Source organism: Ambystoma mexicanum, chromosome 1q, assembly GCF_040938575.1.
Source record: "Ambystoma mexicanum isolate Mex_15411 chromosome 1q, UKY_AmexF1_1, whole genome shotgun sequence".
In the NCBI taxonomy this organism is placed as follows: domain Eukaryota; kingdom Metazoa; phylum Chordata; class Amphibia; order Caudata; family Ambystomatidae; genus Ambystoma; species Ambystoma mexicanum.
The window spans coordinates 539,969,114-540,041,202 of NC_090922.1; the positions used below are offsets into that span (position 1 = coordinate 539,969,114).

The 72,089-nt window shown below is 44.4% G+C and overlaps 1 protein-coding gene across 1 annotated transcript; it reads right to left on the reverse strand.

Moving 5' to 3' along the window:
* Positions 1-18,399: 18,399 nt before the first annotated feature.
* Positions 18,400-44,964, reverse strand: LOC138531060 (toll-like receptor 13). The gene is made up of 2 exons (XM_069640962.1): positions 44,862-44,964; positions 18,400-24,636 (listed from the first exon to the last, which is right to left on the reverse strand). The coding sequence occupies exon 2, from the start codon at positions 24,504-24,506 to the stop codon at positions 21,624-21,626; it is 2,883 nt and encodes a 960-aa protein (XP_069497063.1). The 5' UTR covers positions 24,507-24,636; positions 44,862-44,964; the 3' UTR covers positions 18,400-21,623.
* Positions 44,965-72,089: the final 27,125 nt, after the last annotated feature.

Below are 72,089 nucleotides of genomic sequence, written 5' to 3' on the forward strand. Positions count from 1 at the left end.
TTCATGTTCGCATTGTCCCGAATTCCCAAAAGATCTTTGACTTGATCATACAGGAGAGAGAGCAATTTAACAGGATGGGATATGATATCCTGATCTTCAGCAATGGGTGGGAGAATGGGAAGGATCTCATGCACCAGAAGGCTAATCCCTACCAATCTAGGGAGGAAATAGATAAATCCAAAGAAACTAATACGCTTCCCAAAGGGGGAGAAGACCAGGAATGGAGATGGCTTGCTCTGTCTCTAAGAAAGTCCATTTCACAAATCCAAAATATGCAACAAAAACTTTAGTCGCCCAAAGATAAACTACCAATGGCGGTATCCAGTTATATTTTCGAATGTAATAATTTCAAAAGTCAAAATGTCGAAAATATTATTTCGAAAATATTAATGTTGAATAAATAATAAATCGAAATTTTTTGAAATAATTCGAAATACAAGGTAAGCGCTATAGTATAGTAAATATTTTATTAAACAGTTTGGTTTATTGCATACTAGCATTGGTATATTAAAATTATATTATATTAAATAGTAACAGTAGTGCTAAAATAAATATTTTATTAAATTGCAATATATTATATTAAATAGTAACAGTAGTGCTAAAATAAATATTTTATTAAATATTAACAGTAGTGGCTAAAATAAATATTTTATTAAATAATAACAGTTTTATTGGTGAGTTGTAACTTAGTTTAACTGCTATTTATTTTCACCCCTAGATGGTGCCATTGTATAACAAATTGTATTGTAACATATTAATATAAGTTCTTAAGTTCTTGCCGTAACTGTACGTATGTGTTACGTCTACGTAAGCGCCATTTTTAAAGTCCATTAGTTCCGTTCTTTCGTTCCAGTCGGGTGTCCTCGTTACGGTTTCTTAGATTTTTTATTTTTGGAGGATTTTTTGTTTTTCCATAGTTGGATTCCTGGATCTGATGGATTGTTTTTTTCCTGTGGATTTTTTTTATCGTCGCAATTCTGGAATGGACTATGTTTTTTTGGCTTTTCAACTTCCGGATTTTACTTTTCGATCATGGATTGGATTATGGACTTTGATTTTTTTTCGCTGAATTTTACTTTTCGACAATGTATTGGATTACGGATTTTGATTTTTGTTGGCTGGATTTCACTTTTCGACCATGGATTGGTATATGGATTTTTAATAGGACGCTTAGTGGATTATGTTTACTTTTGTTTGACACTGATTGGCATCATTGGGTACGTTGGATTGGCATCGTTGGGTACGTTGGATTTTCCATGGAGGATTGAGGATTTTTCAAACTGTGAGTACGTTAACATTTTAAATTATAAGCAATTGATTCCAAATCGTTGTATGTTTCTTCTGTTTCTGAATTTTTTTTTAGAACAAATGACTATGGCCATTGTATGTATGTAATTTCGACATATTTACATTCGACATTTTTTTTTCGACATTTTTTCTTTTTGGTAATATTTTTTCAATAATATCACTATAAACCACCAATGGCGACTGTTATCATGGAACTCTAGGGGCCACTGGAACTTAATGAATTCTGAGGCTCTATGTGATAAACTTAAATCCATTGATCTGATATGTATACAGGAGGCATGGCTCACTTTTCCTTTACTACTAGATGGCTTTGAATGCATACATCTGTTTGCCAGGATGGGGTTCCGTGGTAGACCAGCAGGAGGTTTACTCATTGCGGTTAAAATTGCTGCTGGTACACGAATTTTGGAATCTGTGGAAGTACTGAATTTCGCTTTGGGTGTTGTATTGGAATATGTGAGTACATTGCACTCAGGTCTCATCTTTGTGCTGGATGTTTACTGGAATCCGCTGGAACTTCTGGGCAATGTTATCCTGTTATTAAATAAATGCATATCGTCCATGCTTCTCAAATACAGAGGATTAGACATCATAATTGCAGGGGATCTCAACTCCGAAATTAAATACGGAGAAGGAATTGGTAAAAAGATGGGTTCTTCAGTGATAAGATCTATGCCGAACTCTGGGAAAATTGAGGGGGCGCCTGTTGCTCTGAAACAAAGGACAACCAATGGTCAGATTTGGAGAAATGTATTTGATTACTGGGGCCTTACTCACAATAATGTTCTCTTTAATTCCTTTGTAAATGAGAAGACATGGTCGAACGGTGTTTATAAATCACATATTGACCATATCTTCCTGTCGAATTCCCTGTCCACTTTATGTTTGGATTTCCGGATAATTGAAACTACCTTGAGTGACCATAGATTCCTTGAGGTTAAACTTGTATGGAATACAGTAATATCTAATCAAGGAGCCATCCAGATGAAAGCTATTGTTTCTTGTGGGGGGAACCGTATAATCTGGCATGAAGGTAACATAAACAAACTCAATACTGTTTTTGTACAGGAATATCATAGCATGACACTGTCAACTAAATCTAATCTGTTTTCTGTATCTTATTTTATGAGATATGTAAAGGATATGATAGACAGGTCTGCGAAACAAAGCAAATATGGTATTATGAAATGTCATCATGCTCATGCTTATGACCCTCTGGTAAGGCAAAAAATAAATCTGGCAAATCGTAATATTCGAGCTATACTGAAATCCAATTTAGACCATTTGGAAAAAAGGAGACAAATCCTTCGAATTAAACAGGTAAAAAAAAAAAATTGGTTGAAGAACCATAAGATGGTCTTGTTGGATAATGATAATACAAACATGCTCGATGCTCTAAGAGACTCTTTGGGACGAGAGTTCTGGTCTCTTATAAATGCGATAGAAAATTCCCAGTTGAGGATTCAATCGATCAATGTACTGGAAGATTCTTGGGAAAAATACTTTTCAACACTCTATAAAGGAAAGCTGGAGATGACAAATTAATTGGTGGCTATTAAAGGGGGGCATTGGAAATGTAAGTTCACCATATTAGACATTGAAACGCAGATTAAGGGGGCGAATAATTCAAGGGTGGCCGGTCCAAATGGGCTGACGAATAATACACTAAAGAGAAATCCGGAACATTGGGCGAAAGCGTTATATATTCTCTTTTGTGACATTATTATGACTCGTACTGTTCCACAGTCCTGGAGGATATCATACGTTGTCCCAATCTATAAAAAGGGGGATAGAACTTGTCCAACTAACTACCCCCCGATCTCTGTAATGGATGCTGATTCGAAGATTTTTGATGGGTTGATATTACAGAGAATCGTGGATTGGGCCGATATTAATAAGACTTTACCTATCCAACAGTTTGGTTTTCGAAAAGGTATGGGCACGGAGATAGGTGGGTTGATTATCTGTCTACTCCTAGAGAAAGCCTGTAAGAAAACAGCAATTCCCATTTATCTGGCGTCAATCGATCTATCTCTCGCCTTTGATAAGGTCGATAGGGTGAGACTATGGACCAAGTTGTCATCCATGGGGCTTCCCTCGGGGCTCTTGACTATTCTCATTAACCCCCACAAGGACTCAGCCATTCAAGTGAGATTGAATATGTCCGGTGAACTTTCTAGGGTGATTCAAACAAGTAATGGTCTAAGACAGGGGTGCCTTTTTGCTCCAACCTTGTTTAACCTTTATACCTCAGATGTGAATGCACCACTAACTACTTTTTCCCTGATTTCACCTAAGATAGAAGGTTTAAAAATATGTTGGAGCGCATATGCTGATGACCTTCTTTTGGTTGATAACACCCCCATCGGTCTGCAGCGAAAACTAATGGCCTTAACTGCATATTTAGAGGAAAATGCACTGGTTATAAATGAAAAGAAATCAGTGGTAATTTCATTTACCAATAGGAAGAAAATTATAAACTTTAAGTGGAAGATCAATGCATGTATTTTGTTAAGAGTAAGATCTCTATGCTACCTGGGGTTTCCAGTTTTTGGGGTGCAACTATCCATATGTATTGGAGTTTCTATCTGGAGAAGGTGGATAGACTCATTTTTCAAATGAGAAAGGTATCTATCAAATACTGTAAATATTCGGTAATGCCACTGATTAGGTTCTATAACCTTAAAGTAGTACCAAAATTAATATATGGTTTTGAAATTCTACCCTTTGAAACCTCTCGTTTGGTGGAGAAGTTGGAATCCAAAATGTGGTGAAAACGTATTTACTACTTACCTAAGAGTGTCCCCTTATCAGCAATATGCTTTGAACTAGGCCTTCTTTCTCTCAATATGAGAGTTGGGTAGAAAAAAATGTCATTATATCAAAATCTTATAATGTCTGGGAAAAATTCACTTTATGCCCAACTGGGCTATAGATTGAGAAATGGAACCACCGATTCGAGATGGTTGTTGAAATTACAGAGAGAATGTGTAAACCTCCTTGAAGTTATTAACCACTCGCATGAAACTCTGATTTCTAACCCTATGGGTGTTAAAAAAAGGATGCAATGGTTGGATTGGATGTGGACAACCGAAATGGTGGGTGCATCTAATTGGATCTATAAGCAACTATTCTATGAGGGGAAGAAATTAGGTATGTTAGAATCTTATCTGATTAAATTTCCAGATCCAGTAAAAAGAGCAGTTTAAGATTTCGGTTTAATTTTCTCCTTACGGGACCTACAAGGAACAACAGCACAGGTGAGCCAACTTGCAAGGACGCTGTCAGCACCGCATCCTGCGCATCCTTACCTTCTCGAACTCTGCCTTCAGCCTCAGCTCGCTCCATCAGCTCCTGCAAGACAAGAGAAGAAGGTTATTGGAGCATCTATTAATACAGACATTACTCTAAAATACGAAAGACTTACCTGAAAAGTGGAGTCGCAGCCGGTCTGGACTCCAGGCCCACGCCAGTGAAGTAACTCGGCGGATCAGGCCAACAACAACGCTCCCATGCCCAGCACGGCAGGACCGAGAGCGCAACATTCGAAAATCAAGGTAAGAGAAGTCACAAGGGGAACCGGCAAGGGGAACACACGGAGGTGGCTCTCTCGAGGGAAGGAGTAGTCGCTAAAATCCACTTCCTGTCTTCTAGAACTGATTCCTGGCAGAACGAACCCCGGGGAAGGTGCAGTGTTCCCAGAAGCGTCCCAGACCAGTCGAGAGGCGTCCCTGTGGATACAAGGTGAGCGTTACAGCCAGTGGGGACAGAGGGATCAATCCGTAAGGGATGGGGGGGTCTTCCTCTGCACAATCTGGCAACATGCATGTAACAACCCAATTCAAAGGACACCAGGAATCAGAGAAATCAATGCAATATGAAAAGGCTAGGCCCCTTCACATCAAGGATCGTGACCTAAGGAACACAATGTGGAGGAATGTCTCATTTCCTGAATATCCGAGTATTTTGCTCTATAACTTGTGTGCTATTGGTGGTCCATCTTCCCTGAATAGACCCTGTGTTCTGTCACTCTTTGATGAGATTCCCCGACTGAGGCTCATCTCCTCGGCAGATATCTGTCTGGTCGACTTATCCATTTTACGCGCCTTGTTCATGTTCGCATTGTCCCGAATTCCCAAAAGATCTTTGACTTGATCATACAGGAGAGAGAGCAATTTAACAGGATGGGATATGATATCCTGATCTTCAGCAATGGGTGGGAGAATGGGAAGGATCTCATGCACCAGAAGGCTAATCCCTACCAATCTAGGGAGGAAATAGATAGATCCAAGGAAACTAATACGCTTCCCAAAGGGGGAGAAGACCAGGAATGGAGATGGCTTGCTCTGTCTCTAAGAGAGTCCATTTCACAAATCCAAAATATGCAACAAAAACTTTAGTCGCCCAAAGATAAACTACCAATGGCGGTATCCAGTTATATTTTCGAATGTAATAATTTCAAAAGTCAAAATGTCGAAAATATTATTTCGAAAATATTAATGTTGAATAAATAATAAATCGAAATTTTTTGAAATAATTCGAAATACAAGGTAAGCCCTATAGTATAGTAAATATTTTATTAAACAGTTTGGTTTATTGCATACTAGCATTGGTATATTAAAATTATATTATATTAAATAGTAACAGTAGTGCTAAAATAAATATTTTATTAAATTGCAATATATTATATTAAATAGTAACAGTAGTGCTAAAACAAATATTTTATTAAATATTAACAGTAGTGGCTAAAATAAATATTTTATTAAATAATAACAGTTTTATTGGTGAGTTGTAACTTAGTTTAACTGCTATTTATTTTCACCCCTAAATGGTGCCATTGTATAACAAATTGTATTGTAACATATTAATATAAGTTCTTAAGTTCTTGACGTAACTGTACGTATGTGTTACGTCTACGTAAGCGCCATTTTTAAAGTCCATTAGTTCCGTTCTTTCGTTCCAGTCGGGTGTCCTCGTTGCGGTTTCTTAGATTTTTTATTTTTGGAGGATTTTTTGTCTTTCCATAGTTGGATTCCTGGATTTTCCTGTGGATTTTTTTTATCGTCGCAATTCTGGAATGGACTATGTTTTTTTTTACTTGGGTTTTTTGGCTTTTCAACTTCCGGATTTTACTTTTCGATCATGGATTGGATTATGGACTTTGATTTTTTTTCGCTGGATTTGACTTTTCGACAATGTATTGGTTTACGGATTTTGATTTTTGTTGGCTGGATTTCACTTTTCGACCATGGATTGGTATATGGATTTTTAATAGGACACTTAGTGGATTATGTTTACTTTTGTTTGACACTGATTGGCATCATTGGGTACGTTGGATTGGCATCGTTGGGTACGTTGGATTTTCCATGGAGGATTGAGGATTTTTCAAACTGTGAGTACGTTAACATTTTAAATTATAAGCAATTGATTCTAAATCGTTGTATGTTTCTTCTGTTTCTGAATTTTTTTTTTTTAGAACAAATGACTATGGCCATTGTATGTATGTAATTTCGACATATTTATATTCGACATTTTTTTTTCGACATTTTTTCTTTTTGGTAATATTTTTTCAATAATATCACTATAAACCACCAATGGCGACTGTTATCATGGAACTCTAGGGGCCACTGGAACTTAATGAATTCTGAGGCTCTATGTGATAAACGTAAATCCATTGATCTGATATGTATACAGGAGGCATGGCTCACTTTTCCTTTACTACTAGATGGCTTTGAATGCAGACATCTGTTTGCCAGGATGGGGTTCCGTGGTAGACCAGCAGGAGGTTTACTCATTGCGGTTAAAATTGCTGCTGGTACACGAATTTTGGCATCTGTGGAAGTACTGAATTTCGCTTTGGGTGTTGTATTGGAATATGTGAGTACACTGCACTCAGGTCTCATCTTTGTGCTGGATGTTTACTGGAATCCGCTGGAACTTCTGGGCAATGTTATCCTGTTATTAAATAAATGCATATCGTCCATGCTTCTCAAATACAGAGGATTAGACATCATAATTGCAGGGGATCTCAACTCCGAAATTAAATACGGAGAAGGAATTGGTAAAAAGATGGGTTCTTCAGAGATAAGATCTATGCCGAACTCTGGGAAAATTGAGGGGGCGCCTGTTGCTCTTAAACAAAGGACAACCAATGGTCAGATTTGGAGAAATGTATTTGATTACTGGGGCCTTACTCACAATAATGTTCTCTTTAATTCCTTTGTAAATGAGAAGACATGGTCGAACGGTGTTTATAAATCACATATTGACCATATCTTCCTGTCGAATTCCCTGTCCACTTTATGTTTGGATTTCCGGATAATTGAAACTACCTTGAGTGACCATAGATTCCTTGAGGTTAAACTTGTATGGAATACAGTAATATCTAATCAAGGAGCCATCCAGATGAAAGCTATTGTTTCTTGTGGGGGGAACCGTATAATCTGGCATGAAGGTAACATAAACAAACTCAATACTGTTTTTGTACAGGAATATCATAGCATGACACTGTCAACTAAATCTAATCTGTTTTCTGTATCTTATTTTATGAGATATGTAAAGGATATGATAGACAGGTCTGCGAAACAAAGCAAATATGGTATTATGAAATGTCATCATGCTCATGCTTATGACCCTCTGGTAAGGCAAAAAATAAATCTGGCAAATCGTAATATTCGAGCTATACTGAAATCCAATTTAGACCATTTAGAAAAAAGGAGACAAATCCTTCGAATTAAACAGGTAAAAAAAAGAAATTGGTTGAAGAACCATAAGATGGTCTTGTTGGATAATGATAATACAAACATGCTCGATGCTCTAAGAGACTCTTTGGGACGAGAGTTCTGGTCTCTTATAAATGCGATAGAAAATTCCCAGTTGAGGATTCAATCGATCAATGTACTGGAAGATTCTTGGGAAAAATACTTTTCAACACTCTATAAAGGAAAGCTGGAGATGACAAATTAATTGGTGGCTATTAAAGGGGGGCATTGGAAATGTAAGTTCACCATATTAGACATTGAAACGCAGATTAAGGGGGCGAATAATTCAAGGGTGGCCGGTCCAAATGGGCTGACGAATAATACACTAAAGAGAAATCCGGAACATTGGGCGAAAGCGTTATATATTCTCTTTTGTGACATTATTATGACTCGTACTGTTCCACAGTCCTGGAGGATATCATACGTTGTCCCAATCTATAAAAAGGGGGATAGAACTTGTCCAACTAACTACCCCCCGATCTCTGTAATGGATGCTGATTCGAAGATTTTTGATGGGTTGATATTACAGAGAATCGTGGATTGGGCCGATATTAATAAGATTTTACCTAACCAACAGTTTGGTTTTCGAAAAGGTATGGGCACGGAGATAGGTGGCTTGATTATCTGTCTACTCCTAGAGAAAGCCTGTAAGAAAACAGCAATTCCCATTTATCTGGCGTCAATCGATCTATCTCTCGCCTTTGATAAGGTCGATAGGGTGAGACTATAGACCAAGTTGTCATCCATGGGGCTTCCCTCGAGGCTCTTGACTATTCTCATTAACCCCCACAAGGACTCAGCCATTCAAGTGAGATTGAATATGTCCGGTGAACTTTCAAGGGTGATTCAAACAAGTAATGGTCTAAGACAGGGGTGCCTTTTTGCTCCAACCTTGTTTAACCTTTATACCTCAGATGTGAATGCACCACTAACTACTTTTTCCCTGATTTCACCTAAGATAGAAGGTTTAAAAATATGTTGGAGCGCATATGCTGATGACCTTCTTTTGGTTGATAACACCCCCATGGGTCTGCAGTGAAAACTAATGGCCTTAACTGCATATTTAGAGGAAAATGCACTGGTTATAAATGAAAAGAAATCAGTGGTAATCTCATTTACCAATAGGAAGAAAATTATAAACTTTAAGTGGAAGATCAATGCATGTATTTTGTTAAGAGTAAGATCTCTATGCTACCTGGGGTTTCCAGTTTTTGGGGTGCAACTATCCATATGTATTGGAGTTTCTATCTGGAGAAGGTGGATAGACTCATTTTTCAAATGAGAAAGGTATCTATCAAATACTGTAAATATTCGGTAATGCCACTGATTAGGTTCTATAACCTTAAAGTAGTACGAAAATTAATATATGGTTTTGAAAATCTACCCTTTGAAACGTCTCGTTTGGTGGAGAAGTTGGAATCCAAAATGTGGTGAAAACGTATTTACTACTTACCTAAGAGTGTCCCCTTATCAGCAATATGCTTTGAACTAGGCCTTCTTTCTCTCAATATGAGAGTTGGGTAGAAAAAAATGTCATTATATCAAAATCTTATAATGTCTGGGAAAAATTCACTTTATGCCCAACTGGGCTATAGATTGAGAAATGGAACCACTGATTCGGGATGGTTGTTGAAATTACAGAGAGAATGTGTAAACCTCCTTGAAGTTATTAACCACTCGCATGAAACTCTGATTTCTAACCCCATGGGTGTTAAAAAAAGGATGCAATGGTTGGATTGGATGTGGACAACCGAAATGGTGGGTGCATCTAATTGGATCTATAAGCAACTATTCTATGAGGGGAAGAAATTAGGTATGTTAGAATCTTATCTGATTAAATTTCCAGATCCAGTAAAAAGAGCAGTTTAAGATTTCGGTTTAATTTTCTCCTTACGGGGGAAATATTATAAATCAGATCTGGATTACGTCAACAAATCCACTGCCGCTTCTGCCATTGTGGAACGACTACCGAATCACTTAAACATCTACTTCTGGAGTGCAAAGTAATAGCTCCACAGCGGCTTGCGGCTTTTGGTAGATTCATCCACAACCCCTCTAGGGTTTTTATTGAGACTCTATGGTGGAACATGTTGCACGGTAAACTTAATGCCCTCAAAATAGCCTTGGTGAATTTTTTAACAGAAGTCTGTGGCCTGGTAGCAACAGGTACAAATGCTGTGGAACTTGAACAAAATCCCTGTTAAACACTGGTGAAAGGACAAAATGTAATCAATGAGATAAACTGTATGATGTGAAAGTCCAAGATCATTGGCCGAAAAGGGATACCTTCACATGCCTAACTAATGAATGTGAAATATGGTATTTAATTTGCTCGTCTTTTTAGTTTTTTTTGTTATTTTAAGTATTTCTGATTTTACATGATTCTTGGTATTTTAATGTGGAAAAATGTTTTATTCTGTTTTGTAAAGGTGTACTTTGTGTGAACCAGATACAATAAAAAAAAATAATAAAAGAAAAATGGCTGTGGTGGAATTCATATCTCCTTGTCCACCAGTCAGAGCCTTTGCGTTTGAGGTTGGGCTTTCAGTGGTGGTACTCGTCAGTGTCTTTGCTAATTCTCTTTCTGCCATTTGAATTCTTTCATCCAGTTTAAATGATATAATCTTAAGGTAGTCATCTAAGGTACCTTCTATATTTTTCCTATTGGGAACCCCAGAAGGGTTTTAGTTTTTTTCCTTCTGCGGCACATGCTTGGAAGGTAGCTTGTCTTTTCACCCATTTCGTGTAGTGGGAGCTGAAACCTCACCCATCGTTCCCCCCCCAAAGTTTATCTCCACCAGTGTTTTCATATCCGCAGGGGGTTACACAGAAAATCAGATAGGTGGGAGTGCAATATGCACCTTTCCTGAGTTCCAATCAGTAGAGCAAATATAAGCGCTGAGTACAAAGCGCTGAGTGCAAAATTCAAATGCTGTGTATGGAGAGAGAAACTACCTGTTAATTAAGTACGCGATACAACATTTCTCAAATCTAAAATATACATGTCTAGGAAACTCACATGACCCCAAAAACACTAAAAACATAAAACAGTAGTGATGAAATTCAATTAAAATTTGCTGACTTCAAAGTTTAAACATTAGTAGAAAAAGGTATCAAGGAGGGAAGCCACTCTGCCTCTGAAATTAGGTCCTGTTACAGGAAATGTCTTATGCGCATTCCTTGTTACACAACAGTGAAGATGCCAAAAATGTGAAAAGGATTTGCCTTGACACTTTGACCCGCAGGGGAACTCCCAAGTGACTTTAGGGGCTTCACCCTAATCTGTCTTCCCTCCCCCTGCACCGGGCCTCACCTGTCTTCACTGGTCTCTTCTTCTCAGGGTCTCTCAACAATTCTCAGGGGGTTCTCAGAGTTCGTTAGAATCAGTGCAGGCTGACAACGCGTCTCTCAGCACAACGCCTCCACCTGAATCTCCACCCAGAAGTCACACGTAGTTGTGGAGAAATGTATCTCACTTAACTACTTGAAGGCCCTTTGATATTGAAGTTAGGATGCAGGTGCCCGTGGGAACAGATGATGTTAATGCAGAAAAAAAGCCCCTCCCTCCTGGTCTTAGGCCGCTGACCTCCCTGTCAACACTACTGTGATGAGAGTCGGTTGGAATAGCAAAACTATAAGGGGTCTGTATTGGAGACCGAGGCATAATCAAAGGCTGAGCAATGAGGCTCAAGGGTTTAAAAGTCTGCACTTGCCACAATGTTTATTACAGAAAGATGCTTTATTTGCATCATGCAGATACAACACCATGAGCCCAGCCAGCAAGGGCACTTCTGTTGTGGCGAGAGAGGAGAACAGAAGTGTAGACTCCAAGGTTTTTCCCTTATCCAGTGCTTCCAGCAGTTGACCGTTCCCCAGACTCCCCCACAACCTCAACCTCATCCACAGCAGACAGAGCAAACTCCTGAGGTGCCTCAAGCCACAGTGCTCCACAAACACAAGAGGAAAGCAGTGTAGCGGGGCTAACCGCTACTGCCTCCCGCTACACATTTGAATACATCACAATACACATTGTTTGCGCAAATAATTTTGACACTGATTGTAAAACGCATGGTCACTTTATTGGAGTCATCCTAAAAGGGCGGTCATAGCCCTACTCAGGCCACAAGTATGCCTGGCCTACAAATACATTTTCGGATGGCTCTGACATTCCTGTGTTAGTTCATTTTAAAACCTGTATGCTCTCGACACTTCGGTTTCCGTTGTTGTGAGAATGGCCCGCCCTTGTATCTGAGTGACCGTTCAGTCGCTCCCATATTATTTCAATGGAGCAAACCAGGCCACTGCATTCAGTTGTTGAGGAGTCCCAACTGTCCCTAGTGGTGGCAGTGCCTGTCTCACCCCATCCTGGCTCATGCAGCCAGTGGGTATAGCTTGTGGAAAGACTGCAGCGTGCCTCCTTCTTTAGTACTGCCCTCGCAACTCTGTCACGCTTTGGGGGTGGCCTCCCGTGATCCACAATGCCCAAACTAGCACATTCGTATGCTCAGCACATCATACTCGCCCTCTCTCTTTACGAGCATCATTCCTTCATCAATACTCCGCACAGACTCTAGTTAAAAACATCTGTACCCGCATCAGACAGGTGTATCCCGTCCTTTGCAAAATGTAATGGGTCCCTCTCGCACAACAGCCGGTGTTGGACGTAACCCAGTCCTTCCTGCTTCATAAACCTTTCCATGTTTTTGTTTAGGCGCCTCCTAGACATTTACATGGCCGTGTTTGACCCTGCTCCTCGCCACTCACTTCTTGGTAGTACCTCAGACCACACAATATAAGATTTTTGGAGCATGTACCCTAATATTCTGATGCCCTCTTGAATGTCCTTCAATAACCAACCTCTACCCAGGTCTGTGTGGTTATTCCCTCCAAGGTGCACCATGGGCCACTTAGGTGCACTGCACCTTTCAAGTTGCCTGCGCACACAGGGAAGCAATGCGTGCCATCGCATGCCCAGTATGCTCAGCCAGACCAGCTCGATGTACTGAAAACCCAAATGGGCCCCTCATTTTGTCCTCACCCGTGCTCGCTTCTACACCTTCGTGATGAAGGAGTGACCAATGACCCACACTGTGCGACTTGCTGGTTTTAAAACAAGAAAACCAAATGTTAATCATCCATTATGTCCTTCTGCCCTGTTCCTGTCTCTACCCCATCCTTGTTACACCCTTTTTTCCTCCCCCAGATCTCCCCCAACCCCCACCATAGCTTGGGCTGGAAACCTTGCCCGTGCCCGAGCGCTCATTAATTTGTTGATGGCAAGATGGGAACCTGTGTCTTTGGTGTGGCGTATAATCTGTAATGCTCAGACTCCCATCTACCAACTTTCTTTGTGGCTGCTCCTGGCATACCCTCCTGACATGCTGTGGTTGCTGCACCTATTCTGAACCCATGAGAGGACCAACCACCCACTGCCGCCAAGTGCCCTGACACCCAACTTCTTGTTCTCTCTTCTTTGTGAGCCCACACGAGAAAGTTCCCTACTTGTACCTCCAGCCCTACCTCCATGCATCTCAATCCCTGTGACACGCTCACAAACTTACCGTTACTTCTCTGGTATCTGGACAGCACTCCTGGTGTGAGCGAGGGCTCCCCAAGTTCCCAGAGCATCTGGTCCACAAGACCAGTTGCCACCATTCCGTTCTGAATTCCATCCCCTATTGTTGTGCTCATGGATGGGCCTTCTGGAACCTCTCCCACTGAAAATGAGAGAGAGCATCATATGTGATGTTAACCGTACCTGGCACATGGCATGCCCTAAACTCAATATTTTGGTACAGACAAACTCTCACCAACTTCCTTAACAATCCCAGGACCACTGGGCATGAGGCAGATTGTAGGTTAACGGCCTAAACGACAGACATGTTGTCGGACCAAAAGCAACCCTCTTGTTGCACAACTCACCTGGCCACAGCAGGAGGGCTATTACAATTGGGAAAAGTACTAGTGCCATGATATTTCCCAATCTCCCCTTTTTCCGCCATTGTGTAGGCCACTTCTGTGCGCACCACTGCACGGCCAAGATAACCCTGAAACCTTCCTTTCCTGCAGCGTCAGAATGCAACTGTAACTCTTTGCTGGTCACCCACCGTGTCTGCCACAATCTAATCCTGTTGAACCCCTATGGGAAGCTGTGCCACATGCACAAATCCTCCTTTAGAGGTGCACTCAACCTGACGTGCTGATGCTTGCATGCCACTCCCACTGTGGCTCTTGACAACCTTCTAGCAAACACCCTGCCTGCTGGGACTACTCTAGCTGTGAAGCTGAGCTTCCCCAGTAGTTGCTGTACTTTTTCAAGCATTGTCCTGTACTTTGCTAAATTGTTGTCAATTTCTTCAATGAGACTGTTCACCTTTTCTTTAGATAACCTACACGAACCCCTCACTGTGTCATTTTCTATCCCTAGAAAGGTCAAAACCTGCACTGAGGACTGTGTTTTCTCTTGTGCCATCGGAATGCTCAATTCTGCATCGGTTTCTAGAAGGATGTCAGAGCGACACCACAGACTTCAGACCCTTCCTCACCTACAAATAGGAAATCATCAAGATAGTGCATGATGGCCCCCTTGTGCTCCCTCCTGCGTGCTGTCCATTCCAGAAATGAGCTGAATTATTCGAAGAGAGCGAATGATAACGCGCACCCCATACACGCATACACCTGTCAAAATAGAACTGTCCCTGCCACCGAAATCTCAATAGGTGGAAGCTGTCAGGGCGAACCAGCAGTAATCTAAATTCTGACTCAATGTCATAAGTGCACCCTTTCCTGCTCCATCACGAGATTCTAAGCCTGGTCGAAGTAGGAATAGGTCACCAAGCAGTATTCGGGATCTAACCAATCATTGACACTTTCCCATCTGATCGGACAAATGGTGGATACGTCTGTATTTCCTATTTTCTTTTTTAGGACCACCCCTAGTGGAGACACTATAAAATTGGAGAGGGTTGGTGTTGCGAACTGGCCCATTTTTCTCCCCAGTACTCCCTCTTTCTTTCTTTTCTCATTCACCACTTCGGGTAGTTTGTCAGCCGATTGAAAGTTCTGTGCCAATCTTGTCGTGAGGGGTCCTTCATAAGGAATTCGGAACCCATCCCTAAATCCCTTATACAGAAGTCCTTTTCCTTGTCCCTGGGATAATCATTAACCATCTGTGCAATTCTGTCCTGTTCAGTGGTGAGGGGCCCTTTCCCAGGCTACCCTTACCGTGCCGCTCTGTTCTGCCCCCTTCCTCGCTGTGCTCCTGGGGCCCCGTTGTGGCTGGGTGTGACCCCTTACATTTCTCACATATGTGGGCAAACATGCAATCCTGTCCAAAGCGGCAGTGGCCCTTAGTAAATCTCCAGCAGGCACCCCTGCCCCCCCACCCATGTACCCTCTACCAGCACCCTATGCCCCATTCTTATGAGCCCATTTCTTGCTGCTGGGGTTCTGCTTGCCCTGCCGAAAAGGATGCCAATTCTATCTCCTCCCTTTGCCAAACTTATCCGGCCTCCTGGGGGGGTGTTTCCCTCCTCCCCGCTCAGCTGGCTGGACCTCCATCTTCCTCCCATGTAAACTACCCAACCCTTAATTTCCTTTTGATCCCAGGTCATATTGGGTACCTGCGCCATTTTAGACCTGAAGTCCCTGTCATAGTCAATCCACCCTGTGAACTCATAGCGCTTTTGTTTCTCTACAATTGTGTCCCTGCATTTACAAAATGCTGGGCCCTGCTCTGGGAACCTCTCCATTATCACTGCTGTCAACAAGGAAAAAGCCTTGGTCCTGCTACCAATTGTCTCCTCAACCCTATACCTTTTCTGCCTTTTCTTTTCCTCCTCCTTTGTTACAGTGATATCTGGACCCGCTGATAATAACGAAAACAGATCGAAGTATTATCTCGTCCAAATGCGCTCCTTCACCTCCCTAGGGATGTGCCAAGCCAGTGATGGCCTCCCTGATAATAATGGGGCAATTGTCACCAATGGACCTTCTTCCACTGGGCCCACTGCTGCTGGTAGTCATTTGGGCCCTACCTCAGTCCCTTTGACCACTGCGTCCCCTGCTAGCCCAGAAAGGTAGGAAACCCTGCGGTGCCGCTTCCATATTTACCTGTGGCACAACCCCTGCTTGCATCTTTGCTCCAGACAGGGCATGTTGCTCTACTCTACCGGGCAACAGCTGTGACTGTACTGCCCCTTCCCCATGCTACGGGGGGCCGACCCGACCTGAGCCCCTGCGAGAGCAGCCGGCTCAGCAGGTCTCACCCAAATATCTTTTGGGCTTCCAATATTAACTCCCTGCTGTTCTTGCTGGCTACCTGTCAACCTTTTCAACATTTGCTCCATGAACATGGCCATTTCCCCTTTACCCCATTCTGTGCTCCCGCTGGGTACTGGCACTTCCTCAGCTACTGTTACCGCATTACCAACCAGCCCGGAGGGCGACACAGGCGCAATGGCCTCAGGCTGTGTGTTCATCTCAACCGTGCTAACCTTCCCTTTGCCTGTCTCTGGGCCCTCTTCCTTTTGGCAGGTGTGACTGCTACTAGCTCTGGTTTAGGGGGCTGGGAGAGTGACTGCTGTGGCTGAAGGTGCGTCCTGGACGTGTACCTCCTCTGTTTGGTCCAGTAGTCTTTTCGTCTAGCCTGTTCCCATGTTGCACACTTTCTCCTGGAACAGAGCCATCAGTTCTGCCGCTTCTCTGCTCTCCTGGGCCATTCTGCACCCTGTAACTGAGTCTGGGAGTGAGGGTGGCTGCTGGTGCCTGGGCTGCAAAGAGGACTAGCTCTCTCAGCCTGGGCCATTTATGTGCCTCCCCAGGGCTGGCTGTTTCTGGACGGACCCTGGTGGCACGCCCCTTCCGCCCCCCTCAGGCGAGGGGAGGTGAGCCTGGCGCAGGGGGCCAGAGGGGCGAGCCGCTATACCAGCTGTCCTTCTAGCGCTGCCTGCATGGGCTGGGGCATCTGCCCATTCACAGTCCTTAACATCCTTAAGGAGCGGTGGGTACAGACCCCCAGAAGTTCCAGGATACTATGCTGGTGCTATATCGGGTGGATCAGTGCATTCAGCACACTCCCTGGACCAGGACCAGACAATTCCATCTGGGTAACAGCAGGGAAACAGCTTGCCCGCCAGCGGCTACGTATTGCGGCAGAAGGCACAGAGGTTTTAAGCAGCTACAGCTGCTGCCCACACTATCGTTGACCTGCCCCTCCTTCCTCCTCCTCCCACCAGCCGATCCGCTTTGCTCCGCGGTCAGAAGGCACAGGTATTTTAAGCAGCTGCAGCGGTTGCCCGTTCAATCATTCCCCGCCCCATCTTCCTCCAGCAGGGAAACAGCCACCCCGCCAGCCGCTCCGCTCTGCTATGCGGTCGGAAGGCACAGGGGTTTTAAGCAGTTACAGCTGCTTCCCGCTGAATCGTTCGCCCGCCCTTCCTTCCTCCTTGTCTAGCAGGGAAACAGCCACCCCGCTAGCAGTTTCACTGTTTGTAACTATACTATTTCATGTTTTACTTTATTAGGTTATTTAGTACATTTACCCATTTCATTATGTTGTCTCAAAATCTCATTTTCTCCCATAACTTCAAGCAAGACATGTTTTTTCAACTAGTGATACAGTTGCAGAATTGTTGAATTCCCTCTACTGCACATGCACCAATCCATGGCGAGATCTAGTCTATGAAGAACATGTGCCATGTTTAATGTCTTAATTAAAACAAATTGTTGTGGTTGTACTAAGGTCTTCCTCCGCCCAGCCCTTCTGCCTGCTAAGATTCTTGACTATATTTTCCTATTGGAGACATCTTTATGGGAGGGCAGAAAGGGCACGTTCTCTAGGCTCTCACCCAGTGATAGGCCGCCACCTGGCTACCTGATGCAAAGAAGCCAGTGCACATTTTTTTAAATAACATATAAACATGTGTCATGATTTTAGAGACAAGCCTGATATGATCAATGACTCTTGTAACGCCTTATGTATTCACTTGAGCACATACAACTTGTGTGCTCAAGATAGCACAACCTGTGTAGCATTCAGGGCTGGTGCAAGGACACAGGCGCACACACACCTGCCCAACTATGCTCTGCCTCTATGCCTCTGCCACGTAAACCTCCTTGCTGACCATGTCGAATACGATTACGATTATACATAATAACCAATAGACATCCCCACTCTGAACCCCCTAATCGCCTCTGACGCACATGCAGGCATACAAACACAATACAGTGGTAGCAGAAGAACAACTTCCCTCAATGTATATAATACATGTCTGTATTTGGTGAAAAGATGTATCGTCTCTTTTCAGGTCTGCTTGTTTCACACAAAAAAAACAGTTTGCCTTTTTTAATAGTTCGAATGTTTTTCACATCATGAATAACAATATGCAAGTCTGGGTCAAACAATGTATATAAGGAGGTGCCACATGCAGTGTTAGTCCCATGAAAGTGTGCTCTACAAATGGACGTGTGAGTTTACAGTAGCTCATAAAACAGTTTTGTTTGTTGGCTGTATTTAAGTATTTAAAATACTGTAGAAAAACCCAGATTAGATATATTCGAGGATCAGATCATTTAGTAAGCTGGTACTTTTAGATTTCCATTTATGATAGGGAAAATAAAGCTACACTCATCCTTTTTTTGCAAAACGTCTACCCATAAGGGTTTATGATTTTTAAATTTCGTCATGTCATTGCATCATGTAATTTATGCACTTTACAATTTGGGTCAACAAAACAGGGTATTATTTTATTCCATGAAAGTCAAATATTTACAAATGATTGCACCTTGCATTACTACAAGAACTGGGAAACAATTTATGTAAAGTGCCAACATTGCAGACTGCGCTCAAATCTCATCTTCACCACTTAACCAAAGAGTTTGACCCTGGGCAACTCATGTAATCTTGTAGTGCCTAACCTGCTCCCTATATATTTCAACATTTTATTCAGTTCTCAGCGTATATGCTCTTCAAAAAAATCCCTTACGCCTGATTTGACTATCAGTTTTTGTTCATATTTTTTCTTAGCTCACTCAAGGCAACCCCACCCCCCTCTTCTAATGTCAGTCTGCATTCAGATGTGTGCCCTTTCTGGAGTAATTTCTAATCCGTCTGTTTTATGCTATTGTATGTGTACCTGCCTTGTTACTTCTAATTTGCCTCCTATTTCCATGCTTTAGCACGTGTGCATTGTGTGAAGCTGTTAATCTGATTTCTGTGTCTATGCTAGGGTATGTGTACCTTTTTCATATGGCTACTGATCTGTGTCATGTATCATTATGTGTTACTACTAACTTCTGCAATTGTATTCGCTCTCCACTCTTGCTTCTCCACTCTTTTTGACTGCTTACTCTCTGTTCTCCTCCATTCCCTTCTCCCTTTTCCTATCTCCTCCCCTTACTTTCATCTATGCACCTACTCTATCAGAATTGTCCCTGGACCTAATATGATAGCAACCTCGTCTGTTTCCTCCACCCTCCCATTACTGTTTTTTTTCCTCCCCACCACCCCTCCAGCACTATCTGAAATGTCGTCAGGCCTAGTATGATAGTCGTTTGTTTTGTTCCTCCGCTCCCTTTCTGCACCCCTCTCCCTCACCTTTTGTTTTTCTCCGGCTCTACCAGAAATGTCGTCAGGCCTAGTACGGTAGTTGCCTGTCTGTTTCCATTTCCTTCCCACTCCCTCCCTCCCTTCCTTATCTATGTCTTAGCTCTTGCACTATCTGAAATGTCAGGCCGAGTACGATAGTTAATTTCACATCCTTAATGTTCATGGCCTGTAAGAATGTGGTTGTATTTTCCCTTGTTCCCTCCCTTGCCTTGAAGCGCTTTGAAACACATTGTGTATAGGCGCTATATAAATAAACTATCATATCATATCTGTGCATGGCCCGTATAACTTCCTTGTGGCTGCTGCTGTTAAACGCCCTCATCTTGGGCTCCTATAATTGGCTTTGAAATGCCACTTGTTTCTTATTCTGATTCCTGCTTGGGTGGAGTGGGTAAGGGGAATTCAAGGAGTTCTTGTGCTTAATAGAATCGTGGACAGGGCCGAATATCAAGGTATGGGTTGTGATTGCAGCAAATGAAGGCAGTACATGACCAATATTCTGGGCTCCTTCATTTGCTTGTTTTGTATGTGGCCCCAAATAGATCTATTTCCCGGACTTCAACATCCCTTAAGAAAGCCCTTATCATAATTTATTACTGATAGTGGCCTACTTGGCATGCATTTGGTCAATGTTTTTATGATGGATGGTAAGGCAGGTCCTTCAGTAGTGCCTACTGATGTAATTTGAGTCGGAACACCAACATAACCACGTATTCCTGTTAACAGTCTGCTGTTATGCCATCTGTTTTACCCCTGGCTACCACCTTTATTGCAGCTTTTATATAATGATCAGGTATGGGTTCCACCAGAGGGTCCACTTTCTTGGGTGCTAGGTCTTAGTTCGCACCGGTTTAATAAGAAATATGTGCTCATTCTCCCACTTGTTGCCTTCATATTGTTTTTCATACTACCTCTGGAACGGATAATTCCTCGCGTTTTGGTCTGAGATCTGCCTGACATGCTCTGGATTAACCTCCACCTTGTCTCTACTCTGGTAGAGTCGTATGGTATACTGCATATATATCTTGGTCAAACCATGTCCACAATACTTGTGTGCTCTCCTCTCGAGGATGCTAGATCATGTTCTGATGTTGTCACCTGCCTGGGCTTCCTCATCTTTATTAAGGTAGGATGCCTGCTTCTCACTTCAGACTATCTTTCCATAACGTAGTTATGCCTACACCAGTGCACACCCATGCCTCCATAGATGTGCTGAATCCTTCTTAGTTTGAAGAAGGTTTTATCTTCTCATTTAGCACGCTGGGGAATAATGGGTACGGCAGTACAAATGTATGGAAACTCTATATTGGCCTCATGTTTTTTAATAAATCCATACTTTCTCCTCTGCAATGGTGGGTGGCTGGTATTGCTGTATCGTGGTCTACCTCAACCCTATCTAGGTAACTGACTGGGTCAAACAGAAGATCTATTCTTGGAGACATTTTACATGTGTTTGTTTTTCTTTTCCTGCCAGATTGTGTCCAGAGGTCCTAGCCCTTGTTACACTGCATCCCAAACGTTATACAGGTATTAATAGGCGAATAGTCTGCCCTTTATTGACAGTTTTACAGCCACATTCATTTACATTTCCTCCAGCCGTGACTCCTCAGAAAGTTCTGTGTGGTTGAGCAAGTGATGTATTTATTTATTTTATTTTTACATTTATAAAGCGCACTTAACCCTCAGGCATCTGGGCGATTTCAAATGTTATCAAAGCTGTCCTTTTGCAAGGTGGTCTTGTTAGAGGGAGCTTTAGCAGTTGGTACTGGGAAACACATTTCCCGTAGCCTACCATCTCCCACCACTGTAGAAATATCCCTCAAATGAATGATACTTGATGAGGTCCGGTATGCATGCTTTATGGTAAGGGCTGTAGGGCTTGGTGCTATGTGATGTGTCCCAAACACCATAAAATGCCAGACTGCTGAGTTGCCAATTGAATGGTCCTATCTCTGAAGACGGGCAGACTCCACAAGGAGTTCTTGTGTCATGCTTAACCCGTCTATGCTCTCATTTGCTTGCTCATTGCTTTGTAAAGCCCTGCAGACTTTGCTCCAGAATAGCTTCTGAGCTTCTGGTTCAACTGGCCAGCTGATATAGGTCCTACTTAGCATCACCCTCCTCATTCTGTGATATGCTGACAGCTCTCGCTCTGGGATCTTTTCTAAGAAGACCAAGACCAGGACATCCTTTCGTTCATCTAAGAGACGATAACTAGCAAGCTGGATTTCCAAGGAGCACCACTCACTGCGAAGGTAATTCCTGCTGATGACACATATTGTCTTCCTACTGTTGTAAATGCTGTCCACAATGTTACCTATGATGTCCCGGCCCAGTTCAAAGTCCCTGTGGTGGAGACAAAGTCGAAAAGCCAAGGGCTCTGAGCTCTCTAACTGGGGCAGCAGCTCCTGCAGAACCCAGGACTCATCATGGGAGTTGTAGGATACAAAGGCATCATACTTGTATATATCTTTATCTTTCCTATTCCAATTTTCACGCAACCAGGCCCGGAAGATGTAAATATTGTATTTTAGTTGCCAGTAGCATCGTGTGTAAAGAATAGGTAAGATCATGAAGATTAGCAGCACTGGGGCTGTACCGATGAAGCATCCCTTTCCCAGTCGTGAGTAGCAGACACTCATATCTAAGCTATAAATGTAGGCCCATGGACCAGCATCACAGCTTTGATTGTAAGGGTAGACTATCTGCACATGGCTGTTGTTTAGCCAGCTTTTGAACCACTTGTTCTTGCAGGTGCAGCTCAGTGGACATTTGCGGAGGTCAAGGTACTTTAGCTTTGTCAGAGTGCTCACAACTGTCTCATCCACAATCTTGAGAGCATTTTTCATCAGGTGCAGGGCTTGCAGGTTGGTGAGGTTGCCAAAGACATCGCTAGTGAGAGACTGCAGCCCGATGTTCTCTAAGTTGAGGTACAGCAGCTTAGTCTGGTTCCTGAAGATGCCAGAAGGAAGATTCTGGATGCCATTGCACGAGTCAGACAAATCAAGGTGCCTCAGCTCCCCCAGGTCACCAAACACATTGGGGGACACTGTCAGGATCTTGTTGTTGGAAAGGTAGAGGTCTTCCAGGGAAGTCAAGCCTTTGAAGAACTTGGGTGGGATAATCTTTATCCCATAAGGCTGCTGAGATTGAATTTTAAGGTCCTTCAGTTTGTGCAGGTTTTCAAACGGTGATCTCTCCCTCCGGGTGGATATGTACATGAGGTAATTTCCTGTGAGGTCCAGAACCTGTAGGGATGACTGCACAAAAGTAAACAGTTGGCTGTCGAGGATGGGGACAGTGAGCTTGTTCCAATCCAGGTACAACTTGGACAGGTTGCTCAAACCATAGAAAGACATGTGTGTTAAGTGACTTATTTTGTTACCCCCTAGATCCAGGATTTCTAATTTGTTAAGATTCACAAATGTGTTGGGGAAAATAACAGCCACCCTGTTGTTACGGAGGAGAAGGTGTCGGAGGTTTATGAGGGCTGCAAAGTTCTCAGTGAACAAATCTGTAAGGAGGTTATTGTCCAGGCGGAGGACTTGAAGTTTCAAAAGTCCTTTGAATGCACCTTTGGAAAGGGAGGCAATGCTGTTGACATTCAGGTATAAATTGAGGAGATTTGGGGCAAAGGAGAAGGCATTTTGCCCCACAGTCAGGATTCTATTGAAGCTAAGGGTGAGTTGTTGCAGATTTCCAAAGTGGGGACGTTTACTGCTGCAGCTCTCTAAACTAGACAGCAGGTTGTGTTGAACCACAAGCGTTTCTAAGCTTTTTATATAGACAGCATTCAAGCAACGAAGATGCTTCAACTTATTTCTTGACAAGTTAAGAATCTTCACCTGTGGGCATTGTGAAAAGGTGTTGTTATTTAAACTCCTGATGCCGTTGCTGAGAAGGGTAAGCTCTGGAAGGGTTCTGTTGCCCAGGAACCTGCAGAGAATGGACAGGTTGCCGTTATTCAGATTCATCCCTGAATAGTCGATGCTCTGTGGGCGGATGTTTGATGTTTTGAGAAACTCAAGTACCTGAAAGTCAGAGTTGTTTTTCAAGAGTAGGTAAGTTATGTTTGTGAGGTTGAAGCGCATCAATGTGGATGCCCTAATGTAGTTGTCAGACAGGTCCAACCAGTGCACATGTGCAAAATAATCAGTCCTGCAGTCCATGATGTTAAGAGAATTGTCACATAGGGAAAGGTATGACAAAGTGGTGGGCAGGTCAATTGTGTAACTGAGGGACTTTAGTTTATTCTTACATAGATTCAGTGTCTGCAGCTTATTCAGGGTGGAGATGGATTTTATCACTTGACTAAAGTTTTGCAGTATATTTGAAGAGAGGTCAAGGAGGGCAAGACTGTTAAGCAGTTGGAAGGTATCTTGGCCCACTTGTAGGAGATGGTTGTTGTCAATCAGAAGGACTGTCAGGTTTCTGAGCCCATGGAATGACCCTCTGGATAGTTTCCGTATGTTATTGTGAGAAATATTAAGGATGACCAGCTTACTGAGTGTCTCAAAAGCCCCATTGTGGATTTCCTGGAGATGGTTGAAGTCCATACGCAGAATTGTGAGCTGAGGTAGGTGTTGGAAGCTTCCCCAGGGTAGTTGCCGGATCAAATTGTGTGAGATGTTCAGGCATTGAGTGTCATTGGGCAGATCGCTAACTGCACCTCGCACCTCTTTCAGGAAACGCTGAATGCAGTTGTAGTTCTGGGGATGCTCATAGATCTGTATACAGTTTCGAAATCCGTAGCTCATTGCACCAGGGAAGAAGAAGAGGAAGGAGAGCCCCAAGTGGAAGATAAGCGGGGAGGCTCTTGGCTGGCACATCCTCTCATCCAGGAGGAACCAATTTCAGAGGAATAGCAGCATCACTGGGCTCCAAGTCTACTAGATTCAAAATGTACTCTCCGTCATGACACACTCAAGAGAAGATGCAGACATCACGGAGGTCACGCCACTGTATGGGGAAAGGAGACATATCAAAATCAGTCCACAGCACCAGAACGCATGTTGTTCAGCGCCATTGTCCTATGCTACAGGGTTAAAAAAAGTTAACGTACTGAGTTTATGAGAAAACCCACTATAAAAAGAAACATCCTCAATTCGAATACATAGAAATCATCACATCAGCTTCCAAAAACACCACACATTACAAATATTCTCATCTACAACCAACCACATATTCTGGCGCTCACAGAGAAATTGTTGGCAAACATAAAGCACAACAAGTAAGACCCTCCTCTCAGAAGCTGTCAAAATAAATTGGCAGACCTGCATCAAACCATGCGGTGAGTAGCTTCGATATCCAACTCTGCAAAGCATTAGAAGAAACTGACCTGGCCATAACTCCCCATTTGAATTCTTGTCAATTAAATGGTTCTTTAATAATGACCAGTTCTTCATAGTAATAACCCTGCATTACCCACCTGGATACTCACTCTGGTTTATTGACAAGCTAATTACATCCATTGAACGTCAGCTTCCTTGGTTTAACAAACTGCTGACATTAGTATCTTAGGATGTTCTTTGGTAGAGTAATATTCAAATGTCCAAACCAATACGCGTGCTTTCACTCTTGATAGCCTCAGATTTACCCCATCCCAAAAAGACCCCATCACATTGTGGCTATGTCTAGGCATCATAAATAAAGCTGACCCCAATTCCTGCCAGAAGGGCGTTCTCCTATGACATCCATCCATGGGTTCACTGGTAAAATACACACAGCAGGAGGTGAGAAAGCCATACAGGGATTTCAATAATATATAATGTCCTACTTGTTGATCTTTGCAAGTTCAGTGGTTATCTTCTGAACTGTTGCAGCCCTTTTTGTTTTTCAGAAGGCAACCGCATGTCCAGTAATCAACAACTGACCCAAGGTGCCAAAGCTGATATCACTAAGTAACAGCGGACGAGACAATGATGACTTTGTTTCTTCCTTGTTCAGTCCTTTAGGTACCTGTACATGGTCTACTTTCACCCAACGGTTAAAATACATCATGTACTTCAATACCCAATAATAGAGAGAGAGAAAGAGAGACACACACACACACACACACACACACACACACACACACACACACACACACACACACACACACACACACACACACACACACACACACACACACACACACACACACACACACACACACACACACACACACACACACACACACACACACACACACACACACACACACACACACACACACACACACACACACACACACTCTCTCTCTACTGGCCGGCCCGGCTCCAGCAGGGGCGACCGGGGGGGCCAGGCCCCCCCAAGGTCATCCCCTGGCCCCCCGTAAAAGGAGGCATTGCAAGTGGGACCTGAGGGAGTGGAGGCATTGGGGTCTGTGGGGGAGAGGGGGGACGGCATTTCACTGTAAACATGCAGCAATGCAGAGAGATTAGCATTCTAATGGGCTGCACTGAAGGAGGCCTGGCCAGGATTTGTTTGCTTGTCCTGGACAATGATCTATGCCCTATAGCCATGAAAGCACCAATGACCTGGGAGATGAAGGGCCATTCACACCTCTAAGTGGACTAGCACTTACACGAGAAGGCTGCATACAACTATTTTCTCAAGCCTAAAGTCGCGAAGTTGGTTTCAGTAATTTTAAGTATGTTTGTTTTTTGTGGGACAATAGCATTTTTTCACATCATGCTTAATAAAATGGTTAACTATGTCAAACAATAAATAGCAGGTGATGTTGATTGCACACAGATTTCTACAGAAGGTGCATCAACTGACTGGGGACCCTTACAAATATATTCTGCTGCATTACCTACTTGGGTATAAGCGAAAACATAAGGTTGATAGTAGCAAAAATGTAATTCTGGAGGGGAGAGCAGTATAGTGAAAAAGTGATGGATGCAAGGCTTTGAATTAAACATTACCACTATCATTTCTTTGCACAACATTTCATGCTAGAATTCTTTACTATGTCCTGCCATTACAGAAGGGGACAGGCCAATAGCAAATGACTCTTGGTCCTATCACCAAAAGGTGCAGATTAGTCTCAGTTGTTAGGCCATGTACCCTCTGCACTGGAACACAAGCAACCACGGACAGTTTTTGGTCTTCTGGTCTAGTGGTCTAGCAGTTTAGGCAGGGCTGCTCACATTAATGGAAGTGCCAGGGCTGATTCGCAGACAATGTTATGGAAGGCTGACTAGAGCAATGCCGGTGGTTATGATTGATTCAGAGACATACATCCTTTTTTAGTGTTGCCTACTAGGTGTAAGTCAGAACTCTTGCAGTGGAACACAGATAGGATGGAGATAGGATGTGAGGAGAAGCACACATCCTATGGGCGTTTTTGGTCATTTACCCACCCAAGGACTAGCAATGGTTATGTGAATGCCTATGGCATTACTACCAACCATCTGCCCCTCACTGCCAAAACGTACCCTTTGGGAACTCTCTGTGCAAGTTCTATCACAAACTACCACCAATCTTTGTGCTTTATAGGACCTGCCTGTGTTATATCTAAGCATTCTTTTAAGTGTTTAATTACTTAGTTGCCTCTGTAAATGAGCTCCTGGTGTGATAAAAATCTCTTATTGTGTGTCTTCAGTCAGTTGATTTTATAAGCAACTAGCAAATGGTAACACTGTCATCAATTGTTGACAATCGCGGAGCAGACGTGGAGGGGAGCAGCATAATGGGACCTTTGGTGTGCTCTGCGACATGTCGCCTCACTGCGCGGTGCAGTATGTTGCATTGCACTGTATTGTGGTGCAGATATTTCGGAAACGGAGAGTCCTAGGGCTTTGAAACGTGGGTTAAAATTAGCTTTGTCCAATCCTTCTATGACCACATTGATGTTTTGCACGTTGCGGTGTGTATAGCTCGGAAACGGTGTATCCTAGGGCCTGGAAACGTGGTTGACCTTGAACTTCTGTTCCTTGCGTCCAAACACTTAAAATTTGCTCTGCCTGGTCCTTCTACGACCACCTTGATATTTCGCGGCTTCCATGTGTGTAGAGGTTTAAATCCAGGGTGTCCACCACATGTAATGTAGCCAGTGATATGGTGCAGATTGGCTGAACAGTGTGGAATTGTATGAGGAACAAACAAAAAAACAAACAGATTTTCTAATATATATACATATATATATTAGAAAATCTAATATATATTTGTGTCAATGCCTCTGTCCCTTGCACTGGAGTCCTGCTTAAAATAAGCATTTGCAAAGCCAACAGTTTTGGCTTGCGTATAGGTATTAGACACATATTTACCAGCTGTTCCCATATTATGGCCAGGTGTTACCCTTATGGCAGTGACTGACAAATACCTATCCACGCCTAATCAAAACCCTAAACTGTTGGCTTTGTCAATGCTTTTTAGTTTCAGTTTGTCTCCCTAAGTAAAAGTGCGTATGCCCGGATGTGGGTGTCTTTTTTGCTATGCCTAGGGAAACAAACTGCACCTCACTGAGTCGATCCAACAAGGCCTTACCTGAAAATGACAAGGCTAGCATGTCAAGTACGGACCACATTCAGATCTTCTTCTCAAGCGTGCTTACCAGTGCGGTTCCGACCTATGTAGAATGCATCGTTTTCTGTGTGGAAGAGTTGTCTGATCTGCCAGGACTTTTCGTTATTCAAACTGATAAGTACTGAATTGATAACCTCATACTGTTTGAGTAACTTAACAGTGTTTGTATGCAAACAAAATACATCATGTGTATCGTGGGTCTTGTTTGGAAAGTATAATGAAAATCCTGTGTGCTGGGTGTTTAAGCAGTGCCGGAAATAGAAATTATTTGCTGTGGGACTCCATCAGTGATTGTGGGTTGGGGATGGGAGGATTGCTCCCACCCACCACTAAACGTTTCCCTCTCAGAAAATGTATCATGAAAACTTGGAAAATAACACAAGAGTGAGGGTGTTTCCTATAATGTTGCTGGCAAAATATTAAATAGTAACATCTTTTAAAACAAAAATACAGTATTGACATATTTCCTAAAGCGTGCAATCAGAAGTGGATTTCACATTTGGTCAAGGGACAACTGGTCAGGCCCCTTCTCCATGCTCTGCCTCTCTCCCCTCAAACACAGTCAGTGCTGAAAAGGTCCTCCCAGTGAGATCTTATCTTTTAAATGTGTCTCAGAGGCAGATTATTTACAACAGGAAGTGATTAGAGATGGAAAAAGGTAACTGGCAGTTACCATGGCTGTGGCACCTTTTTCTTAAAATTATATAAGGTGTGATTGTTGGGTGATTAGAAATTGAGGTGATACAGAACAAGCTGTGTGAAACAACGACCTTGTATGAGATTGTTTTTAAATTCTCATTAATTTCTATGCTGGAGCTTGTAGGCTTCCATTCAGGATGAGTAAAATAAAGCTAGAATCATAGGGGTCATTTTCCAAGTCAAGCGGAATGGAAAAGTTGTGCTAAAAGCATTTATTGACACTTTTTATGCGCTGGAGGATTTTGTATGATTTGGCAGTCGAAGTTGGAAAGCAGATTGGACTTAACAAGTTTGCCTGCTCTTACAGGTCCCCTTGCCAAATCCGATTGGTTTTTCACCAGCATGTATTTTTATGTTGGTGGAAAACCAATGGATTCCTATGGAATCAGACTGACTTTTACACCTGGTAAAAGGCGATTCCAAAAGAAACCACTGTGGATGGCTCCCACAATCATTAATTGTGGGAGGAATTTACCCTTTCCAAGACATGTAGCAGAAAAGTGAAGATCAAAGGCGATATTTGCCAGTGTTATATTCTTTTGTTTTCCAGTACTCGGTGGAAACACTTAAAATCTCATGGAGGGGCCCTTTTGCAAAAAACTTCAAACACAAGTGGTCCCCTATGTGCAATTTACGGTTCAAAACTAAATGACTCCCTTACTGTCTTTCATCAACACATTTCCGCAATGATGCCTACATTGTCAGGTTGGTTTATCATGTGACGTTTTAAAGTAATCTGTATAAAATCAAGTATTATTTTAGGTATTCAAAACCAAACATCAACACATATTTGTACCAACTTGAGCTTGGAAGATGCGAGGTAAAGTATAAAAATTTCAGGATAGGCTCAAATTCTGGCTTTACCACTTAACCAAAGTGTGCAATCCTGGGCAAATCATTTAATCATACTGTGCCTTAGCTGCCTACATTAGGTGGCCCTAGAAGTGATCCAGCTCACAATATAAGCTATTTAAGAAAAGTCTCACTCATGGTTTGAGAGATGGGCAGTGCCTGCGTCAGGACCTGCCAAGAACACACATATTTCTTTGAAAATATCAGGCAACGTTTATTGAACAAAATTGTCAAATTCAATAGAATATCGAAGTAAACACATCAAACAAAAAGCCCTAATGGACAATTGCATATAATAACCAGTAAGTAAACAGTATGTAGCAGACAATGACGTATAGGGAAGTGGCAGGGGAGCAAGGGTGCCTACTCCCTGCCAAGCCCCACCGGGAGTGATACGAGGAAGACAGAAAACCGTAAACATGCGCCATCTGCCTCTTGGCCCCACGTCTCCCACTCTGGCTCTCTTCCCTGCATGGAAGCACTCTTTTGTGCACTCAACTGATTTAAAATGTTTTGCAAAAATGCAACAAAATAACTGTGCTTCAAAATTGAATTTTGTAAGAAACAAAATGTCCTATTCCTTGCTTCAGTATACTGAAGGGGGGGGAGGGGGTTGGTGGTGTTGTCTTTCACAACAAGGTGGGCGGAACCACAAGCACCTCCTCCAAGGCCTACTGGGGGTAGTCACAGTGTTCAGGGTGTCATTGTTGAGAGCACACCATCTGATGGAACAAACAGTGGTGTCTTGCTCCTCAGCCCTCACAGAGGAGGAAGCATCACCCTTAATTCTCCCCAGCCAGGCCAAGAAAGACATGGTGAGGGTTCCTGGGGGTAGTTGGGAGTGGAGATAAATGGGAATGGTGGTCAGGGGGAGATGATGGAAGGTGACTGGGCGGTGAAAGGGGAAGGAGAAGTATTTGTATTTGTATTTGTATTTTATTGAAGTTATATAGCCCTTTAATCCAAAGTGCTTTACATAAGAACAGGCAAAATACAACAAGCATGAGATGGTAAATGAATCATAACACAAAACAGTTTAGAGAACAATTTACAACATTGCAGAGGTGAGGAGGGTGTAGGGAGGGGCAGGGTGAGTGAGGGAAAGGAAGGAGTTAGTGGGGGTAGGAGTGGGAGAAGAGGGAATGTAAGGGTGAGTGAGGAAGAGGAGAGGAAAGAGTGGGACTATATGAGAGCAGGGGTTGAGGAGGAGGAGGAGGAGGTAGAGAGGGAAAGGAAGAGCAGTGGTAGGAGGTGAGGAATGAAGGCGAGGGAGAAGGATGAGAAGAAACGAAGGGTGCTAGGGAGGTGAGTGAAAAAGGTAAGATTTGAGAGAAGAGCGAAAGGAAGGGAAGGATGGGGAAGAGCAGATGTGAAGGGGGAGGCGGTTCCAGTGGAAGGGAGCAAGGAGCTGGAAAGATCGGAAGCAGGAGGGGGCACAGGGAGGTGGAGGAGGAGAGAGTAGGAAAAGATTAGCAGAGCGGAGAGAACGAGAAGGGGTATAGAAAGTTAAAAGGGAGGAGAGATAAAGAAGGGATAAAAAGATAAAGAAGAGTGGATATAATAGAAAGAGGAGAACAGATGGCAAGGGATTATAGATAGATTGGTGTTGCAGCACTATTTTCCTTGATTCTCTTTTGCTTTGTGCTGTATTTTATAGAGCTGTGCAAATGCATTTTTCTGGATCTGGGAAGAAATGTTTTACTGAATTACGGATCTGGGAAATCGGAATTAATGTCAGCACTTTGTTTAGGGTATCCTACACCTACACCCAATGGAAATTGGGCCTCCTGATCACAAACCTGGCCCACCCAGATGCAAATTCCTGGAGCCGGGCCTGCTACTGGCGGGACTCGTGGCTAAATAGCATTTTGGTTGTAGCACCTGAGCTTTTATCCGGGGCTATTTATTATTGAAGCCATCTTAGAATGTCTACTTTTTTGTCCAATATGTTATACCTCCTTCGGTCTCATCTATCGACCTCCATGCTTCAATAAGACCATTGGCGATTGTTCTCTCACCTTAAAGCCACCACTACCATCACACACCCCAACAAAACCTTCAGGGGACCACACAACCAAGGTCACGAAGGAAGCCTTATGAAAGTTTTTCTGTCTAGAACTCACTTGACATTTGAATGCATTTGCTTGCTACAATTGAAACACAATGGTCCGTGTCACCTCTATTCTACCCACCCTCACCTGCTAGACTGGATCACCTATAGCAAGCACTAAACTGACTCTCAGAGGCATCCACAGGATACACATTTTTGCTTCTGGAAGGACTTAATCCAACGGCACATCCTTTAGCAGATGGTGATGCCACCCACTATAGCAAAAACAACACAAACACACCCCAACCTTCCTGCACACACAGGAACTGAACTGGAAGGACATGCAGGGGCAAAGCACAGAAAAACTTGAAGGCATCCCAAATCTAAAAACAGCAGGCACTGCTCGCACACAAGGCATCTATAAAATCACACCGGCAGCTGGGCTGATTTACAAAACATGACAGTGGTTTTATGGCCTCAGGGATGTAGCATCCCTCTTGCTCTGGCAATTTCTCTTTCGCACCATAGGCATATTAGCCAGCTCGCTCTGCCATATTTGGTGGCTTCAGGGAAAGGGCAATGTAAGGGAATGCCATCTGCGAGTGTGTTGTAGCCTAAGCTTTTATTTTAATTAATAAAACAAGTCTGGTAGATCTGTCTTTGAAAGGGAGGTGTGCTAATCAGACCGCTCTTTTAAAATGATCAATCTGGAAAAGCATAGGGCAAGCGTGTAACTCTGCTGTGCCTGTTTAGAGAAACCAATCAGCAGCTGCCTTGTAGTTTGGCAACATGGCCGTACAAAGTGGCATGTTCATTCCTGCCTAAAGACTGATGAAGCACAAAGCCCTGCAAGCCATGATCTGCCTTTAAGCATGGGCAAGCCTGATCTTAAATTAAAACATATAATTGCATGCTCCCAAAACCTGGTGGCTGATAACACATTTAAATATAAGCCATGGCTGATCATGATATTCGGTGTAATTGTATTGTTATCTTGGTTTACAATTACCTTCCTGTCAGTGCCTCCTGTGTTTTCACTGTCTGGGATTCAGAGTCACTAAAATCGACCACTTTAGCTCTGCCCAAGCAAAATACTTTGTTGTCTCTGGGAAAGATGTGCCACCTTCCAAGAAGACTATAACTGTCTCCATTGGGCAGACAGAGGTCCAGTGCTTTAAAGGGCATGCTCTGCCAGGCCAAAAGAAATCACATCACAGTTGTAATAAACAGAGACTCTTTGAGGCAAGCAGAAGGGGGTGGAGATAGAGAAGCCGGGAACAAAACATCAATCCACATAAGGGTCCCACCATCTTGTATTCTCCTAGGGCTCTCAAATTTCTTGTACTCACTTCCCAACTTCCTGCAGACAAAATACTCTAGGTATCACATCACCAGGCATACGATTGAGAAAGAGCATCTATGTTTGGACCCTAACTGAAGGCCAGAAGGGAACCAGTACTATGTAGAAGATGTTCTATTTAAGGAGGTGAGCCCACCACCCATCTTTGGAAATCTGCAGAAGTATTTCACCTGGAACCCTGTTGGGAAGAGTTATTTCATCTGAAACTCTGCTGGGAGTGGAGTCTGCTCCAAAGCCCTTTATCATACAGGGTGAAGAGAGAGAATTCCAAGAAAAAGGCACGGCCATTAACCCTCCCTGAGGAACCTTTGGGGTGATCTGCTGACAAGGCCTACTGCATTTGGGTGCACTGATATCCAGGAACATGCTCACTGAAAGTGACAGAACCTTGCAAGAGCTCTCTATGACCTTCCTGGTTCGTTCTGCAGCTCAGAAGAAAAGACTTACCCTACCCATTGAGACCCTGGACAGAGTCCCCCAGCAACCAAAGAACCAAGGAAGTGTACCCTGGGCTCTCTGTGGATCTTCAAACTGCTTGAACACCGGTTTGGGCACTTTCAACATCATCCAAGTATCAGTAGTGGATCAGGGTAATTCTTTATCTCAACGCTTGACTGCCTCATGCATCCCTAAGTGTTCTTCAACGCTGATGCCCCACTGTCTTCCCATCTGGGACTAGCTAAGATTTCTAGCATCCATAACTTGTCACCACCTGCCTGGTCACCAGCTTAATCGTGCCGCAAACCAATGCTGCTGTAGTATCACTACGGTGTGTTGAGCCCGCTCACAATGAAAGGCAAGTCTTCACTTCCCCACGTCCAAGGCCACCAAGTCTTCCAGCACCATCGACCCAACATCGCCGCCAGTTTTCCCAATGTCTTCGACCCACAAGCTGTCACCGATGCCAAACCTCACTGAGTCATTAGATCGCATCAATGCTGCTCACTGACTCGAGCCCAACTCCGCGCTTAAAGTGCCCACACTCCTGGTCCAACACCAAAAAGCCTGCAAAGCAAGAATAAAGATACTGATAGTGGTTCAGCCCCCCTGGATGGCTTTAAATGATCCTAGTGACATGCAGGACCCCACTCATTACCTTGTTTAGACAATGCATGAACTGGAACATTTGCTGCAGAACCTATTTGCGTGGCTACCCCTGTCTTCGTGACAGGGTCAGGGACTTGACTCTGTTAGGGGGAACACAGAAACCTCCCAACCTGAAGTAAGAAGCTTGCCAGGGCGTATGACTGAATCAGTCCGACCCCAGAGGTGGGGGAGACCATTGGGAGGACCCCAGTCAGTATAACTTTGTTTAAAATGTATGTTGGGGGGCATGACATCTAAAGGAATAGGGCCCCTGCCAAATGAGGGGGACAAAATGGTGTGCCACAAAGGTTGGTTGGGGGTATAAACACCTGTGCCCCCCTTAGAATTACACCCATAACCCCAATCCTTAAACCCCCTCACTGTGCTACAAGAACCAACATGCAATGTGTCGTCAGAGGAACCCAGGGGAATACGGAACACAACCACCAGCATAGAGACCGACCCTGAATCTCCAGCACTGGCTTCTCTTTGGAAAAGACCATAGCAAAATAATTTATGCAACTCCAAGAAATAAGTCCACCAAGTGAACACCGGCCATGGCAAGCAGAGACTAGTTAAAATGCAGCATGTGAAAAGGAGGCAGGATCAAAAGGATGTTTTCAAGACTCCCAATGTACAGACCCATCAACAGGGAAAAGAGCAGGCATAGATGGTCACAAAGTGTCAGCTCAGACAGAGCCAATGGAGAGGAAGGAAGACCAGAAGAAGGGACTCACAATTATAAAATTCCCAAATAGGAGACAGAGTGAAAGCTGTTTGGGTCAGGTCAGAAGGTGTGGACATGGTCCGAGAGACCAGGTAAATGATAGGTTGGAGCGAAGTGCTGAAGAGTCTGTTGAGGAGTTGAATGAAAGTTCAGTTAAGGTAGGGGGGTGCTCGAGAGCCCGAGCGTGATGGTGGTGCAGTGCTAAGGCTCTGTGGAAGGCAGGAGAATTGCCGGCTAATATACCGGCTTTGCTCGCCAGACAATGAATGAAGGGTTGAGAAGGGACAACGCATTCTCCGGGGGTCGGATCGGTGCCCTCTTTACTTCCCGCATTGCCCTGTGGACCAAAAACAAGAAGCCTATGAGCTGACACCGGCTCGCGATGCGATGGCGGACAAGCGTAGGAGAAGCCAATACGATTTAGGCCTGAAAGAGACAGTGGAACCCCACACCCAAGATACTGCATCGGATCCGCTACTATGGATCCCGTCTGCCGACACGAGGCTGCGGGGGCGAGGTATGTGCCCCATCCTTCTCCCCCCTCAGCACTCAGTTCCGTAATAGTTAAGTGTGCAGTGGGGGCCGGGTGCGCTGAGATGCAGTTCTGTACTCTCATGCCTCCCCACGGACCTGGTGAGGCAGAAGATTAACAGACACCCGCTGGGGGCGCATGGTCTCCGCTACTATCCCGCTGCCCAGAAGCAGTGGAAGGCCAGCGGGCACCTGAGGTAAGCGCGAGGCAGGCGCTGAGAATCCCACCCCTTCCTAGGGGAATCAAATACACACAATTGGCATAACTGTTGATCACAAACTCGAGAAACTACGCAAAGGCAATGCAGCCTATCTGGCAACACGCTAAATGCACTATGTATCCCATGCTCCCATGCTGGCAATCAGGTCATCACACACTAATGCTCCACAGATCAGTGTACCGTAATGGTGAATGGCATGGCTAGCTAACACCCTGCGGATGGACACCAGGGGAACACCGGCTGAATGTCATAGAACCAGCGGATCTATATCTGCGACAGGCTACTACAAACTGAGGTACCCATCCACCAACCTCACTTCAGTTGTGGTTTCTAAGTCACAAATAAGCTCTGCAAACTGGGATAAACACTATCTCTGGGGGGATACCACAGTATGCGAAGTCCGATAACCCACATAAAGACAAGGCATTACGTGCCTTGCTAATTTGGACCTGGCAGCCATCTGGGCGCATCAATGAAGTCGTTTTTCCCCGCTGCCTGATAGCTAACGCTACAGGATCTTTGTGCAAGCAGAACACACATTCCTATCCCCTTGCAACACATGCAGCACAACTGAAACGCCCATAGTAGCGGCCAATAAGACACAGAGATGGCACTGATGGCCTAACTTCAACCCAGGCCGAGCACTTGTCAAGTCATCATCATAGCCAAGGAACCCAGTGCTGAGGATCGCTTCTTTATCAGAAGGGGGAACGACCTACTACCAAGACGCCAACAGACACCTCCACCTAATGGCGCTCGCCCTCCGTACAAGACAGGCTTCTCAACAAATGATATGTATTCGGGACAAGGAAGGGAGGTCGCTTACAGACAAAAAAGACATAAACAAACGATTTGAGGAATTCTATCGCGAACTATATGACAAGTCAAGCCCACTTGCCCCTGAGAAAACCACAGCGTTCCTCTCCTCACTCCATCTACATTCAATCAGCGGCTCAAAAAAGGCAGAATTAGAGAAACGAATATCGGCAGAAGAAATCGCCCACGCCATTGTCTCATTATCCGGAGGGAAGGCATCTGGCCTGGCTGGCCTACCGATAGATCGCTATACAATAATGAAGGACCGTATGGCCCCACTGCTCAAATCTGTTTTCACAGAGGCATCAGCTAAAGGACATCTACTGAACTCAATGTTGGCGGCCAATATAATTGTTTTCCACAAGCCGGGGCATGACCCCAAAGACTGTGGATCCTATCGGCCAATTTCGCTTATCAATGTGGATACCAACATTTTAGCAAAGTGTTTAGCATGCAGAATCGACAAGATACTCCCCCAATTTATACACAAAGACCAGACCGGCTTCATTGTAGGCCGCCACTCGGTGGATAATGTTAGGGGACTCCTGCATGTCATTGCAGGACAAGGTAGCCCAGACAAAATACTATTAACAATTAACGCCGAAAAAGCATTCGATAAAGTAAGATGGGACTTAATGTTCAGCGCACTTGCGACATATGGGTTCCCACCACTTCTAATAGGGCTTACTAACCCCCAAACATCCGTAACTACGAACTACGAATGAAAACACCTCTGATAAATGTAACCTATACTCGGACACCAGACAGGGGTGTCCCTTGTGCCTCCTCCTGTATGCATTCTCTATAGAGCCGCTGGCGGAGAAGCTCTGCAGTGACCCATTCTGGAACGCTGTGATCAGAGGAGCACCGCATATCCTTATACGCTGATGACATACTGGTCTATTTACAAAACCCCTCGGTATCACTACCACGCTTGTGTCACCTACTGCAAGAGTTCGGGCCCAGGATGGGATATAGGGTGAATTGGTCGAAGTCAGAGGTTCTCCCTATCAGACCTGACATACCATGGGACCCTGGAGGGGTTGCCCCTTTTCGTTTACAACAGCACCCCATCAAATACATAGGAATCCATATCGCCCCTTTCATCCAAGAACTTGAAAACTTAAACTACACACCCATACTGGCAAAGATAAACAAGGACATAATTTTATTTGATATAGGCTCAAAAGCCTGCTAAGAGCACTCCTATTTTTCTGTTGCCACTACCAGTGACTCAAATTGCTAATTCCGCAGAGACAACTTATTGGCCAAGGCGAATTATGCAGAATACTGGTACTTCCTTCAAGAGACCACATTTAAACCTAATATTGAGAAGGATTCTGTGAACCTTTAACTGCAGGATTAATAGAACTGCATGCTAAAATACAATGGGATGCTAGCACCAACTCATAAGTGTCTGGCACGATCAACTGCATGCCCTTTTATTCCACAATTGTTTGACCCACATTTTGACTTCAGCACACATCATTGTATACTGCCAGGCTTCCCTAGGAGGCATAGGGGCAGTCGCCCCGGGGGTACATTCCTCAGGACTTATTGACATATCACTACAGATAACTTTTATAAGGAATGCCTATTATTGTATCTAACATAAATGCAAAAATTGTATTCTGTTAACTGTTTGGCACCAAAAGATGTTTTCAATTCTCTTTACTTTTGATTTTACTATACATGTATATAACAGCTTGGAGAAGGACCTAGAGGTCGAAACACGTGTCGGCTGTTTTGAGTGCTAAAAATAAATAGCATTGAGTATAATTCATGCTCTGGATTGTGTAGACTTTTCAATGATTGGGACATTTTGACTACATAACTATCTAGGTGTAGTGCAAACTACAGGCACAACCAGTATGTCCACGTGCCTTTTGTGCTGAGGTGACGGGGAACGCCTCTAAGTGCTAACCTTACTGCTGACCTTTCATCATTGATTAACGGTCCTAGCGCGCTGACTTGCAGTTTACATCCCTACACAGACCACTATTTCTGGATTGCAGTGTGTGATTTGTTGTCCTCTCGCTCCAAAGGACAAAAAGAAAAGGAAACTTAGGCTGGACCATGGGTTAGGCAGGAGCTAATCCTTAGGACATTCTCTGCATCCTCCGTCATCTCCCTCAGGGAAGATGATGACAACCACCTCCACTTCAGGACAATTTGAAAATCCCTTCTCTTCAAGGAACCCTTTGACAGTAAAAGCAAGAGTCGCGTACTTCCGTCTGGACCTCCCCCAGGTCCTTTTTCGACCCCTTGCTGGTAGTCCTCTCCTTTTGGTCTGCGCCAGGTGCCGCCCTTAGCGACCCCGGGGTGGCAGAAACCAGGGAGCACTGCACTGACACTTTCTCCTGCACTTGGCTATTACTGTATCATGGGGCGCCCATAGACATCTGTGTTCCTTTGGTGGCTCCTTGCTGCACCACTTTGGACAACCAGCTTGCTGCATGATTGCGATTGCTTTGCTTTGGAACCCTGCGTGTTTCCTACACATATTGCTATTATTTTGGGCCTGAGCATGTCCCCGTTCTTTTCCTTTGTCCTTCCCCGACACCTACCTGATCCGGATGTGTCATGGTGGTGAAAATCTTCAATACTGCCCTTAACTTTTATGCTTGAGGCAACACAAATTAACTGCATTCACAGAAGGCACCTTGCACCTCTACTATACATAAATAGCTCTTTCGTGGAGCAAAGAAAGAAGGCAGTGCTCCAGTGGAGCACAATATAATACGGATCCTTAGTGTGTGTAGTACATATACAATACAGATTCCTAGAGGATCACCTGCATAATACAGATCACTGGGGGCCACATACATCAATGTTAGAGTTCTAGCAAGGCACACACAAACACAGAGCTCCTGTGGAGCAAACTGACTACAAAGCTCTAGTGGAGCAGAAGCATAACACACATATTAGAGCACACACATAAGACAGAGCTGTGTAGAAGCACACACAATTCGGCACCGTTTACGAGCACTTACAGAAATCAGAGTTGTAGGGGAGCACACACAGAATGCATAGCTCTACCTAAACCCAAATAGAACAGAAAGGTCTAGAGGAGCACACACTAATATACAGCTCTACTGGACAACACACACAATACAGAACTCTAGTGCAACACAACAAATATCAAGGCTCTATAACAAAACAGCATGCACACCTTCAGGGGCTGAAGAACACTGAATGCAGAGTTGTAGAGGAGCCCCCACAGAATGCCTAGCTCTAGCTAACCCCCAATCGAATAGAAAGGTCTAGAGGAGCACACACTAATATACAGCTCTAGTGGACAACACAGAGAAAACTGAACTCTAGTGCAAGACAGCAGATATCAAGGCTCTATAAGAAAACAGCATACACACCCTCAGGGGGCTGAATAACACTGAATGCAGAGCTGTAGAGGACCGCACACAGAATGCCTAGTTCTACCTAAAACCCAAATAAAATAGAAAGGTCTAAAGGAGCACACACTAATATACAGCTCTAGTGGACAACACAGAGAATACAGAACTCTTGTGCAACACAACAGATATCAAGGCTCTATGAGAAAACAGCATACAGACCTTCAGGGGACTGAAGAACACTGAATGCAGAGCTGTAGAGGAGCACACACAGAATGCATAGCTGTACCTAAACCCAAATAGAATAGAAAGGTCTAGACAAGCACACACTTATGTGCAGCTTCAGTGGACAACACAGAGAATACAGCACTCTAGTGCAACACAACAGATATCAAGGCTCTATTTGAAAACAGCCTACACACCTTCAGGGGACTGAAGAACACTGAATGCAGAGCTGTAGAGGAGCACACACAGAATGCATAGCTGTACCTAAACCCAAATAGAATAGAAAGGTCTAGACAAGCACACACTTATATGCAGCTTCAGTGGACAACACAGAGAATACAGCACTCTAGTGCAACACAACAGATATCAAGGCTCTATATGAAAACAGCATACACACCTTCAGGGGACTGAAGAACACTGAATGCAGAGCTGTAGAGGAGCACACACAGAATGCATAGCTGTACCTAAACCCAAATAGAATAGAAAGGTCTAGACAAGCACACACTTATATGCAGCTCCAGTGGACAACACAGAGAATACAGCACTCTAGTGCAACACAACGGATATCAAGGCTCTATATGAAAACAGCATGCACACCTTCAGGGGGCTGAAGAACACTGAATGCAGAGCTGTAGAGGAGCACACAAAGAATGCATAGCTGTACCTAAACCCAAATAGAATAGAAAGGTCTAGACAAGCACACACTTATATGCAGCTCCAGTGGACAACACAGAGAATACAGCACTCTAGTGCAACACAACAGATATCAAGGCTCTATATGAAAACAGCATACACACCTTCAGGGGACTGAAGAACACTGAATGCAGAGCTGTAGAGGAGCACACACAGAATGCATAGCTGTACCTAAAACCCAAATAGAATAGAAAGGTCTAGACAAGCACACACTTATATGCAGCTTCAGTGGACAACACAGAGAATACAGCACTCTAGTGCAACACAACAGATATCAAGGCTCTATATGAAAACAGCATACACACCTTCAGGGGACTGAAGAACACTGAATGCAGAGCTGTAGAGGAGCACACACAGAATGCATAGCTGTACCTAAACCCAAATAGAATAGAAAGGTCTAGACAAGCACACACTTATATGCAGCTCCAGTGGACAACACAGAGAATACAGCACTCTAGTGCAACACAACGGATATCAAGGCTCTATATGAAAACAGCATGCACACCTTCAGGGGGCTGAAGAACACTGAATGCAGAGCTGTAGAGGAGCACACAAAGAATGCATAGCTGTACCTAAACCCAAATAGAATAGAAAGGTCTAGACAAGCACACACTTATATGCAGCTCCAGTGGACAACACAGAGAATACAGCACTCTAGTGCAACACAACAGATATCAAGGCTCTATATGAAAACAGCATACACACCTTCAGGGGACTGAAGAACACTGAATGCAGAGCTGTAGAGGAGCACACACAGAATGCATAGCTGTACCTAAAACCCAAATAAAATAGAAAGGTCTAAAGGCGCACACACTAATATACAGCTCTAGTGGACAACACAGAGAATACAGCACTCTAGTGCAACACAACAGATATCAAGGCTCTATATGAAAACAGCATACACACCTTCAGGGGACTGAAGAACACTGAATGCAGAGCTGTAGAGGAGCACACACAGAATGCATAGCTGTACCTAAACCCAAATAGAATAGAAAGGTCTAGACAAGCACACACTTATATGCAGCTCCAGTGGACAATACAGAGAATACAGCACTCTGGTGCAACACAACAGATATCAAGGCTCTATATGAAAACAGCATACACACCTTCAGGTGACTGAAGAACACTGAATGCAGAGCTGTAGAGGAGCACACACAGAATGCATAGCTGTACCTAAACCCAAATACTCTCTACCTAAACCCAAATAGAATAGAAAGGTCTAGACAAGCACACACTTATATGCAGCTCCAGTGGACAACACAGAGAATACAGCACTCTAGTGCAACACAACGGATATCAAGGCTCTATATGAAAACAGCATGCACACCTTCAGGGGGCTGAAGAACACTGAATGCAGAGCTGTAGAGGAGAACACACAGAACGTACAGCTCTGGGGATCGGTGCAAAGTAAATATGTGCCTCTAGTTGAGCACAAGCAGGATACAGTAGACTCCAAGTAGAGGACAAAGAGAATACACGATATGAAAGACTCTGGTGGAACAGACAGACCATGGAGCATGAGTGGAGTAAAAAAAAAACGCTTTAATTGAAAACACAGAGGGCCTCGTTATGACTTTGGTGGTGATTGAAATCAAATGACCACCAAACTCGTTTCCTGTTACTGCTCAGTACTGCAGTGGAGGATTTATTTCCGGGTATAACCTGGCGGTAGATCCTTCATTTCATTTCCAATGCCGGAACTCAGGGTTGCAGTCAAATTGGCGGTACATCCATCATACTTGCCAACCCTACAGATTTAGGCAGTAGGCTACTGCTTTTTAAGCAGCCCTACCACCTAGAGATTTGGGTGACAGATACTGCTTTTTACAGCGGCAGGTAATTTATGTGACTCTTAGGTAGGCTGCAGGACAAAGCATGCAACACATGGATTAGTCTGTCTGCACAGTGGGCTGGTAGGTGATTACTTTGATTAGGCTCAGACCAATCCACTGACCTGACAGCTAGTACGTGACTCTTCCAGTACAACCCTTGTACCCTTGTGAACCACCATTGAAGGCAAGTGGCACAGCATGACACCATTACAGAGCATCTGCCAATCAAACTAAGGGGGGCATCAGTCTTCATGTAAATCAGTGATCAATTTGCACTGCAGGAATACATATTGCCGAGGCTGCTGCTACAGAGCAGTGGCAAACGTTGCCTACCAGCTCTGTGTGATTACCTTCTGTGAAGTTGGGCATTTCAATTTGGTGCTAACCTAACATTCAGAATTATACAATTTTAACATTTGAACATCTTTCCATGTTGTACTGTTTGATGGGTTGGTATTTCAGAATGCTTCAATGATGCCAACAATGTGCGTTTTGTATTTTCCTGTGATGTCATTTTTTTGAACCTTAATTTTTTCGAAACTAGACAAATCCTACATCTTTTTCATCACAGAAGGTTGGCAAGTATGCATCCATTGCCGCCCAAACAATCGGCAGTCATGGAATGACAGTTCTAATGGAGCTCAGACAGTACAAAGCTCTAAATGCAGTGCGCGCAGAGCTCTGCAGAATACACACAATGCAGAGACCCGGGGGCACACGCAGGACTGCCATGGTGATGGCGCATGCGCAGAATACGCAGCTCCAAAGAAACACGCAATAGTTCACTTTAGAGGAACATGCGGAATATAGAACTCTGGGCGGTGTTGTACACAAAGAACGCAGGGGTGTAGTGGAGCAGTGAGGACACCCGGCGCACAGCTTTAATGATGCATACTGAAAACCAAGCTCTAATGGAGACCACGTAGAATACACGTGCCCAGTCACCAATCCCAAGAATCCGGGATTTCAACATCATATTAAGGAAAATACTGTTGGCAAAGGGAGTATGTGTGGCAGTCTTGATGGGCCATAAAAAAGTGAAAAAAAGGTTGTATAAAATGGAGAGAGGGGAGAGGAGTTGAAGAGAAGGCATTGCAACCCTACAGATTTAGGCAATAGCTAGTGCTTTTGAAGCAGCCCTACCGCCTACAGATTTCAGTGACAGATCCTACTGCTTTTTTACAGTGGCAAGTAATTTATGTGATTTTAAGGCAGGCTGCAGGACAAAGCATGCAACACATTAATTAGTCTGTCTGTACAGTGGGCTAGTAGGTGATTACTTTGATTGGGCTCAGACCAATCCACTGACCTGTCCGCTACATGACTCTCTCCTGCACTCTTGCCAGTACAACCCTTAGGTGAACCAGCAGTGAAAGCAAGCGGCAGAGTAACTCCATCGCACAGCATCTGCCGACAATTGGGTGTTAGCATTCAGAATTATACATTTTTAACATTTCAACATGTTTTGTATTTTCCTGTGATGTCATTGTTATGGGAATTATTATTTTTCAAACTTGAAAAATCCTACATCTTTTTTGGTCACAGAATGTTGGCAAGTATGAGAAGGGGAGGAGTGAATGGGGGCGAAACCCTCTATTTTAAAACAAAGGGCAAAATGAAGGGCAAATATAGCCCAATTGGAGTGTATGATACATAACTAAAATAAAGGCCCCACTCTAGTGCACATTGGGGTTTCTTGTTTATCACATCAGTGGACAGCAGTGTCCTTTGGGCTCCAACACATACTGTCTCATGTCAGTGCATAGTGCGCATGTCTCTCTGTGTGATGTCACTGCATACCAGATCCGTTATTATTTCAGAAAATACCAGGCTCTCTGCACCGGCAAGTACCAAACGCTGATATCCGCGCGTACCCGATTATTTTATATCAGTACATTTCTGGTTTACTTATAGCGAACTCTAAACACTAATTCCCACGCTATTAAATCTGCACATATCAGACTATGACACCCCTTTATTTATTTTATTTTCATTGTATTTTTGCATCCCGGAGGGTATCTAATATCCGTACACACCACACTCTATGAAAGCCCTTTTCACCAGGATCTCTGTTATCAGCACATATGATGCTCCCAGACACATAACATAGCAGGTGGGTTGATATTAGTACATACATACATACACACACACACGTCGCCTTTATTACACACCTGGCACCCAGTGACTACCAGGCAGTATTCTATCAGCACTCTCTAATATCAGCACACTACCTCTTTCCAGACGGTGGCTCCTGGGTTCACGCGCTAAAGATGGTTGAGCTCGGCTGGCTGTGTCCACAAGCTCTGATCATGTTTGCATTATACTTTCCAGTTATATCTGATTTTGGGGAAGTGCAACCCATTTGGACAATTGCAGAAATAACGAACGCTGTGGTCGGTATTTCCGACGGAATGTCTCTCACAGCTGCTTCTCACAATCCGAATGTGGGGCTGGGTCGAAGGGGATCTACGCAACCTGAAGCAAAGCTGATGGTGATGAGAACCGCGTGGCAGTCAGCATCGGCAGGACAGACAGCATGACTCATAAATCACAAGCCACGCCACTTTGTCAGCCTCAGCTGCAGTCTTGAAAGCAAATGAAGAAGGAAATCCTCACAAAATGCCATAAACAGCACACACTCTGGGGGACTATACATACATTCAAACCGTAGATATGGACTGGCCCTGCTCTTGATCTACCAAGTCTGTCCCCACGGCGTGGCATGATAGGGACTCAAGCGTTCTCAAGTCTTTCGGTGTGATAGAGAGAATGGAACCAGGATGAACTCACACAAAAACAGATGGGAAACTTTATTAGCTACTCAGTATCGTCAGACTAGGACACCTGCTGCCTGGAGCCCAATATAAGGGGCCATCTTTAATGCAACAAGCACACATTAGCTGCCAGGAGCGGGGAGCCGCCCTGCCCCATTACCACACTTGGCGCCCCTGGCTGGGTGGCCCATCCCTGATGGCAGTGTGCTGCCTTTGGAGCAAACATAAAGGTGTGCAAGTGGCCTCCAGGGTGAGGTCCCTCCTCCAGGCAGAATAATCTCCAATCTGATGAAGTCTTTCCATCTATAAACCAGAAATGATCCGGTAGAGTTAACGAAGGGAGCCCTAGCACAAGAACCGTGGACGTGGGGTAACACACAGAGTGTCAATGTGGCTTCCTTCTTCTTCACCAACTCCACAATACCAACAGGAGGGCATAGAAGGGTTCGATGTGATGACTGCGGAAAAAAAAATCGAATACGAAAATGTCTACATTTAGTTTTCCTTTTACCACAAGTAGATGCGGGGGGGGGGAGAGAACCGCCCGCAGGCACCCCCATACTCCCCTTACCTTATTTATGACCTTAACCCCCCCACATATACTTACAGGTAAATACAGAGTGAAAGGTCCACATTTTTGTATTCTGTATATTTGCATTCAGTATTTTGATATGATACGATGTGGCATGGCATTTATAACGCGCCTATATACAAGTGTTTCAAGGCGCGACGAGGTTAGGGAGGGGGAACAGAAGGAAGACAAAGACAACTGTCATGGGTTTATTACACGGCACACGCCAGCTAGGGAACTCGTTACCCTACAATGGATGTGGCGCACAATAAAGCGCTTACTGTCATGGGTTTATTACACGGCACACGCCAGCTAGGGAACTCGTTACCCTACAATGGATGTGGCGCACAATAAAGCGCTTTTTATATGGGTTTATTACACGGCACACGCCAGCTAGGGAACTCCTTACCCTACAATGGATGTGGCGCACAATAAAGCGCTTTGTATTTTTAATAAACTACAGATTCTTTTGAGTAGGCATCCAACCCGTCTCGCATCCAACCTCCACAAACACCCTGTGTCACAATGGACTAGGAACCAGGCCGGTGTGTATCAATAAGATATTTATTCATTTATTATTTAATGAAAAGGAAAATAATCAAAATACAGCAGCCACCAATGTTGTGGCAACACAAAATGCAATGATCTCTACAGAACAACCAGGTTAGGATATCCTATTACAGTTCCCTCAGGTCTTAAATGGCAACAGAAAAATCATTTTCTACAAAGTGATAGCACCAACGGTTTACCACGCCCCCTGCAACACTCACCCCCAAACATCAATTAAACTTGATTCCTTTGAATGGAAGGCAGTGGCAAGGAGTATGAATAGAGAGAGAAAATACGATTTGGGACAAGGCCCACCACCACCAGATGGGAAGCCAGCAAAGAAAGTGAAAACCCGTTTTTGGAGCAAAATGGAAACATAGGATTTTGGTTATTTCACACAACTGCTAGGGGACAGAAGAGAGAGAAATCCGTATGGCTTACACTTAGAAGAGAGGCAAAGTTTAGAGGATACTAATCAGCACACCAGATCATACATAGAAATTAAGTGGGAAAATCGGTTTTGGGAAGAAGCAAATACAAAGGCTCACTCAAAGCCTACAAATGGGCTATTTTCGAAGTCAAGAAAAGTTCTCTTAACCCGAGGATCTCGATGGCCCAATCAGAGTCGAGAGAACTATTCAAAATTCTGAAAGAGCAGGAAAACATAGGCTCACCTGTCGTGGTTCCAGTTAATAAGGATGATGCTTGGTGCCTATGTATTCAGGATGCCATGACAAATAAATTGAAAGCTATTAGGGCAGACTTGAATCGCAGGAAAAAAGAGCAGTCGTGCACTTCCGTCACGAAGGGCACCGGTCCGTTCTTTAGAAATTCCTCCATTTTTCAATTTAATTTCTCCCCCATCTTGGAGGAGGAGCTTTCTGACATAGTGAAACGTCTTAAAGTCACTTCTTGTAAGGGTGATCCCTGCTCTGCATTGATTGTGAAGACCTGTCCTTCGGCCCTCTTGACTGCCATCTGCAAATTCGTAAACGCCTCGCTCTCAGAAGGTTTCATGCCTAATAATCTCAAACAAGCTTGGGTTACTCCTATTATTAAAAAAAACATTCTTTGCCCGAAAGATCCTCTCAGTTACAGGCCAATCACTAACACACCGTTTCTTTAAAAATGTTTTAGACAGAGTGGCATACGAGCAGCTTGCACTACACCTCAATAATTATCCCGTGCTCAACCCGCGTCAGTCCGGTTTCAGAGTCGGCTTCGGTACTGAAACCGCTCTATTAGAACTAAAATCGAAGCTTATGGAGCGCACAGACAGGGGCGTTGCTTCTATGCTAATGCCTCTCAATTTATCTGCTGCCTTCGACCTGATCGACCATTCTATTTTGGTCGACAGGTTGGTGGCAATGGAAGTTAAGGTAAGTTAAAGTCTGAATTGTGTAATTAGAAAAATATACAAAAGAATTACAATGCAACCTCACCAATAGGCAGAGAGACCTGACAGAGACTTGACAGACACCCTACATGTAGCCGATCCAATTTTGGGGGAAAGGCCCCAAATTTAGCTAAATCATCTTGTATGTTGGAAATGTATAGGTTAAAAGGGCAGGGAGCCAAAACACCCCCCTTTCTGAGACCCGTATATGTTTTTATTTCATTTGTAACAGTGCCCATCGATACAAATCTAATTTTCAAGGAGGTGACCGTGTGGAATAAGATTAACATTTTTAAGATTCCCAGTGGAATATTCCATGACACTCGTTTTTTGCCATAGGAGGTTGCCGTCGACAAAGTCGAAAGCGGCAGCCATATCTAAACAGCCTGAGAAGAGTGATCTACCCTGTGTTCCCATAACCTGATTTTGGCAAAGGTGGTATACAATGCCACCATTAACTGAAGTACCCATACATTTCCTGAAGCCTGTTTGTAGGATACTGAGACATTTGGTGGAATTCGGCCAGGAAGTTAAGTCATTCAGTACAAATGTTGCCAACACTTTACTACTTACATCTATTAATGATATGGGTCCGCAGTTTAATGGTGAGGTCCTTATAGTCTTTTTATGTATAGGCACTATAATTGCCTTATGCCAAGAGTTGGGGAAATGCCAGAAATGTTTACCTGTTCAAAATGCACAGACAGGATATTGGACCACAGTTCTACATCTTCTTTCAGGGATGCATTTGAGAGATCATCAGGTCCACAGGCCCATGAGTTGTTCAGACTCTGTAAATGCAGTTGTATATCCTCTCTATCAAAGTTTGGCTGCCAGGGGAGCGTAGTGAGATATGATACCCACGCGTGTATCTGGTATGGTTTCTTGCATATAAGTATGACTATCTGTACAATTAGCGTGTTTTAAGTTTGGGGCCATCATTCAAGCGCTACAGACCTCCCGAGCCGTTCTTTAACACACACAGGAATGCCCGTTGTCCAACTCCTACGCTTAACTGAGTTTTATACATTTTGAGTCAGTTCTTATAATTTTGTCTTAGGCATCTCTTAATGGTCACGCTCTTGACCTTAGCTAGACCATGTTCCCGGGACACATTTTCAAAGAAGTTCTTAAATCTCTTTTCTTGTTTTTAACTGTCATGGCTCTGTTGGCCAGATGATCCTGTGAATATCGGTCGTAGTATGCTTCCCAGCGGGGCTCCCTCTTGCTCCCAACTGCTACAACTGCAATCTCCTGAATGCACTCTGCTGCTGTGCTCTGTGCCTGGTGAACATGTTTGTGCCAATCTGTGTCACTGGCAAAAGGATCCTTGCAGCAACACCAACCTCCTTGCTGCTACAACTACTCTCTCCTGAATGCACTCCACTGTGGCGCTCCACACCCGGGGAGGATGTGTGTATCAATCTGTGTCATTGCCAAAAGGGTCCCCGCAGCAACAGGGACATCCTTGCTGCTACAACTGCACTCTCCTGAATGCACTTGCGTGCCCGGTGCACGTGTTTGTGTCAATCTGTGTCACTGCCAAAAAGGTCCCTGCGGCAACACGGACATCCTTGCTGCGTCAACTGCATTCTCCTGAATGCACTCTGCTGTGGCACTCGGCACCTGGTGAGCATGTTTGTGTCAATCTGTGTCCCTACCAAAAGAGTCCCTGAGGCAACATGGACCTCCTTGCTGCTACAGCTACACTCACCTGAATGCACGCCACTGTCTGCTGAAATGCTTCTAGTGTGATATCACCACATGCTACATGGTGTTTTCCCCAAGTACTCTATCCTTTATGCAATAACTCTTTGACTTAACGTTCAAAAAGTGCATCTTGCCGCCATGTTTGCGGAAATACCTACTTCAAAAAGTTAACTCGTATCTGCGTGAAAATGTCACTAGGTTCTGTGATGAAGCCCATGATGTTATCACTGCTTCCGTATGGGGAGCCCCTTCCCATGAGTACAGGCAGGTGAGGCTGCTACCCGATTGTCCACCTGGGGGTGGTACTCAGCAGGTGGATTTCGCGGTATTCCTATAACACCCCTACCTCTCCTTCCCCCTTCCCTTTTTTTCCTACCCTCCTACCCCATGTCCTTTTGTGGTAAGCCAGACGTAGAAGGTACTCCTCATCGGCACACCCGCTCCCTCCTTTCCTGCCACTCTCTGGCTGGCCTCTCTTGGCCCTCTTCCTGCTCCCACCTGCAAGGCTAAAAACCTTGGGGTCATCTTCAACTCCACACTCTCCTTTTCTCCTCACATCTCTGACGTCTCTAAGAAGTCACACTACGAGCTGCACCTCCTCAGAGGTATTCTTCCTTTCCTCTCCTTCTCCAGAAGGTCACTGTCTCCAGAGCTCTGGTTCTCTCTAGGCTGGACTATTGCAACAGCCTTTTCTAAATCTGCATGCTTCTACTCTCCGCACTCTGCAACTCATCCAGAACAGGACTGCAAGACTTGTCCTTGGCCTCAAGCCCAGGGATCGTATCTCTCCGGGACTGAAATTTCTGCACTGGCTCCCAGTGGCTGCTAGGATTACGTTCTAAACCCTCTGCATTGTTCACAAAGCCGCCTGGGCCCTCAATACCTTCAACTCTCTCTTCCTAAACATCTTCCTTCTCGAGTTCTTTGCTCATCCGCCTCCAACTCCCTCAGGGTCAGTCACTTCTCCAAGAAACGAGTTGGTGGTAGATCTCTCTCTTTGGCTGGGGCCTCCCTCTGGAACAGCCTCCCGCCTCCCTGAAACTTGAGGAGAACCATCTCCGGTTCCGGAAGCACCTTAAAACCTTCCTCTTTGCTTCTGCTTTCTCTCCCCGTCTCCCATACTGAATTCCTGTCTGAAACTGAAACTGCGCTGGTTACCTGGCCACCCTTCTGATCTCGGGCCCAGGCCCCGCCAGTTGCACACCTGCACTACCTCCCTGGCGACCCCCGCACCTGGGGATTGTTTTCTGTATCCCTACAGTACCCTACCAGCACTTATGTCTGCACTTACCTTGCACTTGCTACCAGCTGGCCGTATTTTTTATTTATCTTATTTATTCTATTATCCCATGTACTGCATTTTCCCCTCCTCCCTCCCCCACGTACTTTCCCCTTCCCCTTCCCATGCACTTGCGCAATCTGAATGACACCTGGCCTAGTAATATCGTTGTCTGTCTTCCCTCTGTTCCCCCACCCTTGCCTCGTCGCGCCTTGAAACACTTGTGTATAGGTGCATTATAAATGCCATATCATATCATATCATACCTCCCAGAATCACTTTGCCCATTCTACTTAATCTCGGCAGCTGATTGGAAAGAACCAAGTTAAAAGCTAAGAAGGACTTAACAAAGTGTCAAGCCCACCCTGGAGGAACCGCGACACAGAGTACATTCAGGGAAGGAGAGAGGTAGACTGGGGCGCCAAGAAAGAACTAAGTCGCTTTAAAGCTAATCCGGTGTGCAGGGACAGCACGGTAAGCAGCAAGGAAGACGATCCTGGTAACCCCGAAGGCCAGTACCCATGGAGGAACAGTCCCATGCTGACAAGAAAGAAGCAGGCATGGCAGAGCCGCCAGCACCCAGAGATGAGAAAAGAAAGCAGGGGAAGCACCACCGCAGACGACAGGTGTGCAAGGCGACCTGAGACCATCAGGGACCACGAAATAAGGCATGCTGATTGACGGGGAGGTGCTGGGGCACCTGTACAGTGGCAGAGAAGAATTGGGAGGGCAAGTAAGCAAAATAAGCCAACTGATTGATTCTGGGACCCTGATGGAAGTCAAAAGACATTTAGGAAACTAAAACGAGATAATAACATTTGGCAGAACGGTGAAGCAAGTTTAGCAGGGTACTGGCGACAAGTCTGGGACCCACACCCATATAAAACAAAGCCTGTGTGTGAAGCCAGGAAATCACCAAGAGAACTTTGAGAGTGATATCCATGAAGGCAGTACTTGCCACGGGAGTAAACCAAGTCTGTATGTGACACCACAGCTTGGAAGTACATCCAACCTACTGTTCTTTATCACAGTACCTGGTAGGAGGAAACCAGGTCTGCCAACCAGGGTCAGGGACCCACCACAGCTTGGAAGTGCATCCAAACTACTCATCTTCGTTGCAGTGTCTGGTAGGAAGAAAACAGCTTTGCAAACCAGGGTCAGAGACCCACCACAGTTTGGAAACGTATCCAAACTCATCTTCTTTGCAACTGTGCCTGCTGAGGAACCTGGTCTGCCAGTCAGAGACCCAGAGACAGAGAAGACGCCTGAGAAGGGCTAACAAGGGAATGGAGATGTCCAGTGAACTGTATTTGAAGCCTGAGGAAGGCTGGGGCAGGGAGACATCCCCCCAGAAATTGATGAACTGTGCAAGAAGACTAAATTAGGCCAGGGAAGGGAGATAATCCCCAACAATTGAGAAACTGAAGATTCCAGAACTGTCTGTTTGTCCAAGGGAAAGGAGTCACTCCCTTGGGTTAGAAAGACCTTCTTTTCATTTAGTTTAAACTTACAGTGTGAGGGACAGAGTTAGGATTCTGACATTGGACATTGGAACTTTTTCTTTTGGACATTCTGACATTGACACTAGTTATTTTGGTTAAGGCAGGAAACCCCCTCTTAAAGTTAGGGCAAGATAGGGTTTTCTTTTCATTTTCTCACTTGAATAAAAGTTTCTGCTAATCACTATGACCCCTCTGTGCCGGAGTTTTACTTCTGCACCCTTACAGTTCCCATCTCTTTTGCTTTATCCCTCAATCACCTTGAGTGTTGTGAGCTTCCAACTGTGGTCTCTTGTAGAGGACACACCTGCCAGTGCCTGTTACTGGGCGCATAGTGGACAAAAAGCTATATGGGCCTGAGGAGTTGAGGACTCCTTCTCCCGTGGGGCTGAAATAAGCTGGGAAGATGGGGGAGTCGAGCAAAGGTGGTTGCAAATGCAATAGCCAGATACAGGTTTGATTTGGGGCAGGAGTGTTTGGTGTGAGTATAGCATGCTATATCACTTACAGAGAATATGTAGTGTGAGATTGGAATCATGGAAGGAACTGATATGATATGATAGGTTATTTATAACACACTTAATACTCAGAGGTTTCTAAGCGCGGACCCGGGTATCGAACCTGTGTTGCTCTCTGTTGTCTTGCTTCCAAGGCAAGCACGTTGCCACTGAGCTATCCTCCCGAAACACAGACAACAGATTCAATATGTAACAGAGATACTTTTATTAACTTGGGATGGTGTAACGCCTACCTTGCCCTATGCTAAGGTGGGCGTCCCTACCTAAGAACCTAAGGATAGTCTGTGTCAGTAAGTACAACTTAGAAGTCTGACTGTGTCCCAAACATATGCTTGCACTCACATCTAAAACACCACAATGTAGGGATGTCAACCGTAAACTAAACAGTGTTTCAAAAGTAAAGTTCTGGGCTATTTCCAGCTCGAGGCTTCTTCTTCAGCTCCCCTTCCCCAAGTACAAATAAATTCACCACAGTTTTCAAGTTATCGTCTCTTGATCTCAAAGTAATACAGTTCCACACCTTTCTTGGGGTTCCCTTCCCCAAGGTCAATACAGTCTCATCACAACAAGTCTTGAGGTTCCCTTCCCCAAGTTATCACAGGAAGTTCTTACAATCCTTCATAGCTCAGGGTTCCCTTCCCCAAGTTTTAAATGCACCAGTAGTAGTTTTCCTTCTTGACCCTTGGCACAGTTATCTTGAACTTCCAGCACATAGGGGCTCTCTGGTCTGGGCGCAGTTGTCAGACCACATGGTCCACCCATCACAGGTTGTGCAACCAGGAACTCTTAGTCCCCCTGCTCGCACATAGGCTCCTCAGTAGCTTGCCTCCGTGTTTCAATCTCCTTAATTTGTCTTCCTTGTTCTGGCAACATTAAATGTCTTATTGTATTTCAGGCTCTTATTCACACGTCACTTCTAGTGCCTCTTTTTCCTCTTTATGCTTATCTTTGCTCAAATATATAAGTTATTGTCTTTTAATCATGGTTTTAAGGTTTATTCAGTTTGCTGTTCAACAAACAAAACAAATGGCTTCTCAAATTTGGCTTCAAAACAAATAGTTTCTCAGACTTGATTTAATCTCTGAAGTCAGAGTTCTTAATTCGACTTGGTTTACTACTTTCCTTAAGTTCGTTATTCAATATTAGTAGAGTTGCCACTTTCTTTCAGTTCATTATTCAATAATAGTAGGTTTGCCATTTTTTTCAGTTCGTTATTTAATAGTGGTAGAGTTACTGCTTTGTTTCATTCAGGTAACATCACAGATCCATCTGTAACTGAAGCATTTATTCCTTTGACACTGTTTTACACTTTTGCAGCCCGCCCGGAGTGCCCCGGTCTCTGGGTACTTTCCCCAGTACTCCCGGGTTGTCAGTGGCCTCCTCCGGTGGCTCTCGCTGCTTTTCTCCTTCGTTCTCGGTACTGCTCCTGGTTCAGCGAGCCCTGCTCGCCTGTTGACTGGAGCTCGGCTGGCACTGGCAGTTTCTTCGCCTCTGGCCTCGCCGCAGCTCCTGCTTCACACTGGAGGCTACCCGTGGCTTGGGGATGCTGGCCAGCGTCTCGTATCTGCCTTGGGTCCCACCAAAGCTGCCTCAAGACTCGCGAGGATTCCTGCTGGTCTCTGCCCAAGTCCCCCAGGTCTCTCTCTCTGTCCATCTCATGGTCTTTCAATTTATATACCTGCGGTCCTTCAGTAGGCTGCAGGTGTATCCCGTTATTCCATTCTGCCTGACTCTGATTAAGAGGACTTGCCTGACTGTCATTCCTTGCAGGCATCTTCTTCATCCTAGTACCAAAGTGGTGAAAGAGGATGGTGTTCATTCCTCTCAGTTGCTTCTTCCTCGTCTCAGTACTAGATTGGTGAGAGTGTATGGTATTCATTACTCTCAGTTGTCTCTTCCTCATCTCAGTACTGTCAGGTGTCCCAAGAGGCGGAAGAAGGGGAGTTGACCTATAATAACCCATTAAGGTCGAGGGAGGGTTAGGTTGATTGTCATTAGGACAAGGGGGATACCATGTCTCGCCTAAAGGCACCGCACTCCCAATCCCCAAGGACCCTCCACCCAGGTGATCCTCACTTGCTTGTCCACCCCGAGGGTCAGGATCCAAAAGCGATGGCATTTCCCTGGCCACCTGCATAGAGGATCCAAGGGGAGTAGGAATGAGAATACACTCAGGTTTCTCGCAGTAGGTTTAGTACTGCACATGTGGACAATAAGGCATGTGTTAGGAAAGTCAATCAGAAAAAAGGAAATTGATTTAATCCCAGACCTTCACTGACAGGCAACCCACACAGGGCTTGACAGGCAATCCACACAGGGCTTCAAGGCCTTTTTCTCTTTATAATGGGATGGGGCCTCAACATTCTGAATAGAGACATCCCTCTATCTTCCTGATTGATGGGTGACCCTGCAGGCTGGAGACCTATTCCCATGGCATCTAGTTTTTTTCTCAGGAGGCTGAAAGTAACTCCTTGAGGAATCTCATCCAGGAAGGAGACAACGGGCTGTGTTGCCGGCATTCCCCTTCCACCTGCCTGGATCCATAATCACCATTGTGAATGAGGTGGAGTTGGGCAGATTGTCTGATAATGTGATCAGTATAACTCCTACGGCATCATTTTCGTATTATGGTGCATTCTCACTGGAAACGAGGGCAGGAGATACCCCCACTGTGTCCCATTATAAATGCATTGCATGCTGGATTGCCAGTACTCTTTGAGCGTCTAGACACTACATTACAATAGAAATATCAGCAGCAAATTCCACTAGGGCACATTTGCACTAGTTCACACCCCTTGGCACAACACATAACTCTCTACATTTACATTTTCCTTTACAAAAGGCTCGAAATTTGAGCACATTTTCACTGCTTTGCTGGTGTTTGCTCAACATGCCTCAATGGTCCAACCAAAATAGTTCAGACTAAATAAGTTGTCTGAATGATTGAGAGCTGTATGTCTTGGTTATAAAATGCTATGTGTAAAATAGCACTGCCCAATAGTCACACCATTTTTTAGTGGGGCAAAGGCTTGACGTTTGAGCTAATTTGCATACCAACAATCAATGCATTGCCCATATGGCTCTGAAATGGAGGGGGACTTCCAGCGATGGCCACTGGGTGTCACTGTGCTGTGTGTGCTTTGGCTGAAGTGGCCTATTCTGCTTTCAATTTCAGGTGGAAGGTTTTCGTTTCATTTCAATAACTTTAAAGGGATACTCTAGTAAAAAATTTTATTTCAAAAATAGATAGGCCACATTAAAAAAAAAATACTAGCATCCTCCGTTTTAAAACTTCCTATGTAAAATTTTGAGCTATTCAAGCTCAAAATTCGAAAAAGCAAGCACAGGGGGGCCGCCATTTTGTGAAATGGAGGCCCTCCTGTGCTGGCTTTTGCTTTTGCGGCACTAATGAAGGAAAAGCCAGCCAGCTGTAGTAAACAGTCTACCGCTGGGTGGCTTTCCCTTCATTAGTGCCGGGACTCGGAGGACGCGGACCGGAGACCAGAGCAGGAAAGCTGCAGCTGAATCTCGGTAAGTGCTATTTATTTTTTTTACAAAAAATAAGCACTAGCTGCGGTTTTTTTTCTAAGTTTTCCGGGCTGGAGGACCCGGAAAACTTAGAAATAAAACCGCAGCTTTAAAAACGTTGTATTTATGTTTGCGGTCGCTTTTGAAGCGACCGCAAACAAAAATACAACGTTATTGTGTTGGAAAACGCTGCGGTTTTTCTTTCCAAGTTTCTCAGGCTCCTCCGGCTCGGAGGAGCCCGAGAAACTTGGAAAGAAAAACCGCAGCGTTTTCCAACACAACCGCGTGTGTTTCTGCCTGCTGTGGCTTTCACTTTGGGTCTCCGGTGCTCCCATGGGAGCACCGGAGACCCAAAGTGATAGCCACAGCAGGCAGAAACACACGCGGTTGTGTTTTAATGCTGCGTAGTGTTGCTACCTGCAGCTGATTTCCCATTTGGGGCTCTCGGGCTCCCAGTGGGGTGCGGTTTTATAACCGCAGCGTTTTCCAACACAATAACGTTGTATTTATGTCTGCGGTCGCTTCAAAAGCGACCGCAAACATAAATACAACGTTTTTAAAGCTGCGGTTTTATTTCTAAGTTTTCCGGGCTCCTCCAGCCCGGAAAACTTAGAAAAAAAAACGCAGCTAGTGCTTATTTTTTGTAAAAAAAATAAATAGCACTTACCGAGATTCAGCTGCAGCTTTCCTGCTCTGGTCTCCGGTCCGCGTCCTCCGAGTCCCGGCACTAATGAAGGGAAAGCCACCCAGCGGTAGACTTTGTTTACTACAGCTGGCTGGCTTTTCCTTCATTAGTGCCGCAAAAGCAAAAGCCAGCACAGGAGGGCCTCCATTTCACAAAATGGCGGCCCCCCTGTGCTTGCTTTTTCGAATTTTGAGCTTGAATAGCTCAAAATTTTACATAGGAAGTTTTAAAACGGAGGATGCTAGTATTTTTTTTTTAATGTGGCCTATCTATTTTTGAAATAACATTTTTTACTAGAGTATCCCTTTAAACTCAGCCTAACTTTGTTGGTGTTTGCTCTACATTAACACTAAAACTGAAATAAGAATAAAATCCCCTTTTCTTAGAAAATAGTTTTCTCATCATTTACTGAGTATTGCCCTTACAAAGAATAAGTTAAACAAAAAATATTCTCACACGTTTTTCGAAACGATAATCATTAAGTATAAAAAAAATGTTCGCTGCACACAGCTGTTTATAGAAGGCTTTACTTTTTTCATGGATTTTATGAAAGAATGCCTTTCTTAACGCATACAATCAACATACATTGGGATTGGGAACATCAGTGCGTAGGGCCGCTCGCCTCGGGACTCGAGTGTGGACAGAAGGGGGCCACCTCTCTCCTGGAAGCGCATTGAAACACATTGTGTATAGGCGCTATATCAATTGACTATCATGTCATGTCATGTCAAACGATAGTAAACCATGAGAAGAAAAGAGCAATTCTTTTCTTCTGTGCACGCATTCATAATTTCTATAGACTAGGAGGACATGTTCCTCAAACCTGGAAATATTCCATTAAACACCAGGTGTCTTTATAAAAATCTATTTTTTGTGTGGCAAGGCAGAAGCTAGATGGTCAGAAGCCATCATATATAGGGCGCTAAACCCCTGTGTCTTCTGACAAGTCATCTCAAACAAGGCTGTACTGCTGTTAGCGGCCATTTGAATCATTTGCCTTAGATTTAGATCTAAGTGAACCCGCTGATGCTTGCACTTAAGGATTCCGCATAAAAGAAAACACTATCCATCCGGTCTTTACCCAATCCTTAACTTTCTAATATGTGTATGGATGCTCCTGGTTGCCCTTCACATGGTCTCCAACCTGTGGCTCTCCAGATGTGTCGGACTGTGACTCCCAGGATCCGGTACATTGACTATGTTGCCTAGGGCTGATGGGAATTGTAGTCAAAAACATCTAGATAGGCTACGTCTGCATGCGGCTAGTGTAGTGTAACAGGCAGCCAAGTCAGGGATCTATGGAGAGCCCTGTTGGGCCTTAGCAGCACTGCCAGCTATCTTCCTGGCCTGCGCCTGCTAGTGTGCTGATCAGTGAAGAGATCAGTGGAGAAGAAGCACACTGAGGCATCACTTGACTGGGGGCGCCTCTCCCACTTGCTCCATCATATCCTACATTGCTCCCCGCCTCTTGATGGCCTGCATTGAAAGATTATCCACAGTAAGAAGACAGCTTTGAGTGAGATCTTGCCAAAGAGGTAGAAATGACCAGGGCTCAGCGAGTGGACAGAGTCCACTGACTTTTTATCGGAGTTCCCGCACTTTTTTCAAGAGCCTCCACACTTTTTTCAGAAGGCACCTTGATATGTTAATTTCTGATGACGCCACTAACAGAATAATTCCGGGGATCTTGGGAATTAATACACTGGTACAAACAGGTGAAGATTTGAAATGCTGAACCGTTCCCATCCGGGGGAACGATTAGGCCAGAGGAATGCAGCAAGCCAAGGGCATCAGGATCCACTCTGCGGGCCCTGATGCGGGGATGGACACACGCTGTGCAAGTCGTGTTGCATGTTAGCAAGCACGTACGATACAGTGTCAGCCGATAGTGTTTTCAGAACCTCGAAGAAAAAAAGAATGTCTTCCCTTCTGACTCCCCACACGAGAAGTGCAGCAGAGCTGTGGGCTTATTTCTAGACACACTTTGTCTAAGCTTCCTCATCGAAAGGCGTCATCTCGGCAATCAGGGTTTTATTTCTGTTCCATGAGCATAAGAACCGAAAGCTGCACCTGGCGGCAGATCAGACGGCAGAACTGCTTCCTGGAGACCCTTCCAATCACAATCGACGAGTTCCGGCCCGAGGAGCACTGTGTCATTAATTGTGAGTGTCAAACCTTGGTGCAGTCTCGCTCATTATGTGCATACTTAACTGACAAGAGCAAAGTCTCATTCTTTGGGTATGAGTTTCACTTTCTGCTACACAGTCTCACGCATGAGATGCGATTCTCCCAGCTGGGAGCCCATGCTCACTCACTAGCTGTGAGGCTCACTCTTTGTAGCAGGATTGCACTCATTGCTGAGAATTTCGCTCTGGGCCTGTCTGTTTAAGAATATTTGCGGCCTAGTTAAAAAGAAATGCTTCTTTCTGCTTTCTACAATGAACAGGGGGTGACATTTAATGCTTCTAGGGGCAATCTAGCAAGTCATTTAATGACTCCCCAAGCAGCCAAATACTCTTGGCGGCCCTGAAGGGGCCCTACACTCTTTACTTGGGGCACTGGTTCCCTTATGGAGCGCAACTCTTTCCCATTGATGTAGATTCTAACTCATTCTGCGGGTCTCAATCCTGAAAGCACAGTCTCTGAGAAAATGTTCTTACATCGTGGACATCATCTTGGCTTAACTTGCCCAACATGTTTCTTCCTCTCACTCTCTAATCAACCTTCAACAACATCCCCACAGCACCCTGATTCCATTATATCCATTGGCAGTAATAGAATGATTACCATTTTTAAGGTACCACCAAATTACAATAGTGGCTTTAAAGTAGAGGATTTACCTCCAGCTCGATGTTGGAGGTAAATTCTCCATTTTAATGCCAACAATTGGCAGATTTACAACGGCGGAATTATTGTTTGTTGTAAATCTGCCAACCCCCCCCCATGGAGTCCTATGAACTCCAAAAACGTGTGCTAACACTGCCATGGCACCCTCAGAATCCTGTGGGAAATCCACGGGACCACGGGCAGTAACGGTACCCGACTTTAGCATTCATTTGGTGGATTTACCAGAGAATCACTGCCAAACCTGTAATGAGGCAGTATGTTTCAAATGCATTTTGAGGCAAATTCATAGGGCCTCATTATGGGTTTGTAGGTCTCTGATACAACTCGTAGTAATAGAATTACCTCTATGTTTTCAGTCCTCCTGATTATGAGCTGCAAACTATTATGGTAGCAATACCTCCAGCATATACACAAAGGTATTACCATCAAAAATTGAAGGAATTCAATCCATTTCCCAATGAAGTCCTATGTAATTACAGAATGAGGTCTAACTACAACTCATAATCAGGTGGAAATTACCTCCAGTGGTGGTAACTGTAATTCTGCTTAACGGAATAAGCACTGCTAGTACCCCCAAAGCTTTATTGAGTCCCATAGTGTGCACTATGTAAGACTCCTAAATAAAACAACACATCAAAAACCCCTCTTGTGAAGAAGATCAATGAGTCTTCTTTTCGGAAAATCAGGATCAAGTTGACATCACCTGGGTTAAGCGTAACTTCCCATGGCCATAAAAGTTGCCACTTTTTGACAGCGAGAATAAGCGCTTTTATTTGCATTAAAACCATGATACACGTACAACACTTTGATCAACGATAATAGCAATAATGACCGGCACCAGAGCTTATTTGGCAGGTGAGCATTTATTTAAGCATAGATGTACGGAGCGCCGCGCCCAACATCTTCCCCTTTCATTAACTCCCAGGCGTCTCACCATTCCTTCATTCAAGGACCCTCCTTACATCACGAGGAACTTGGCAACCACTAGGTTCCATATCATAACAACGAGGCAATATCACAGAAACGATTAAGCATCACGTTTGAGGCAAAAAACAAGGGATAGACACCAGAGTTGGCCCGAGGCATGGGCAGTCTGTGCAGTGGCCTAGGGCCCCGCTGTCAGAAGCTGTCAGAGAGGGCCCTGCAGGTACCAGTGCCTGCCACAACTATACCAAGAATATTGTTTTATCGAGGGTTGTGCGACTTCCATGTACAAAGCCTGCCTGAGGCCACAGTGTCGCCTCCCCATCTCCTGTGGCTCTCTAGAGACCAACACCCACTCCCAGTGGCCCATCAGACGCTTCAGGCCCCTTAATGCTTACTTATCACGTTCTTCAAGCAGAACATTTGAAGTGGGGGGGATTTACAAGTGATGGCCCATTTAAGAAAGCATTGTTTTGGAGGAGATGTTTGTAAGATTTCTGTGTTACGAAACATAGGCATTTTCATTCTGAATACAAACACAAAGCACCAGTTAGTGGTCTAAATCTACGCTCTCCACCAGGTCAATTACAATATATCACACAAAACAGTTTTAAATTAGCTACATTATTTTCAGATGTTCATACTTAATGATGCACCAAAAATCGTTTATTTTTGGTAGAATGTGATGTTTTCATCACATCATATATGAAGCCTGCATTTGTCAAACACTTAAACACAAACAGATAACCTTTTCACACTTTACATTTTGTAATACATTTTGAAAATAAAAAGTCAAATTCTTTGCCTTTTGCTGAATTGAATTATGGTAGTTGTAGTCTCCCAGTCAAGATGGGGGTATAATGTCACAATTGTACACTTTTTGCTTACCATATTTCTGTCAGGATTTATATTTGAGTGGGTATCTTACTATAGTATGTGTACTTTTCAAGTCATCTTCATAAAGCAGAGTATTGTTGAAAGCCAGACATGGGATTGAGGAGGGGGAAGGATGAGGGGGTAAGTGAGTCCTACATATTTCCCCAGGATGTGGCAAGAGAGATTGCAATCCTGGAGACTGGTGAGTTATTTTTCCCTGATTATGGCCATGTGGTGGTATTCATGGCACAAGTAAAGGATACATGTGGGTGAACAATGTAACATTTTTCAGAGGTCAGACGCAACCCCTTTGGGTGTTTTTGAGGTCAGCAAGCTTGCTCAAGCATTTGACTACCAGGATTTCACCCAGGTTGTCATGTTTCCAGTTCAGACACATATAATTATCATCAAAGCACATGCTCATGTTGGGATTTTGTTTTACAGGGAACATGTCACTACATAATCATATTGCTGGGTTTAAAAGGTGAGCACCTTTTATACTTCCCAGCGTATTTATTTTATACTTCCCAGCGTATTTATTGGAAAATGTCCTCTCTCACATTATTTTTCTGTTGTTGATTACCTTTTTTCTTTTTTTCTCTCTCAGCGTAATGTACATTATGAAATTTCTGCTATGTTTTTACTAGGATTATCATTTTAGAAGTCCCCGGTTTCCTTTTCTCTCTCTTACACTTTTAATACCAGACAACTGTGCTTTGGATATGGTGTAAAATGTGATATTGACGTATGAAATCTAGAAAAGTTTTATATGAGTTTTATATGATGTGATGGCGTGGTTGCCAGGAGCGCTATCAATCAAACCCAGATTCTAGCAACTAGCGGCTGACAAAGGAATACATCGTGACATCTTAACCCTCACAAAAATGGATGTTGACAGTTGGACATTAGGTTCTTGGAGCACCAGGGGCTTCTCTCACTTGGCCCAACCCGGAGACATTAACTTTGGGTTATTCGACATCCTTTGGCTTCATAAGTTTGGATGACAAACAAGCCTTCGATTGATGGTTTCGATATCGCCTTCTCATCCTTGCAAGGACCGTCAGGAAGACCAAGGGCTGGTTTAATCACAGCTATCAAAATAGGAGGTGATCTACAACTAGAGAAAATATTAACAAACGAACCTCATATACTTGCCACCCTAATTAAATGGTCCCCAGCACTAACTATTAACAATTCATGGAAAGGAACCTTATATCTCGTGATAAATATCTATTGGAATCTGCGAGAACTTCCTGCAGAGACATTAATCCCTAAAGTCGAAGAAATTCTGGATGAGGCGGGCAGGGCCCACACAATAGATAACACGATCATATGTGGGGACCTAAATTCCAAAATCTTCATGCAAGGCCAAAAAACGAGTGCAACCAAAAATCTTACTTTTGAAAAGAGAAATAAAGGTTCAACAATTTGCGATGCTATAATCAGAGGAAACAAATGGACTACAGTAATGGATGTCTACGATATGCACAACTTACACACGCTAAAAAAACCTCTGAACAGGCCATTCCAACTTGGGAGTTAGCAGGTTGTCAGGCAACTCTAGGTCACATATATGCCTCCCGTGACCTACTGTCTAAAGTTACAATTTTCAAGATCATTCGTACCGTACATAGTAACCACAACCTCTTGCTTACAACATGGAAACCTCCTATTTCCACCGGCTTGCTCACTCGCCCTACAATGCCGACTAACATCGAGACCAAAAACAAGGTCTACTGTTGAAAGTTACAGCCATCACCAATTTACCTGAGCGTTACTGCCAAATCACAAAGCTTGAAAAGGGAAAAGCTGAACCATCTCTCACAGGCTACTGCCCTCTATTGATACCATATCAGGCGTCGAAAAACGGGTGGCATAGTGTCGAAAAAATATCAGCATCAAAACAACCAGAATTTGAAGGAAAAGAGACTTTGTATGAGACGAGCCACAAGAAAAGCTACTCGTCTGCCCTCTTTACACAATCTTACGGAGGCTAAGGAGGCCGCTAAGCATTATAAAAACTGGCTTAAAGGATCCAAAATACAACTGTATCAAGAAGACTCCGAGGTGATGTTAAGAATCCTCAGCGGCAAAAAAATAAGAGCTTTTTGGTCACTTCTCTCATCCTGAGGAGAAATAAATCAGGATTCACTAATGAGCTGTGTGAATGAGAAATCCTGGGTGATGCACTTTTCTAATCTCTTCAGCAATTGTCCAAACCCATCTTCGGCTTACATTGAAAAAGCCGACAGATGGGACATAAAACTGGAAAGAAACAACATCGAAGAAAAAATCAAAAAGCTTAAATCATCTCGTGCACCAAGACCAGACGGATTGTCAAATATGGATCTAAAGAACAACTCTGGCCCATGGTCCTTGCTTATAGCGGAAATATTTGAATCATGCTCATTATCAAGATCAATACCTCTGTCTTGGAATTCTGCAAATGTGGTGCCGCTCTATAAATCTGGGGACAGAAGCGACCCAAATAACTCCCGCCGTATCGCTTTACGCGATTGCATCGGAAAACATTTTGGATCATTTCTACTTGATAAATTCAAAGTATGGGTCTAACATAGGTCCCTTCTAAACAGGTTTCACAAAAAATCTTGGAACAATCGCCAATATATTTACTCCCAGCATTCTAAAGGCGAAAGTATTGGAAGGCTCACCTCGACTTTTCCTTGCGTTTATTGATCTGTCAAAAGCATTCAACAAAGTCAACAGAAAGAAACTGTGGAGGAAACTTCGTAATTGGAATTGTCCAAACTTCTTGTTAGCACCAATTACTGAATTATACTCGCAAACCCCGATGAGAGTTCACCTCAACGGAGCAGGATCACTCTCAACAAACATTGGCACTGGTCGTGGAGTTAAGCAAGGATGCCCTCCGGCTCTGGCGTTGTATAACGCCTATACAGGCGACTACCAGTACACTGAAATCATGGTTAAAGCCTTCCCGCCTCCTCTGCGCTCAGAAAAAATCAGTAGGTTGATCTATGCGGATGACATCATCTTAATTGATCAACCTAAGATCGGTCTACAAAGTAAGCTGGACAACCTAGACGAGTACCTTAAGGCCAGCGACCTGTAGAGCAACACAGAAAAGACCAAAGTAATGTGTCTATATAAAAGCCCGAGGCGAAAAGATCCAGGCGCATAGTTCCTTGGCAAAAAACGGTTGGAAAAAGTTGTAACCTTTAAATATCTGGGTGTCACCTTCAGTAACCATCATTGCGAACTACCGATGCAAGAAACCTTGATCCAAAAAAAAGGCCTGACCAACCAAACAATAATGATGGACAGAAAGTTTGGACGCTTCTTGCTAAAAGCAGAAATCACATTTTACAAGGCAAAAGTCGTTCCTGTGCTTACCTATGGGGCAGAAGCTATGCCAATGATTCACGAGAACATCTGGAACAAGCTAGAGGGATCGCTATGGAGGAAATTATTACATCTATCGCAATCTACCCCAGTGGCTTTAATCAGAAGAGAGCTTAGTCTTACATCTCTCAAGGGAACTGTCGATCTGAATGGTCTAATGCTATTTAGGAAAATATTATCTTCCAAAAACAAAATCTTCATACTCATCCATGAAGAAATGAGGAAAAACATCTAACAAAATACTGACAAACTGGTTGAATAAAAATCAGGAAATTTTTAAAGAAATTGGAAGTTCGGAAGAGGAGCTAACAAATCCAACAAAAGCAAGCAGGAAATTCAAAGAAACTGATTGGTGTAATACCTTGACCAAGGCCATGAGCTATAAATGCAGCACACACCTTCTGCCCTTTGCACAAAAACTGAATGAGCCCATCAGCTATCTACTAAAATTTTCGAATAAGAAAATTCGCTCTACCTTCCTGAGAGCAAGACTTAACACCCTAAAAACAAACAAAATCATGGTAACCTGGAAGAAGACCAATGCAATCTCCTGTCGCTGCTGCACGGATCCACTTTCGATCGAAAATCTGAAGCACCACATACTCAAATGCTCGGCATTGGTGTCTAACAGAAAGACTCACCTAGCTCACTTATATTCACATTTCTGCACTCTGGATGAAGATTACTTTTGATGGACGGTCTTAATCGAAAGCCGGTAATTGCGGTCGGAAACTTTTTGGAGAGCCTTGATTTGGAGACACTCTACTTGGAAACAAAATGCCATTAAATCAAGGCATGGTCCTTCGGAACTAATCCAAAGACAAAAATAAAAAGAAACAAACATTTTTAAGAAATAAAAGGGAACACTACGAAGCGCAAACTTTGTAAAAACTGGTAAAAGACAGTTAAATACAATACAAAATAAAAATAAAAATATATATATATATGTTCAAATGAATGTGATATGTTGTAAAGGTTTCTTTGTAAACCATAAACAATAAAAAAATAACAAACATTTAAAATACTGCTTTTGAAAAGCCAATGCCCTTTTGTCTAGTGCACTTTCTTCTTAGGGGAAAGGTCAATTGAACTACTTTTGTATCTTTCATTTTAAGATATGTTCACTTACTGTGTGTATATTCTTGGGTGCCAGCTTTTGATTTTCACTATTGGGGCAAAGGTTCCCACACTGATTGAAGTGAGGGAGCCGTACTCATCCTCATGTCAAAACACCACATTTTACTGCACATGTTGCCGCAGGAATAGGAAAGAAGACATGATTTACAGGAAGGTGTAAACGTATGACATCTCAGCAACAGTCTCCTTACCTGCTCAGTTGCCTGTGTGACTTTCTGCTATAGGATCCCCTGCTATTCTACACTGGCAAACAGTTTTTGCCTGCTCAACACCTCCAATCAAGTCTCAGGGGGTACATTAATGAGTCTGCCTTCTCATTTTGAAGTTTGCAGCACTTGATAAACGTAATTATTATTTGGTATGATTTTGTTTTTGACAGTCAAAATAATCCTTACATGTAGCTTCTGAAATAAAAGCATATTGCCAATTTGGACAATAGGCCCATGTCAGGATCCCGCTTACAAGCACTCCTATGTCGAGCAAAATATGCAGTTTTTCACTGAGGCACTCTGTACATCGGCTTTCTCAACGTGGAATCCGGAATATAGTTAGCAACAGATCACGGTTTGCTAAACGCTGAAAGTTGCCATGGAGACATTGGCGTACCCTACATGTTCAGCGTACTGTTTCTGGTCCAGGGACCAATCATGTGACCAAGGGTATTGTAGTAATCTGGCTTACAGAGCAGCTGTGTGTGTGTGATGTCATGAGCTGTGGAAGGTTGGTGTTGGAGTGTTCTACTGGGTGAAGGTTAGTTAGAGAGCAAGCTGTGAGCTGAGAAGATGGGTGTGGGGGTGAGCCCAGTGTTTCCCTTGTGATCTTGTGTCATCTGTGTCCCCTACCATCCCTGTGTCTTGTTGATGGAGTACAGGACAAGGACAATAAAGACCCTAAGAACTTACCTTGAGTACTGGAGGTCTTCGTTACTACACTGGCGACGAGGATGGGATGGTAGGTGGATTGCCTTCCTGATGGCGCTGCTGGGGGGGGGTGCAGCACTCCTGGAACACCGCCCCCGTGATGTCCCCCCACACCCAAGTGGGTCTGTGTTGAGTTGGCCCGCCACTGGAAGTTTGTTGCCCCAGTGAAGTTCCGTGTCTAGCGCCCGCCGTACTTCACTCCTCCAGGAAGCCATGTGTCCAGAGCGCAACCCGCTGTCACTTGGTGCTGTTGTGAATATTCTCCCCTATGGAGAGTGGTTGGCAAGATCTGGAGCCCCTCCTGTGATTAAGGAGTGAGGGTCGTTTCTCTGTGCAGCGGGTCTCCGGGCCGATTGCAGCTTGCAGGGCTGCATTGCCCATATGCCGTGTTGCGGGGTGGACTTGTGCTGTCGCCTCTACTGCAAGGAGGAGGGCAGGGATGCGGGGGGGGGGTGGTTTACCCCCTGGAATGCTGTCTTCAAGGAGTCGTCCTGGGAAAAGTGTCTGCATGTTACTGCGGCGACATTGCCGAGTTTACGCTGTCCGCTGTGTTGTTGGGTGGAGTATTGCCCTCTACGCGTGGGTCTGGACATGGTTGCTGGCACCTCTCGTCAGTTTACCTTAGAGATGGGAGTGCGTAAAAAAATGAAAATGGTGCTGTTGCCCTCGGTGCTCGGAAGGTGTAAGTGCCGGTTTGGAAGGGGTTAACATGCAGCCCGTGAAGTTGTTTGGACGGCGTCTCCGTGATTTGGTAACATCATTGCAGGCAGAGGTGTTCCTGTTTGGTCACGTGTGCAGTGGATGTTATTTTTCCTGCGCGTCAAGGCTAGTTGTACGCTGTACGAACGTCAACAAGGTTGCTGCTCTCACACAGGGCAGAGGAGTTTTGGATCATGCCTGGTGTTCATTGACTGTGGGACAGTTGTCCAGCAAGTTTCAGAAGTGGTTAACAACGCGCCTGAGGTAAAGAGTATCAGTGGGATTCCCCGGTTTTTATTGCTTTGACGAACAATACCCAGGAAAGGATTGGAGAAATAGGAGTACGTTACTCACGTTCGCCATTCCGTATTGGGCATATGGAGCTTGTCTTGTGTCTGCGCTAATGGATTTTGGAACGTACCTGCTGCGCAGTGTGGCCATGGAACTTTCATATCAGGTCAGGGTTTTGGGCCGTATGTGTGGGCACGAGTGAGTATATGTTGTGGCCCATGTTAGAGGGACAGGTGCCTAGTGTCCCCATTTAGGTCCCCACAGTAGAATAGGGGTCTTACTGAAGGCCGTTGTTAGTCCCCTGTGGTGTCCTTTGTTGTGGCCTTTCGTGGGAGAGTAGAACCGTGAGTATAGGGGCTCAGTGTTTTCCCTTTTGCAACTCCCTGGTGAAGCGAGGGGGGGTGTTGTAATCTAATTAATTCTACAAATGTGTAATGTAATGAATTCTGCAAATGTCTAGTGCCATTGCAATTGTTTCATTTAAGGATGGGTAATGTTAACCCCAAGGAGTGTGGACTTGAACGTATTCATGGAAGAAAATGCATTGATATGACTTTCGTCATTTGGAACACTGACTTTCATGCATCATTGACATTTCTTGGTGCCCACAAGTTCATGCCGGTTTTTCATCTGTGGGTTGTGCTGGGGGGTCATCATCCAATTTATTCACATGTATTATGCAATGTTTGCAGCTTTGAACATGTGCTTTTCATGATGCCTGCATTCAACTTTCATGTTTATTGTGCAATGTTATCAGAATGTCATTTTGTGCATGCTTAATGTTCAGTGTTGGGGTGTGAGTGCGGTGAATGGGTGCATGCAAGTAGTTTGGCGCACCTGTGGAAACATGTTGTGTTTAGTGCATTGGGTTCTTAGCGCCTGGTATGTGTGCTGTAGCGGTCGTTGTGTGTATGGTCATAGGTTGAGAGGTAGTGCCCATGTGTTGTGTTTAGGGTACTTGGTGTGCCTGTACGCATTGGATTGTTGTCTATTATGTAGTGCCGGTTTAGGCCAGGGTAAGTCAGTGTGTTTCGTGGTGTATCTCGGGAAATGTTTATCTGTGGTTTCATAGTGCCTGGTTTGGTCCCAAGGTAGGTTGCTATGTTATTTTTGGTCCCAGTTGTGCATTATCCCTGAGTGTGTGGTTGGAGTTTATGTGGTGGTTTTGGTGTGGTATTGTGGTCATTAGTGCCTGATGTGTAAGCAGGGTAGGTCACTATTGGCATTCGTGTTGTGGTCATTAGTGCCTGATGTGTCATCAGGGTTGTTCACTTTTGGCGTGGGTCTTGTTCTCAGGGCAGTTGTTTTTCTGCAGTGTATTTTCATAGCGTGTTGTTTTAACTTCAGTCTGGTCGCTATGCCTGAGTTGTGTTGAATTTTCATGTCATCCGTAGTGCTTGGTCTAAGGGCTGAGGTAGGTCACTATGGGTTGGGGTTTTTAACCTTGCCAGTTTACCTCCGGATTCCGAGTTTGGTATATCAGGTTGACTCCTGGTGTCTTCAAAAATGGTGTTTTGTAGAAAGAGGAATGGCTAACGGTTTTGTGGCAGAGGAGCAGTATTGGGATGTGGTTCTTCCTTATACTGCGGTCAGGGTTGTGCTGCCTGGGTCCCTCGGTTGTTGCTGGGCATTTGTTGTTGCTTCCTTTGGGGGCGGTTGGTTTGTGCTCAGAGGGGCAGCTCTGAGACTTCGGGGGGGCAGACCGGAGTGGAAGGTGTTAAGTGCGTTGGAGGTTAGGTTCGGTTAGGTAGTTGTGTTAGTGTGGTCTAACAATAGTTTGGCTAGGGGTGGCAGCTCTAGGTCCTGAGGGGCAGCTCAGGACAGGCGTAAGTGCTCTGTTTATTATTTTTGAAGCCTCCAGGTGTTGACCGAGGGATTGGTGAGTTGTATTGTGCGTTTGCGTGCCATTGGCATTTTCTATTTGGTCCGGTTTGCCCTGTGAATGGTTTCCTTTTGTGTGGTCCCTATTAATTGAAGTTGCCAGGGGTTCTGTGCATAGGCAGCCGCTGTGTTGCGGAATTTCTGGTACTGTGTTGTGTTGGATGTTTAAGGTTTGGTGCTGGTCACGTTACCTTGGTCATTCTTTTGTGTTTCCTTAGGGAGGGAGAGGTGTGTAATCTGGCTTACATAGTAGCTGACTGAGCAGTGTGTGTGAGGTCACCTGCTAGTGGAATATTGTGGTGGAAGTGTTCTGCTGGGTGACGGTTGGTCAGAGAGAGAAAAAGCTGTGAGCAGAGAAGATGGGTGTGGGGGTGAGCCCGGTGTTTCCCTTGTGATCTTGTGTCCCCTACCATCCCCTGTCTTGTGGAGGAGTACAGGACAAGGACAATAAAGAGACTAAGAACCTACCTGAAATACTGGAGGTCATCATTACTACAGGTATTTAGGCTCCACCCATCCGATTTTCATATGATTCTGATTGCGTGAAGTACGTTTTGCTTTCTTGCTGACTTTTGATCTTGGATTACCTGTTTAACGCACCCTTTCCTGTCCTTTGACCTTGCCTTGTCTATTCCCTTTGCCTGCTTCATTGATACTTGGATACCGACCTTTGCTTCTCCTGGACTCCATTGCTCAACGGATTGCTTCTTGCTACTGGTAACTCTGACTTGGAGCGCTTCTGGATTACTTTGCTTCACGTTTTTGTCTACGGTCTTGCCTGCCTGTTACTGACTCAATTTTCGCCTGGATTTCCTCAATGCAGGACGCTTACACTGGTACCCTTGGTATCCGCGCATGGACTAGAGACTTGGATTTGTGCATTCCACTGCCGTTAAACGCCCGCGTGCCGGCGGGTTAGGTGGCTTTTCTGGAGTAGAGACTGTCTGCTACTCCGGTGCATAGGCGTCCTCGTGCTGTCGGGACAGTCTGGTTGTATTGTTTCTCTGGAGCCACGCACTGAACTAACCACAGTTCCCTGCCATCCCGGACTCTCTACACGGTAAGCCAATTACCTCCTGCACTCCCTTGTCATCCCCATCTTGTTATAGTAGCAGTAAATTCTGACTGTGTATTTGCTTGCAGATACACCAATCACGTTCCAGAAGGAGTTGCTGAAGGAGGTTCTTCTCTCCTAGAGTCCTCTCGTATTACCTCGTAGGTTAGCCTTTACACTTGTCTGAATTTCTGGGAGCTGATTTTTGTTATTGTCTACTCCATTGATCGCATTGTATTGTTTTCCTTGCCACCCAGGTGTTCGTGTTGTGTCCCTTCTTCCAAGCAATAGACTCCTCTGTATGTAACATATATAATCCAGAGGGCTACATTGGTAGGAAGAACTCGTTGCCTACAATACGAGTTCAACTGCCCTGGAAGAACCGTCTCAGCAGGGCAAGGCGGATTCTGACAGCCCATTCGACATCAGGGGAGGGGGATTTGGGAAAACTGTACTGGGGCGAGGAAGAGTAGGACTATGAGTAATGAAGATTACTCGTAAGTAATCCAGGCATCACCTCTACGTTCCTCTTCCACACCCCAGTTGAAATCATTGAGGTATACCAACTTCAAAGAGAATGGGCCAGAACAAAACCGACATGCAAGCCGAGCAGCACCAGCCTATTGAAGCACCCAGCCCAAGACAGCAGCATCATCAAGCACAGCATAGAAGAGCAACATGGAAAACCCCAGCCCTGAAAGCCCCAGCCTCCCAGCAGAGAAGGGGAAGGCAAAAGCACTGAACAATGCGTGGGGGCCAGTCCAGTGTGGCAGTCCTGCAAATGTCCCCTACAGACACACCATGGGCTGCCACCCAGGAAGAACCCATGCCTTGCCTGGAGCCCGTACCCCAGCCAGTAGAGGGGAATCCACAGAGGAGCAGGCCAGAGAGAAGGCATCACACAGCCAATGATGGAGCATAGGCACACAAACAGGTT

Bases quoted from the DNA above. Each gene is read 5' to 3' on its own strand.
- LOC138531060 (XM_069640962.1), bottom strand. From the start codon at position 24,506: ATGTGCCAGCCAAGAGCCTCCCCGCTTATCTTCCACTTGGGGCTCTCC.